The sequence below is a fragment of the Puma concolor genome, chromosome B2, assembly GCF_028749965.1.
Source record: "Puma concolor isolate L17-30 chromosome B2, mPumCon1.1.hap2, whole genome shotgun sequence".
Taxonomy (NCBI): Eukaryota; Metazoa; Chordata; class Mammalia; order Carnivora; family Felidae; genus Puma; species Puma concolor.
The window spans coordinates 80517511-80589599 of NC_141671.1; the positions used below are offsets into that span (position 1 = coordinate 80517511).

Here is a 72089-nt window from a genome sequence, read left to right on the forward strand (position 1 = left end):
CCCCGTGCACCTCTCAACCAATGACAGATGGGGATTTGGTAGATAAATACCCTCGTCTCCTCCCCCTTCAGTTGGGATAACTCACATATGTTCTATTAAGCTCTAGGCGCTCACAGTGGTGACTTTTTCGATTATATACTCTTTAAGGGCTTTATTTCATTTCTTATGTTTCCATTTCTACTACCAGTGCTTCCTGGGATTACTGCCTCAGTAAACTAGTGGCACTTATGACTTTGTCTCAGGGACTTTTTCTGGGGCATAGGCATCACCGACTGGAGCTAACCATATGAATAAACTGTGACCCAGCGATTCCCCTCCTGAGTATATATATACAATGAAAATGGAGACAAATATATGCTAAATAACATGTATGAAAATTATCTGTGGATATATATTTATAATGCTCCAAGCTGAAAATAACCCAAGTGTCCATTAACCATAAGATGGATAAATAGATAGTGCTTTATTCATAAAATGGAATGTTACACATCCAAGTGAATGAATGGACTGTCACTAAACATAACAACATGGATGAATCTCGCAAACATAATGTTGAGCTTAAGAAGCCAGACACAAAAATATACACCTGTTTATTCATTGGATTCCTACATCATGATATTGGTGCTATGTTGTTATTGGGGGGCAATAACAAGAAACTCAGAGTAAAAACTATATAATAAAAATGAAATATCTTCTAGTATAATTGGAAAAATAAGGAAAAGCTGATTTGGGTTTTCTCCTTAAAAATGATCTGAATTGTTAGGTGATCGTGTATATGAAGATATTTATGATTTTACAGTATGAGGTTTAAAAATCCACAATCCTCCCTTATTCACTGATGAGCTTTATAATGTTAATAACTTAGTGGACTTTTTTCTCAGCATCTTATTAATTATATACACATAATGACATCCATAGTATGTATGTGACTCTCATTTTAATTGATGCAATTAAAAATAATATGGCACAGATTTTTCAAGTTTAACAAGCAGAAATTAATAAATGGATGGTTCACATTTTAAGTCATCAACATATCAAAAAGCAACCAGGCAATTGCAGGTAACTTTTGGTTGAGATAATTAGCTTGCTGCTCCAAATTGAACCCGTTGGGGTCAACAATTTCTTCAGTAACCGTATTAGCATATTTTAATACCTGTTGAATCTAGAGACTCACTAATATGCTTAGTAAATGGAATTGCTATTTACAGTTATTACCATATTCAATCCTCATCCTAGCTACAAGACTCTGAAAGCATTATTAAAATCCCATTGCTGTAACAGAATCTCTGTGAGTGTTTAAGATCATTCTGCCATAGAGCAAATAGGAAAATATAATCTTTTCTTTTAGTGAGAACCTTTTTCCTTTTAGGCATGGGCTCCTAATGTGGACTTCTTGAGAGGCAGAAATATGGGCTCTGGAATCACATTGCATGGCTTTGACTTCTGGCTCCATCATTTAGTAGTAGGATAGCCTTGGGCCAGTTTTTAACCTCTTTGTGCCTCATTTTCCTCATCTGTAAACTCAGAATAATAAACATACAAGTTATTATAGGATTTAAGTAAATTCGATGCTCTTTGAACTATATCCAGCATAAAGTTAGGTACTTTAATTTACTTAACAAATATTTATTCAGCACTATTTTCCAGAGAATATCTAGGCACTTGGGTATATCAGCAAATAAAACAAAGATTCCTGCCCTAATGGAGTTTACTTATACTTCATCCAAAGAGACAAACAATAAACACAATAAGTAAGTCATGTGTATAGTATGTTAAAAGATGATGGAAACTATGCGAAAAGGCACATGCAGAGTAGGGTCAGTGAGATCAGGGTCCCAGAGGGACCAGGCAGTTTGCAGCAAATAAAGTGGTCAAGGTGGTTCTCACTGAGAAGGTGAAATTTGACCAAAGGCTTGTAGGAGGCAAGGGGTTTAGCTAGTGGATGTCTGGGGAAAGAGAATTTCCTTCTATGCCAAAAAGGCTTGGCATCTTCAAAGAACAACAAGGAGGCCAGTGTGGTTGGGTACATTGTGTGAGGGGTTGTAGCAGCAGGGAAAGGGGCTGGATCTTATAGGTCATATCAGGCCACTCTAAGGACTTGGGCTATTACTCTGAGTGAAATTATTGTTGTTGTTAATAATCACTACTCATTCTGAGACAGGACATCTTTGCTATAGATGTTGTTTGAGGTATTTTAGTCCCAGATCCATGGTACCCAAGTGACAATGAGAGAAAGATGTTGTGAGATTGGCCATGGCTCTTTTTAACATTGCCGAGGACAAAAGTCATCAGTTGTTTGGCCAAGCAAGGTAGTATTAGATCCAGCCTGTGTGAATGTGTGTCCCAGGGCAGGATCAGCACTGTCACTTAGGAGCAAAGCAATCATGGTGGATGTTGGCAACAATAATTCAAGGAAGAAGATCCTCTAGACACTTCCACACTTCACCAAGCCACTTCCTTGAGCCATATTTGGGTAGGGATAGGAAATCCGCTTAAATGAGGAAGAATGTGTGAGAAAAAGGAAGAAAGTTCTTTGGTTCTGTCTCCTCTCTGTGTGTTCCAAACCCTGTCACATCTTTCTAAAGCATATGCCTAGCATACATATGGTGTGTATGGGTGGCAGGTATGTGTGCAACTTGACATGTGTGTGTGTGTGCCTGTATGAGTTTTAAGTATTGCCCGCTGCTGGAGCTATGATGATGTCTTTGGTCGGTTTTAAATGAAATATATTAGCAGTGGTTTCAGCAAATTACAGGAAGAAGTTAGCCAAAGAGTTCACAGGCGTCTCCAGAGGGCACAGAAAAATTTAATTGCCTCTCCTTGCCTGCGCCTGGCTTTTGGAGAATAACCTCAGCTGCCTTTTGAATAAGAAGCATTCCTCACTTCATGATTCTCCAGGTAACTGGCCAGTTTCCACTGCTGAATTGATTTTGTTCCAAATTTTCTGTGCATATGAAATGGGATGTGGTGACTCATTGTCTCCCAAGTTCTTTGAGGCTCATAACCAAGATAGATCCTTCAGTTCGAATCAACATGATCCTGTTCCCTATCTCTCCATGCTCATGGCAACATTGTCTTTCTGTGCCTTGGGGACCACACATCTGGGAAACTGTAATCTTCCTCTTAGCCTTTCTTGCTTATATCCTGCCCTCCTTCAAACAGTTGTGGAGAGTTTGCCAAATGTACATGAACGCAAGCACCGAAATGCTTTGTTGTCTCAGCCATTTACAAATAATTCAACAGTCTACGAATTATTTAAAAGCAATCTAGCCAGAGTTCTCAGAACCTCCAATCATATTTTAGTACTTGCTGCTATGACAATCTTTGGACATATTTTTCTGCCCCTCATGGCACTTCATTGGCTTTTTTCAATTATCTCCTACATCAAATTTATGCTTTCCCACCCTAGATTTTATGGAAAACAGATCGTTCTTTCCTCTGGATTTCCTGTTCCAACCAACAGAAAGGAAGAAAGCTTTTCTTTTGCAGTTTCTTCATCCTGTTTTCAGCCATTCCCTGCCCCACCCCCACGGTTACTGAGCATCCACCATGCACCAGGTGTTCTCCCTTCCAATCCTCAGAGCAAGTCTTCAGGATAGATGTTATTAACCTTTGGGTACCAGTGAGGAAACCAAAACAGGAAGCAGAAAAGTTATTAGTTCAAGGCCACACAACTACCAAGTCAAAGGGGTGGGATTTGAACGTAGATCTTCTACTCCATACCCCATTTCATTCCTTGCCTTGCCTTTTCCACCAGATGGCTCCTTATTCTGCGAATACACTCTATCATATATCCATAGGCTGTCTCATTTGCTTTGTCTAGACTCTCTAGACTTAACTCTTCCAGAGTCTACTCTAGCCTATCCCAACCATATTTGTGAGTGGAATAAAGAAGACTGCTTATACAGCCTCTCAGAGGTAACACCAATCCCCTTCTAATGAAAATTCTGGTATATCTTGATGTGGCTACTCAGATAGTGTTTAGCAGAGAGGGGACTTAGCCCAGTCAGATCCCAAGAACTAGATTTTCTCCTTCACATCAGCACAGATTAACTTTGCACTCTCTGGAGTGCAGGAGAAAGACAAGCCTCCCTTTATCCTAGGCCAGGATCTTAGGACTTTAGCAGTAATAAAGGACACAAGTGAAAGAGGGTGGCATTTATACCACTGGGAGGTTGACAGCAATGTCATTTATTTATTTATTTATTTATTTATTTATTTATTTATTTATTTATTTATGAAAGCAATGTCTTTAAATGAAGGAAATCCAGGGAGACAGAAATCTAATTTCTCATATTCTACAAAGGCAAAGCACTCCCCTTTTAAAATTACCAAAGTTTCAGCGGGAGCTTTTCGTTGTGTGGCGTGTATGAGTATGTATGTGTGTAGGTACGTGCATGAATGTCTGAGGGTAATACTGTCTGTGTGTGTGTCTAGAGTGGTAGCTCTCACCCCAGAGGGTGGAATTTGTGCAAATCCAACAAAAATTGGGAAACTCGGAGCAGACCTGCAGTGCCTATCTCTACATGCATGCTCTTCATTTTCTGTTGACCCAAAGGATTGATAGGCTTGTTTACAAGGCACCCTTCCTTCCCATGCTCTGGCTGACCTTGCCTCTGCTTGATCGACCCACCACCTTTTCTCTCTCTTACACCATCATTTTTTCTCTCCCTTGTACGTGTAATCCTTATCTTGAAACTGCCTTTATTTGTGATGCTGCCACCCTCACTTTCTCTCTTACTATATTCACAAACTTAAAAAGAAAGCTGTATACGATTTATAACACTTCCCTTCTTCCTCCCTTCAAATAAAACTGCTCTCTTAAAGACTTATAACCTTGTAGTCACCCCACTTGATGGTTTCTGTTCTTTCTTCCTGGACTCACCTTCAGTAACTTCACAATGTTCTTGCCCTTGCTTTGAGAATCTCTTCCTCCTCACTTTTTAACACTCCCTTTCCCCACCTCAGATTCATCTGCCTCCTTCTTCCATTCCCTGAGACTCTGGCTCTATGTGACTCTCTCTCCAAGAGACTGATTTCCTTCTCAAGAACTCAAATAGGATTCTTATGCAGATGGCTTTGAAATTTATATGCCTAGTTCTATCCTTCCCCTTGACTTCAGCCTTAACATGCATAACTATTAAATATTTCCACCTAGATGTCACATGATTACTCTAAAGTCAAAATGGCAGGACAAAGTTATCATTTTCTGAAGTTAGTCCATCCTGATGTCCTCATATTTAGTAATAGCATCGTAAGCTGTAAGTCACTACAGCCCAAGACCCAGTCCTCTGGGGTTTTCCTGATTCTTCAGATGATGTAGATTTTCCTCTCTGACATCTTTTCAATGAATATTTTCCATTCTATTCTCACTCATGTCTCCTAGTTCTTTCTTGATGTGCCGATAATCTATTTCCCTTTTAGTGCTAAATTTTCTGTACCCTGGGTACAATTTCTGCTCACTTTCTTTGCATGTTGCTACCAAACTAACCTTCTTGAAAGGCTTCCACTCAACCCTTCAAAAACCTTTTCTGGCTCTTCATTGCCAACAAAGCAGAGCCCATACTCCTTAGCCTTATATTCAGAGTGTCTCCACCAGTGTAAGGTTGCCCCACCCACCTTTCCAGCTTTGTCTTGTACTTCTTTCCCACATAAACCCTACACACCTGAAGTTTCTCTGTGCTTCATTTTCCAAAACTACCTTGTAGACTCCTCATTGATCCTTCCTTCTTGGAATGCCTGCCCTTCATCCTTCTTTTCTTTAGAAGTACTGGCACCCCCTTTTATCCTACTTCCTCCAGGAATCATTCCATAATCCCCCTAACTGGAATGGCCTCAGCTCCCATGGGTATGCTAGGGAACTTGGTGACTCTTACATGTTATTACACACATGCCTTAATTTCTCCCTATGCAGTCCTGTTGATTGGTTATTTGTAGAAGTGTTTCCTTCCTTCCCAACTACATGGTAAGATCATGTTTATATTCCCCATGACACTTAAGATAGAATTTTTCATTTTTTTTATTGAGTAAGAACAGTCTTCTGTGTGTGTGTGTGTGTGTGTGTGTAAAGGTAAGGAGAGAAGTTGCAAAAGAGAATTCATTGAGATATGGGAAGAAAATACCAAAACTTTAACTTATGTTTTCCACTTTTATTTTAAATATATTTTGTGCATGTTCAATAGTGAAATATTTGAATACAATATTCATATATTCAACATTTGAATGCAATATTCATTATAAAAATATACCCAACAGTTGTCTCACATTGGAATCACTAGAAACAGATTCTGAAGTAAAGAATTACATTTATAAGGTCGACTGGGGGAGCTCTCGGAAGATACACCTTCCAGGAGTGGAGGAGGTAGGATGGGGCACAGGGAGAAAGGTGACCCGCAATGTGTTTGCAGCTGAGGCCTCAGTAGATCCTACTGTGAGCTCTGGAGCTGGGAAGGCCCTTCAGAGTTTTTCTGATTTAAGGTAAGGGGGCTGGGCCTTCCTTCCCTCCTCATTGGCCAGTTATTAGCCATGGGCCATCCCCTGGGAAGAGAGTGGCTTCAGCTGAGGGCAATTCAGTGAAGGATGCCATTGTGACAATCAGCAACCCATATTTCCAGCAGCAGGGGATTATATGCATGGGCTCTGAAGAGGAGATCTAAATGTAGCACCACAGTATCCACCACAATGGCTCATTCTCAGATTTCTCTCTCTCTTTCTCTCTCTCTCTCTCTCTCTCTCTCTCTCTCTCTCTCTCTCTTTAACTGACGGGAGTGCTATCAAAAATCTTTGGAGACCCTGGGATCAAAGAATGACTGAGGGAAAGCAGAGTAAGAAAACTAACATTGCTTAAGGCCTCTCTGCTTTAGGCACTTTGCCAAGTACTTAACATGCTCTTCTGCTCCATTTCAAAGCATAAAGAGAAGGGAATAATAAGTGATTAACATCCTTCATGCATGTTTCATGCTGCCAGGAAGGTGGACTAAGCATTGAATTTGGTTTTCTAAAGAAGGAGCTATATGATTCACATGGGGATGACTCAAGAATGAATAGTGTTTAAAGATGGACAGTAACCATTTCCATCAACGGCCACCTCCCAAGTTGTGTGGAGAGAATTCTATCCAATTATATTCCTTTTAACTTTCAGTAAAGGTGTCATTCAACAAAGCTGGTTATTTCCAGTCTGTGGAGGAACAGATATTGAGCTGGAAAATATCTTCCCTGAGAGTTTGTTTTGAACAATTAGGGGACCCTTTCTTACTAATGAATAACATCTCTATCTCATATCTGCAAACTCTTCTAAAACTCTCAGAGACTGAGAACATTTACCTCCTCATCCTTTTCTCTCTGATCCTTTTAATTTAGGTGACTCCTCAATTCCTTTTCCAGGCCATATTCAGAGGAGACAGCATCGCATCATGGGGTAAAGATGCCAGGGTTGGACAGATTCAGGTGTTTTTGTTCAGCTATGCATCCTGAGGCTAGGGACTGTCTTTCCTTTAGGACCAGATTACCTAATCTGCAAAAAGGAGAGAAGATTAGAACCTGTCTCACAGGTACTTTATTATTGGAGATCCACACTTATGGGGTGGTGATAAAAATTCAAGAATAAAAATTATGTAAAGCTCTTAGCCTAGTACCTGGTTTATAGAATGTGCAAATTAAATAATAGCTATTTTTAAATTTCTGATTTTTCTTTGCTTTTCTCACATTCTTTTCTATTTTTCTCCCTATTCCCAGGAAGCTGTGGCATTATGAAATCTCAGAGTAAAAGGGCCCTAAAGGGTTACCAAGTTGTACTGCCCAGCTACATCATTAACTGCCTTTCTAGCAGCTTTATCCTTTTCTCTCTGCTTCCCCCTCCCAACACCATTTTTCATAGTTTCCTCCTTTACATAGTCAATTTGAGCATCAGATTGCACTAGGGATCTATTTCTGTTTGTTGGTACCCAGACAAAACCCAAAGGCTGGCCCACGGTGAAGTGTCAAGCCCTGAGAATGGCCACCTGCGAGTAAAGCCCCAGCAGAGTCTGACTGCTGTGCTTAGAGCCAAGTCAGTGTTAATCCCAGTGAAATAATTCTAGATCACTGTGACTATGTTTCCTAATGCAGAAAAAGCATGGGCTTGGGCCAGTGTTTTTTACCCAACGCAAAGAAAAAGGGTTAGGGGAGCAAACATGTGAGCCAAAAACTTTATGTGGACTTGCCACACTGAAACTATTGGTATAAAATTATTCAGGCTTTTAGAAGTCCTAATTATCAATTCCTTATCTTGGTTGCTGACAACTGCTGGATTCCTTGCTCTACAAATACCCTGAGTTGCCTCCCTTCCACATTCAACTTTATGCTTTCATTTCTTTGTTCTCATTTTTTCCCATTAAACAAATAGGCCAAGTCTCCTCATGTTGTCCTTAGGCCAAGTTTCAAAGGAGGGCAAAATACTGCCTAAATCCCACAGCTCACATAGTACACACACATACATACACACGGGGGAGGGTGGAGAGAGAGAGAGAGAGAGAGAGAGAACAACCCTAAATCATAAGGCAAAAAGCCTTTTGATCCCCAGGCCCTTCCCACCTGCCTGCGTCTCTTTTCCGTACCCCACTCATCTTGCTCCTCTTGCTGTTTTATATTTGGAGATCTGCTCTTACAGCCCATTCCAGAAAGACCCAGGGTCTTCTTTCCAAGTGCACATTCTTTCCAAGGTCTGCCAAAGCCCAGTTTCCAAGAGTCTGTGGGAGTTTCCCTTTCGAGCCTCCCCATGTGACAGCAGCCCAGCGACACAGACAAGATTTCCTGTCCTTGTGGTGCATTTATCAGAATCCCTGTCAGTTTCGTTCAGGTGCTGGGCAAGAGGTAGAAAAACTCCAGTGTGAAAAACAGCTGTAAATGGGTTCTCTCTGACCCTTTCTGGCCCCAACTCACCCCAGAACGCAGTCCGAGCAGGTGCAACATGCAAAGCTGGTATGTGCATCTGTCATTCTCCCGGAGGAGGGTTTTCAGACCCTTTGAACCAGAAAACACTCATCTGTATCAATTTTTTCCTTACATGGTAGCTTTCTCAAACACGTATTCCCATGTAGCGTGTATCCCTCCTTAATTTGTGGTCATTTTACCAGTAATCAAAACTATCATAACACACAATTTTGTAGCACCCTCCACTTGGGAATCGCATTGCACTCTATAAACAGTAGCTAATTGGAGAGGGAGTGCTGTGTATTTATTTAATAACACAGTTGTATCTTCTGTTTTAACAAAATGTTCAGTTCTTTACTGTTTATTGTCAATGTAATTTCCTTCACATAATACAAATTAATGAGGAGAGAAAAAAGCAAGTTTGTTTTTCATTAGTTACTAATTTAAGGATTTCCAAGCTGATTAATCAGAGTTCTTCCAGCCCATCCCCCCGGCTCCCATGCACTCAGCTGATCGACCATTTTTCTTCCTAAGAAAATCGTTTGTAGTTCAGTATTTGTTTTGAGTCCTTAACCTATACAATTTCCCATTTGCTTATCCATCCACATTTTTCACGGGTGTCTTTCCCTCCCTCTCCCTCACAGCCCACGTGCACGTGACACAAGCGTGCACACAGCCTTTCTTGCTCATTTCTCTGGCAACTCTCTCTTCTTTATCATCTAGTCTCTCCAAGTTAGGCCTTTCTTTTTCCTCTTTTCCCTTCCTTTTTTTTTTTTTTTTTTTTTTTTTTTACTACCTTTGAATCTAACGCTGTAGCCTCAAGGGCGATATCTTTCAATTTGGAGTTATCTCCAAATACCCACACAGACAGAGATGATAGCTTTCTGCTGCTGGGGAGATTATTAACTGCTCATACAACTTTATCACAGATTTTTTTTGTGTGTCTGACAGTTGCTTATAAAATGTATGTTTTTCCTCAAGTCCTCCAACAGTGTGCCTATCATTGTCATGTGTCTTCTCCTTTATTGGGCCCACAGGCAAAACCCAATTATCAATTGTGAGATAAACGGTTCTCCAGCAGAAGGAGACACTTTCTCCTTTCACTGGGGCTTCCCAGCAAGCTGTCTTCAAGGGCTTGTGACCTGTGGAGTTGTATAGGGTCCCACACTTAGAAGGGCCCTGTGCCTGCTTTAATACTTTGTTGTCATGAGCTTAAAGTTCTTAACATTTTAATGATGGGACCTGCATTTTCATTTTGCTCCAGGCACCACAGTTATGCAGTCAGTCCTATTTCCACAGTAGTATTTGTTTCCTCCTACTATTTACAGGTCCTGGAACCCTGATTTAAAGCCAAAGGGGTTGGACTGGTCCTTTGGTGTTTATTGTTATCAAGGAAGAGGACACAACAGTCTTCTCTCACCAGCAGGGCCTTTCCCATTTCACCTCCACGGAGAGAATCTCCTCTGAGTCTCCGAGATCATTTGGTGACTCTTACTCCAACACATTCTTCTCCTCTTAGACCTCAGGTTGTTTTCCTCCTGGGATTCCTCCTCTGAACTTTTCCTCATCCTCTTTCACCCTCCATCATGAGGTGATTCATCCTAATCAGGTGACTGGGGGTGACCCAACTCAGTAATTCAATAGCAGAGGCGCTACACCTGGTATCTAAGAACCTCTGGACCTGCAGTCTGAGCTCAAATATTCAGCACAGCCTGAGAAAGGGTGTCCTGATAGTGAGTGAAATGCTGTCTAGAAAGCAACAACCACCTAGAGGTGGGCTGAGGGGAAAAGAAAGAAATAAGCACTTTCAAAGAAAGGGATTGGAGGATAAGAGAAACAATAGGAATTAAAAAAAAAAAACTGGTCTAATGAAGAAACATGTGTTCATCACTTATGAAGATATATGCAAACAAGTATGCAAAATGAAGCGAAGGGGGACAGGAAAGTTCTCTCCATGAGTATAAAACTGATTGAAATGTCAACTGTCATCTGTACTTAAGGGCCCATTGTGAAGGAAAAGCTGAGACTCCGCTAGAAAACAAATCTGACAAGAACTAGATCATGTACTTCTCTTTTAGACACGCACACTCACATCACCACGACAGTGACAATCATGGTGATATTATTCTATTTTACCTGACTTGTTCCTTTAGACAGCTGCTCTTGAAGATCCGGGCTTTATCTTTGTTTCTTAGGCACTACTGTTTGTCATAGTATCTAGTACTTGGTGTGTGTTTTCAAAATTTGAGCTCAACCCATGACCCTTCTTTTCAGTACTTATGTGTTTTGCATTGACAATGACATTCAATGCAGATTCAGTAAGATTTGAAGAGTAACAAACATGGAACACACTGGTTGGACTCAAATTCCCATTCGGCTGTTGCCAGCTCTGTAGCCTTGGACATAGGGCTAAACTTCTCTGTGCCTCAACTGCTTCATACATAAATAGGCTATTGAGAGGATTAGATGACTTAATATACTTAAAGCACTTAGAATGCCCGGTGGTAAGCACTCAATATAGGTGTCAGCCATTATTATTGTTCTTGACTTTCCTCTCCGTGTGAGAAAACAGAGCTGGGCTGTGCAAAGTGTATAGTGAGGCCCTGCTTTCTGGAGCTCCAGAGCCATGCGTTCTGCTCCAGGCAAGGGCTGTAATCCTTCCCGGGATCCATAGCTTTCTCACCTCTTATGGCAGGAGCAAGCCTCTATCTGAAATGTACAGCTCAGGGTCCTCTTCCCTCTCTTTGCCCAAGGCAAAGGTGATATATTCCATGTTTATTTCCTGAACAGATTTGCCAGAAAGAATGTTTCTGACTGTTCGCATCCAGAGCAGACCCCAGAAATATAACTGTGCAGTGTGGATAATGCTATGTCCGGATACCGATAAAGCTCATGCAGTGGGGAAAGAGACAGCTCTATGAGGGTAATATATCCAATGCATAAGAACAAAACACGTTACGTTGGGGGAAAACGTCTCTGGGAAATCAGTGTGACCAAGTGGTGGAAATACTAGCATAACGGATAGGACTACAGCACGTGAAGAAAGGCAGTCACATTTTTCTCCACACCTCTGCAGCCCCTGCAAAGCAATAACATCAAACCAATTACACAATAAAATATTTAGAACATATTATCTAGTTTAACCTGCAAACACAGTGATAGACCTTGGCATTTTCCATTGCTTATAGTTTCTTTGTAGACAGAATTCACCCCATTAGGTGACAGATGTCCTTGATACTAAAATAACATTCAATCTTTCTTCTTTTTTTTTTTCAGATGCAAACCAGGGACATTTGTGATTTGCTTTCATAGTATCTAAAGCGCTTGGGCTTTTAATTGATTATTTTTTACAACGGCCAAGCTTGCCATTGGAGAATTCTTTGAATTTTCAAACAAAGCCCAATGCCACAGAAACCCTGCAGAGTCCCTGAATAAAGCAATATTATACCCCGAAGAAAACATTTGATTTCAGGAGCAGCCGTGCTAACATTCATCAACAACATCCTTCACTGCCCCCAGTAGATGCACGTAAGTGGACTCCTGGTGGACAAGATTGTCATGTTCCACAAACTTCTAGTTCTCTCTACACAAGTATCAAGTTCTCAGACTGCACTTACTGACCAGAGTCAGAGAGCCCACAAATAAGTCAAATTATCAGAAGGCAGTAGCTCTGTACCGGAACCACAGGAGAAGATAAACAGCCTTTATGTGCCAACCTGGTTTCCTTAATACCTTCCATCTAAAGGATCTGTGTGCCAAAATCGGGGCGATTATGATGGCAGGGTAGAATCATCTAAGTCACCTTTGCCCCCGGAACACTGTGCATTGTCTACAGTTGAATTGCCAACCTTTTAATCCAAGCTTTTTGAGTGCTTTTCGTGAACAAAAATAATAATAATGATAATGCGTTAAAAGAATAGCTTCCTATCCTAACACATCTTCAGATCACCGCTGGGTGACCCTTTCATTCTTTTTGGTGCAGCAGCCCATAAACATGAAGGGACAGTAGAGATGTAACATGCTAGAAAAATGTCCTTAATCCAACATGCTGTGACACTAATGGAATACATCTCAGACATGGTAATATTAAACTATTCGCTTTAACTCTTCCCGTTGCTGGCAATCGCACTGTGACAAGTGTCATCTTCAACAAGAAGATAACCTTAAACATTCCATTTTGGCATAAATGTCTTTTACTAGCAATAAGTAATCCAAGAAAAACAAGTGCTTCTACATAGATTTCCCTTGCATACACTGACCTAAAGTAAGGAGACCACAAAGACTGACTAATTAACAAGATGTTTTGAAGCCAATACTCAGGAGTGCCTACCCTTCTGATTTCCATTTGTAAATATTTTCTTTTTTCTCTGCTTATAATGAAATTTGGAGCTAGTGAGACTTTTGATTGGCTTTCGCAGGGTTTTTGGTGGCAGGGAGGCAGAATTTTCCTCAATCTAGTGTGAGGATCTGACATTTGCTCCTAATTTATGTAGACTGTGTAATAAAATGTTTGATGTAGGACTTATGTATACATTTGCACTATCTATTCTATCGGTATTTCATTAGTATTCAAAGACTAAACGGGTTTGATCTCTCTTCCTGTATGGAAGATGGGAATGGGACCCTTTGAAATCCAGCTAACAGAGTGTTTCTTATTGTCACCTGAGATCTGTGACAAAAACATTCCAGAACGTGTTTCCAAAGGGATTGTAGTCAGGCCAAGGAAAACAGTTGGAGGCAACTCGCTAAATTGAGACAAGTCTAAACAAACAAAAAGCTAAGGCACAAAGCCAAACATTTCAGGAACCAAGAAGATTCAATGAGAGAAAAGATTTAAAGTAGAAGAAAGTGGGTGACCCAAGTGAATTCTCTTATTTAGGATTCTGACCCTTACTCTTGCTTTTTTAGGACACCTATGGCTCTTGGGCTGGGTGTGTTTGAAGGGGCCAGTTCCGAGTGTACCATGACTGTCTTCCATATGTAGGCTTTGTTATTTTTACATGGGGACCCAAACATCTCAGAGAACACTGCATTTGGAGATAGTTTTCATCCCATGGAGAGCCTAGAGTATAATAATTTGGATCAAGAAAGACAGATAAGGTACATAATTTTTATTACAGGCATTTAATTCTTAAGTAGATCCACAGGTCTTTAAATCATTCTCTTATGGTTTATATTTGATCTGTCTTTCTAATTTCTTCCATTTGCAGATGAGAGAATGATGTGTGAGCTAAAAGGATGGAGCTGAAGCAGAAAGATGTAGGGTGGCGATGAACATCTTCACTGTGATTAGGGAAGGGAGAATGAATCCTATGGACAAAAAGTGCTTCGGGTAAATTTATAAAGTTTGGGAGACATCTTAGAAGATTCCTGGTGAGAAAGAATGAGTTTAGTGTATTTGAGAATGGTAGATATCTATCAAAATACTCAGGAGAAAGGATGTAGATATGAGAGAGAAGAGTGGAGCAAGGTAGGATCCCAGAGAATCAACCTCAGTCCAGAGCCCACAGAAAAGCAAGTTGGTGGTCTTCTTAGGACTACCTGCTAAAAGGCCACCTTTGTCTTTACTAGGCATTGATTAAATCCTTGGACCTTACCATTAGGCTAAAACTAGAAGACCTGAGTTTTTCAAACTGGTGAGGCAACTTAATATCTATGAGCACTTAGTTAAGTCTCTTAGACTGTTTCAATCTACAGAGTTACCTAGTGTAAGAGGGCCTACAACCTCGTTCATCTTTCTTGACAGTTTTTGGGTAGATCACATGAAAAAAGCATATGAAAAAATTTGAAAATCTTAAGGGGGACTTTCAACAACATGGAAGACTGAGAAGACAAGGATGCAAATTCAAGTGCTGGAAAAAAGATTTCTCTACCAATTATTTAGTACATAGCTCAAAAAATGAAAAGGAAATCCAAAGTGGCAGAAGTTAAGAAAGAATCCAAAACCAGAACAGTAAGTAGAAGCTGATGCCACTTGCCCAAGGGAGTTGGGCAGATATATACCTAGAGTCCAGAAGTTGGGTACCAGAGACATAGCTTTGGACTTGTATCAGGTTGGAGGCTGAAAAACAACTCTGTGCACAGAGCTTAAAGTCTTAAAGAGCTGCTCTATTTGTAAAGAGATCTAGAAAAACTTTTCCTACCAGCTCAGAAAAACAGAAATAAAGCTTACTATTTATCCAAGGCCTCAGGGGAAAGGGAAAGAGTTGCTTATGAGAAATTTAAAGCCACATGTGGGTTGTGCCAAATGTAGGTTTAGTCTGAATTTATTCTAGTAGGGTGGTACAGAAACTTAAACCATGAAATTAGCATTAGAAGCTGATTTTGGACTATCAAATGACTTGAAATCCCCAGTGAAAACACATCTGAAAGGACTCAAAAGTGTTTTATTTTTTTCTCCCACATTCAGAGCAATCAGGATCTCCAGGGAAAAATAGGCTCTGCAGAAGATGAGTTCACAAATTAAAAAATTACAAACCACACGAGGAAATGAATCACCATGAAGGAGAGTCAAGACATAAAAACAAATGAAAACTAGCTACCCAGGTTTTGAGCATAACACATTTGAGACGATGTAGATTTTTTAAGAATTGAATAGAACTTCTGAAAATGAATATAGAGATTAAAATTTTTTACTGTTAAAAAGGGATAAGTAAGGTATGATGAGAGGTTATGATTAAAAAATAGATGTTTTTATTTCACACATTAATGAGAAATATTATGAGAATAGGGGAATTTTATGTAATGTTTATTAATGTCCATTATAAAGATCTATATTAAGTTCTGAAGATACCAAAGCCAGTTTAGATGCAGTCTCTGACCTTGCAGAGATCACATTCTAGGGCAGACCACAACAATGCAGAAAAAGCAATAAAATGTTGTCGATGAATAGGGTACAAAGAGGGTGTAAAGGAGGCAGTGGTCAAGTCTATCTTCTGGGTCTGGGCAGTCAGGAGAAGTTTTGTAGAGCTGGAGATGCCTGAATTGAGTATCAAAAGATGAGTGGGTGTTTTCCAGACCCATAAAGAGGGAGAGGCACTAAAAGTAGAAGGTGCATGATGAAACAACATGGTATGTCTAGGCTACTGGATGTGAAGGTGAAGAAAAGGGTAGAGAGGTGAGTAGGGGCAGATCATAAATAGCTTATGGTGATACTTACAAAGAGGTATGAGGAAAGCACAGTAATAAGTAGTTAGGAACCTGGAGTCAGACACCCTGGTTTCAGTCTTGGGCATAGAATTTACTAGTAATGTAACCTGTCTCAAATTACTTAATATCTCTATATTTCAGTTTCTTCCATTGTAAAGTAGGGAAGAATAATAAAATAAACTCTTCAGAAGATTGTTGTCATAATTAAGTGAGATTATATACGTCAACACTTAACACAGGTTCTAGGCTGTTTTAATGAACATTAGCCTTTGTTAGTATAACTCCCATTCTCATTAAGACAGAGAAGATTTTGAGAGAGATGGAAGCAAAAAATTAAGTAATAAATAAAATGGCATTTATTCAATTAGCAAGTACTTGAGATAATGTGGAAGAAACTAAGGTTATTGTAGACTGTTCTTTCCCTCGAGACACTTAAATTCTAAAAAAATTTTTAATGTTTATTTTTGGGAGAGAGAGAGAGCGAGAGAGCATGAGTAGGCAAGGGGCAGGGAGAGAAGGAGACACAGAATCTGAAGCAGGCTCCAGGCTCTGAGCTTGAGGCACAGAGCCCGACATGAGGCTCGAACCTGCTGACTGCAAGATCATGACCTGAGCCGAAGTCGGACGCTCAACCGACGGAGCCACCCAGACGCCCCGAGACACTTACATTCTAAATGCAAAGACAAATACTGAAAAGAGGCAGAGGAATATTAAAATATTGAAAGGAGGCTGAGAAAATGATGGTCTTACTTAGCATCACCTGGGAGCTTGTTATAATTACCATTTTTCAGATTCTATTCCATATCTACTGATTGAAAACTCTGCGTAAGTCCCAGAAATCTGTGTTCTAACAAATACTACAGCTGATTCTGATGCAAGCTAAAGTTTGAGAATCCTTGCACTTGGCTTTTATTTCAAGTTTAATGGAGGGAGCTCTTTACTGCAGTTAAAAACACCCTAACAGCACCTGGAATGGAGCCATTGAAAATTACTTGGCTCCAGGTACTCCTATTGTGCCTTCAGCTTTTCATGGGCTTTTCTGAGGACTAATTTAGATTCAAAGGACCTTGTTTTTTAAATTGAATCTTGGTAAAATCTTAAGGAAGAAATCAATAGCTAATTATAGTCTGTTTGATTTCCCCTCTTCACTACCCTCAGGGGGGTAGAACATGGGCCTGTTGCTTCCAGCAGGGGGCTCCATGATCATCCAGAGGGACAAGGAGAGGTTCCTACCCAAAGACCGGGAGTGAGGGCCAGCCGTACACACAGGCTGACTTTGCCAAGAATACATTCTGTGGATCATGCCCACCATCCGGCCACTCACCTACTACTTAAAGTACTTAAGTGGTTGGTCATAAAATACCTTCTAAGGAAAGAAGATTGAGGTAATTGTGGGGCTTTTAATTTGTGATGGGGCATACAAATGGAAACAAGGCCAATACCGTGGACTTCTTTTTGTCCATCCTTCTGAGTAATACTGAACTTTTATCTTATGTATATATTGAAGATATACTTAATGAAGACTTCTTAGAAGGGATGACAGATGGTTAGCCTGCCCAGGGCTACCGCAGGTCCAGGTCAGGCCAGATCAAATGGGTAATTCCGTGTCCCAGACCGCTGACAGAGAGACTGGTGGTGTGTTCTTGGTCCATCCCTGGGGCTGTCCACCCCAAACGAAAGTCAAACTGCTGGCTTCACTTGAAGTTTAAGCAACCGTTTCAGATAAGCATAGCATCTTTGAGGCTGAACCTAGTCTAGACATAATTTTCATCCCTAAAATTGGTTTGTAAGGTATTTGTTTAGCATTTGGAGGAAGTTTTCCTAGAGACATCTTCTTATCTGTGGTCACTAGGTAACCAGGTCAGTCCATGCCGTGCCTGCAGAATAGCATTAATAGTGATGCTTTTCACTAGACATAATCACTATCTATAAAGGACAAAGAGGAATGCATGTGGATGCCAAGAATTCATCCCTCTCCCTTAATAATAGGGCCAACTGAAAACAATATTTGGTGACTTAGCATTGAGCTGGGGGAAGGGTGGAGAAGGAGAAAGGAAGATGTATTCCCTCAATAAGAGTATAGTGCTTTTCCACTCTATAGTGGAAGAAAATGCTTGATATCAAATGTAAGAAGGCCTCTCTTAGTGTTCTACACTGGAGACTGCAAAGCATTTTGATGGGTGGGCGGAGGTGAGAAGTAGATTAAGCTGCAGGTCATTTTAAAGCCAAGGGGTAGGGGTGGGGGGTGGGGCTGCCTGTTTGGCAGCATTTGAATGCGGTACTAAAGTAAATTCCCAAGTGGAGACATTGACCTTTTCTTTAGATGAAGGACAAGAAAGTGGTTGACAGATGGAATATCTTTTGTGTGGATAGCCAGAATATTGGAAACCAGTAGGAGATCCCTAATATTTTAATGTAAATTTCAGTAGCATGCTTGGAGTTTGTTTTAGAACCAATCTGTGATAAAAGTGCTCCTGATGACACTTTGCCATGAGAAGTAGAGGATTTCCTAGGTCAAAGGCCCCCCCCTTGGTATTTGACCAAGGTTAGACCATGCTAGGGGCAACAAGGTTAGGGGTTGTTTGCCACAGAGCCAAGAAACACCCCATGACACAGGGACACTTGTTGAGGTAGAAGGCACCTATCTCAACAGATTTTCGGGATGGGAAACTGGTTATTTCGGGAACAGATGTTGAGGACAATAAGGAAAGATGAGAATGATTAGTTTCCAAGCTTCAAATGGTTGACTCGTTGCCCTTTATGTAGTTTCTTCTGAACACTCAAATGGTGCAAATGGGGAAAACTGGAGATGGAGAGAGGTCAAGTGACTTGCCCAAGGTCACAAAGTGGTAGAGCTGGATTGTGAACCCACGCACTCAGATTCCAGAACCTCTACTCTTAATCAGCTAAACTTCTGTAAACTTAACCGCCTCAGAGTCTCTGGATTTATGGACAAGAGGACACCAGCTTTTTGCAGGCAAACCTCCCACAGGTGGAGGATCCTTTGTATTCTAAACTTTGCACTTAACCTCAGTTATTCTGCAAGTTCAGATATGCATGCAGTGAGCTTGAGGGAATTTTCGAAGCATTGGTTTAATTTGGAATAATTCCATTGGACTGTTTGTTTCCTCACTAGTCTCTGCTTACTGTCCCCATCTTACCCTCACTACATCATTTAAAGAGGGTATTACAGTGGCTAGAACACTTTAATTCCCAAACCTACTATGTATTAGTACATGACCTTAAAGCAAAGGAATTCTCAGGTGATTCTAGAATCTACATTTGTAAATGGCAGTATCTACATCTGCAAATGGCAGGTAATGGCTATTGCCTGATGGGCTTTTAAAAAGCAATTTGTTTGTAAGTGACTTCTGACTTCTTGGGTCAAAGAATTATAGAAATTAAAACAGAAATGAAAGATTCTGCCACACAAGGCCAGTTATTATTGGGAAATAGAAGAATGTGCCTACAATAAGAACCATGAAGATCAAAGGGCAAATGCATTCAATTGAGTGAAACTAATAAATTATTGGAAAACACTTTCCAAGTAGAGGAAAATGCCATATATGTGAGCAACGGCATTATTACTAACTTTAAAAGAATACAGGACTTCTCACATCGCAGCCCATCAAAACCGTCTTTCAACCATTTTTATTCAGAAACAATGACTTACTACAATGTTTATTTAGAAATTGAAATTCTCAGTGCAGACTAAGCACTTATTCCATTGCAGGAACTCTGGAAGCCTAAAAGGCATTAGACGGAGGTGGTGCAAGCAGCCTCCTGGCTTTCTCACATACGAGATCAAGATGTTCCCAGGAGAATTACCAGAAGAGTCGATGTCTGATCTGAAGAGGAAGTTGACAATATATCAGAATGTATACAGTAGACATATATTATTTAAAGCTTAGGCTTTATATAGTGTCATAGGTTATAAGGCCCTCCCCACTAAGCACCAGAACCATATGGCTTTTAAACCTTACTAGTGACATCCTAACAATTGATAAAGAAAACCCCTCTCGTTTCCTATTCAGACAGATTAAAAGAATTGAAGACTTCTTGCTACCCTTTGGTTGTTCAAAGCCTTTCAACTCCCTCCAAATATTTCAAGCTCCAAAATTCCCTATCCTATATCATTACCCAATTAAATCAGCTTCCTTAAGTCAGACATTTACAGCCAATGTGCCAGAAATAGGTTGCAGGTACATTGCACAGTCCTTAGGGTGGCTGGGTAGGGTTTCAGGGCAGTGGTTTCTAGCCATGAGCAGCTGCAGCAATCGACTCTCACGTAATTGATACACACTTTCTATGCATGAGGTGACATTTTTTTTAAGTTGGGGAAGAACTGTCCTGAGTATTGCAGAAAGATGCTTTTATTATGAGGTCATCTACTACAGTACACATAGTAAGTGAAGTAAAAATGCTTATTTAAAAATACATATAATCGAAGCTATTATTTAAAACATGTATGTATACTAAGGTATGAATGACTGAGAAGTTCAATATGTCATGAGGACGTTTGCAATCTTGCAATAAAGGATCTTGTTCATCTGAACTCATTTCTAATGGAGAAACCACAGTTTCTCCTCCCCTAGCAACCGCTCATTGCCCCCATCTGTGAGGTTAACATCCTCCACCTTTCCCTGCCTTGCAAACCAGTCCCGTGCAGTGTGAAATGCACAGAATCAATATTGTTTCTTAGCAGGAAGTCTTGTGTCACTTACACTTCTCTATCCTAACACCTAACAGGTGACTTCCTATCTCATGGGGCTTGGTAAAAATAGTCATTTTTGGAAGGAGAAGTGAATGTTGACAAAAATGTAATAGATATTCTAAATCGAGGAATCATAGATCCATGGCTGCAGAGGACTGCATGTGTACTATCAATTATCGCAGAACCATAGAACCTCCTAAGGGCTTTTATTTTCCTAGGATAGGGATAGATTGGCACAAGTGTTTGTTGACTGAATAACATATAAATCAACAAATAATCAAATTCTGGTTCATGACAACTATTGATAAGAAATGGAGTAAAACAATTTGGTCTTTGTGCAGTGCTTTAGCCCAGCTAAACAGTTAAGAACAATGTAGCAAAAAGCAATTGTACCAAAGCATCATAATGTGATATTTGAGAGCTGAGAATCATGGTGCAGTTCTGTTTGGGGAAGTCAAAGGCACAAGTTTTTCAATCTATGTTTCCAAAAGTAGAAGTAAAATTGGTACTGACATAAACACTAGTATCAGTGACATGGAGAAGTTTCAAGTGTGCCGCTGAATCTTCTGAGAAGCATCTGTTTGTTTGTTTTTTATTTCAATGCCTTCAATTTTTTGCATATATATGAACGCTGGAAAAACAGAACATCTATAGCAAAGAGTTTGACTCCATCTATGAATTCTATGCACGGACTGATTGCTACTGAGTCACCCAGGAGGCTCCAGAGACAGTGAGGTGACACTGAATTTGATCACAGAAGACAGAACCATATTTTAAAAAGAATCGTCCCAGCAGGGCAGCTATGTGGCAGAGGTTTGCCACTTTTCTCTTCAGTGTTGGCTGCACACACCGCACTCCCCTTCAGGCTGTCAGCACCCTTGGAGGTAGCTTAGCGGGGAGGTGGAACAGAACAAAAGGATCGGGCCTAGTGGACGCTGGTGGAAAGACACAGCGCATCTGACATCACTGGCACTGCTCACTCATTTTCTAAACCCTCCCCAAGAAAACCTTCCGTCAAGACCGCACTTCGCAGACTTAAGGTAGAGCTACGGCAGCGATACCACTTCATCGCAGTTTGGGCCAGTTGGCCCCCCAAGCAGCCACGAGGACTGCAGGGGCCTCATCTCCGGGGCAGGGAAGAAGTACAGCCAAGCGCAGAGGCTGCTCTTACGTCAGGCCTTGAGCCCGGGCTTGCACCCTTTCCACCGCAGCACAGCAGCCTCGCCGAGCCCCTGTCGGTGTAAGGAGCCACTGCGGCAGGAGACGGTCAGTGGCCAGGGCCGTCCCCGATAGCCTTAGGAGAGGGTCCGGGCTACCATGCTAGGCCCAAGCGCTTAGTCCAGTGGCCAAGCGCTTAGTCCACTTGGCATCCAGTGGACATGGACAAATTCATTGCTAAATGGAAGCAAAATCCCCTCTGGCTTGCTTCCGCCTTGTTTATGGTCTTCTCCTTGTTATTTAGGAGCTAATTAGGCAGCCTGCCCAGTGTCTCTGCTCCCAGACCTGGTGCTGCCCGCCCTCTGACCACTTGCCTGCCTGCTATTTTTGTCAGCAGATCGAGGTCAGTGAGAGAGGGCATGAGACTTTAATAGGCCTCCTCTCCCACTTGTCAGCATCAGTGGAACAATCTTTACAGAATGTTTCATATTTGGCTATCGAGGATTTGGACATCTGGGGATTATTTATGGATTTCATTACTCACTTTATTCCACTCACTATTACTGTGAAGAGCTGGGGCTCGCCTATATCCCTAACACAATGTCAAATTTGTGGCGGGGTCCTATGCCCTGAAGAACCAAATATGTTCAGTTCGTCAGTCTCTTCACAGCAATCAGTTGTGGGTTAGCGAATACAAAAGGATGCAAGAAACACTTGTGTGGAATTAGAAGGTAGGATGGGCAGAGAAGTGTTAAACTGCAGGAACATCTCACTTTGAACAACAGAGCTGTAACTGAAAAGTTCTTATAAATTGGATTTATAAACATTTAGTTGCATTTTAAATCCACCAGAGGAGTTGACAACTCAAAGCGTACCCTGCTACGAGCTCTTTCGCAGGTGCAAAGTATTTTTGTGAGGAAATAATTCCCTCCCCATTTGTCTTTTTTATGAACTTGAATCTGAATATATCAAGTTGTCTTAAAACACCTGTCTAGCTAAGTCTGCCAAGATGCTTTTCATTGACTACCTGGTAGGCGAACAGACTTATCCTCAAGCCCAGAAGTGCTGATTGTAAATTGGACATAGGTTTGTAATCGGCCACACCTGATTAGGTCCCTACATTTCTTGAACACTCATTCTCTGTATATAGGAGAAAAGCAAATAGACCAGTTCATACAGCCAGGTTTAGAAGCTTCTGCTTTATGTAATGTTAAATCTATTGGTTATTGTGTTTTTGTATATTTGGGTGTATTTGTCTTTACTTTAAGTTTCTAGATCTGATATCTTTGCAAACACTTGAATCAGTCGCCTACAGAATTTTTGTTCAGACCCAGCCAGTTGGACTGAGCTCATTTTCATTTGCAAATTTTGTACTCTTTTCTGCGGTTTATACCTCATCCCTGCTCTTCCATCCCTAGACAAAAGCTAGTGTTTCTAGTTCCCATTTTCCCGATAACTGCGCTGTCTCTGTCTTTGCTGTCATTTGTGCAGATGGCTTCAGATTTCCAGCACAAATATATAGTGCCATGACAAGTAAGCCCCCAAACTTTCAAGTGTTTAGGAAAGCTGATTTTTCCTAAACTTTTAGTTTCTCTTGGCCTACTGCCTGACATCCATTTGGTTCACTCCGAATATTCTAGCCCTGGACACAAAGGCAAAAACTTTCTTTTTAGACTGACTGTGGTATGTACTGTCAGGGATGATAGCAATAAGAATAATGGCATTGAGCCTCACCAAGGCCCTTGGTTCATGACTGTTCCCTCACTTTGGTATTCTTATCCTTCCACCTAAGATGAGAAATAAAATCTTGGTTACCTGCCTAATCTCCTTAGAAGCAGACCTGGCTCTTCATCGTTAAGAGGGATAGCTGTATGCCTCTTAGAAGAGGAGAGCCGTAGAAGCTGATTCCATGGGTGGGCACCGCATTTTAACCATGGCGTTATTTGTTTCTAGATTCAAACTACCAGGGGCAGTCTGTTAACATGCTCACCAAGTCTCAAGAATTTTCTGTTCTACTGCAAGCATCTCCTGAGGCCACCTTGTTAAAGAATTTAATTTCATAATCAGTTTCTCAGAATCAATATTTCTTTTCCTATTTCCCTTTGCTTGGACATAATATGATTAGAACAAAGAGCTCTCATGCTTTGGGACTTATCAGAATTGTTGCTAAAGAAAACACTGTCCAACAGTCCTCCTCCCACGTGTGAATTCTGCTCTTCTTCTTCCACTTGGGCATTGCAATGTCTCTGAGAGCCAGGGACCTCAATCAAGCAGGCTTGCAACTGGGGCTCTCGGGAAGCAAATGTGCCCCCATCTTCTTGAGGTGCCACTGGAAGGGGCAACTTGTACCAAGATCTATGTTAATCCATATCTGCTGTCACAGCCACGTTATCTTGTTGTCTGTCTAGCTCCTCTCTTCCTGGGTCATTCAAAGAGATATTTGGATTGATCTCATTTCAGTGAATAATGCTAAAATTCATAGGGGTTTTCCTTCTGTTAGGAAACTAAGGGCATTCTGTAAGGCTTTTCTCTAATTCCTCAATCAATAGGAAGAGATACTTGAAAATACTTACATTGGATGACTGAGTAAGACAATTTGCTCATAGTCACCCAGGTTAGAAAGATTGAGATTTAACAAGACAAGCAATCAGAGGCTGAATTGAATGGCTAAATGGCCTCCATTCCTATCTAAACTAATCAGAAATCTGAATGAGGCACAAACCAGAAAAATTGTTGTTAGGTTTGTAAATGCAAGTAATAAAATCTATCGAAAGAAAGAAAGAAAGAAAGAAAGAAAGAAGAAAGAAAGAAAAAAAGGAAGGAAGGAAGGAAGGAAGAAAAAAGGAAAGGAAAAAGTATGGCAACCCCCAACCCCACCCCCTTCAAATACACAAATTTTCTTTGTGTAGACTTTGTGAATATATGTATAGTAAAATCTTTACAAAAAACTGTGAAATAGGCAATTAAATTGGGAAAGGATTCATGACAGAATATTTTAAAGCTTTACTCCCCTCTGCATAGCGTAACTTAAAAAATGTTTTTAGCTGTTTCCTTCCCTTAATAACCTCAAATTCTTAATTGAAGAGTAGTCTGTGTTATTCAATATGAATGAAATAATTACACTTGGGTCAGGTGTAGGGTTGGGTTGCTTTGGAAGGTTTTAAAAGATTCTCCCTCTTAGTCCTTATCTATTTGTCCCCTGAAGGATTTCTATATCTCTTTGGGCAAACCAGGCAGAAGCAGCAGCAATAATCTTATTTACAAAGGGGGCAGGAGGGCAGAGGGTTGGAGGCCTCAAGGGCTGGTGTTCAATACCATCCCTGTCATCCTGAGATCAGAGGGTTTGCCCCCGCCCAGGTGAATAATGACCAGGAACACTTTGTGACTGATGACTGCTCTGTTTCAGGGGCTAATTGATGTCCCTCAGTTCCTAGTGAATAATGCTCTTTCTAGCAGTGACAGTAATGTCATCATGAAGGAAAATATGTGGCCAGCTAATAGGGAAACAGGATATGGAACCCCCACCCCCACCTCTTGGCACTCTACTGAGCCAAGTGGGAAGAGATACTCTTACATATGTATACAATGCTTTGTAAAAATCTGTTTGAATTAGCAGAATTGGAGAAAAGGCTCCCTAAACTTTGACCTTTTTTGCCTAATATTATAAATCTGCTCAGGCCTCTATAAATCACAGTGGAGTGCATCAAGAAAAATAAATCTCTTTAGTATCTATGGCCCTTGGTGATCTAGCCCCTGGCCCTCGTCCTCATTACTCTCCTATGGGTACCATGCCCCAGCCACATGAGACTATGTTTAATTCTCTGGACATATCATGCTCTGTTCAGTCTCTCACCTGCCTCCCCTCCCCACCATAATTTCTCTCCCTATAATATTCTTTATCTCCATCTCCTCTATAACATTCTTTATCTTCCCTTTCTTCTTTTCCTGAATAAGCTCCTACTTGGTCTTCAATATTCAGCTTTAATAATCAATATTCCTTATTCAGTTACTTGTGCCCTTTCTGGTTTCCGATAACTTCCTCTATTTTAGACAGATTGCATTGCACTGAGATTACCTGTTTAAGTGTTCACCTTCTTTCATTAGATGTTAAGTAATTCGATGACTTACTATGGTAGATATTCAATAAATGTTGCTTGAATCGAACAGAATAAATGTACAGCACAGTTTGCTAAATGGTAATGGCTTGTGGCTATCAACTCAGTAATGCAGTAGCTAAGAGCAAATTCAAACTCTACCACTTACTACTTGTGTGACCTTGTGCAGGTTACTATCTGTCAAATGGGAATGATAATACTTCACAGCCTGGTTGAGAGGTTTAAATAAGATGATGCATCTCATAATAAATGAGATAAATGCTGACCATTATTGTTAGTGCCAAGTACAAGGTAGGTTCTCAGTAAATACTTATTAAATTGTATTTTACAATTTTAACATGTCACATTTCATTGACCGCTAGAGAATTATTTCCTAGCTGCCTTATACTATGTACAAGTTAAAAATAAAGCAAGTTTTTTTTTTAATTAAAGGAACTAAAGTGAAAACTTTGGTCTAGGAAGTGGCCAAAGAGCTGGAAAAAAATTGCTATTGTAGGTGGGATCATGATTATATTTGTAGCACCCAGCTCTGAGGATAAAATATCAAACCTCCTCAGCCTCTGTTTCAGCTACCCAAAGTGAGGGATGAATCTTCCTAGGCAAGTAATAAAGAATACAAATTTATTTTAACATCCAGAATAGATTTGATCAAGTTCTCTAATTCCTACCATCTGGAGAAGGAAGGAAGGAAAATGCAAGTCCTGGTTAGAGCCACATACCTCCTCACATCCCATGCTCCCTTGCAAAGTGATGAGACAGAAAGATCCAGAGTTTAGAACTAAAGGACCCAGGATTGAGCTCCAGAGATTCAACTTACTACAAACTACTGATATGAACTTGGCAAGATACTTGACTTCCTGGTGCTACATGTGTGAAAATGTACTGCAAAACAATAGAACTTTGGGCGTTATTTTTACTAGGCATCCTGGTAACCAATGGTGATGTTTTTAAAGTTTTCATTTCCTAGAGCATGGCAAGTTTGCAATAAATACTTGTGGACTGTATGGTTTTAAATGAATAATAAATGGATGACTGGAGTCACTGTGATTTAATAAAAAATACTATGGGATTTGGAACTAAGAAGGCCTGCATTCTGGGGCACCTAGGTGGCTCAGTTGGTTAGGTGTCTGACTCTTGTTTTCGGCTCAGGTCATGATCTCAGAGTTCATGGGATGGAGCCCTACGCTGATAGCACGGATCCTGCTTGGGATTCTCTCCTCCTCTCTCTCTGCCTCTGCACCCCCCTCAAAATAAATAAATATTTTTTTTTTTTAAAAGAAGGAGTGGATTCTAAACTTAACTATGTGGTGTTTACCTCATTCAGCTTTTATCTGACCTACAATATAAAGGCTAAGAATATATACCTCATAGAGTTGCTTCAGGATTAAATAAAATATATATAAAGTGCCAATGTAAAGTGCTGGCACAGTGTAGCTTCTTTATTCTTGATTATTAGTTAAAGGATGGGTGTAGACATTAACTGAATAACTAAGACAAAATGAATTATATGAACATGGACTAATTCAAGTACTTTACATTAGTATAGCCCTCCACAGTTCTCAAGTCTCTTCAGAACATCCGATATCATCTGACACTACTGATATGTTCAGAGCTGGCCACTGATGAGAAAACCAAATCAGATGTGGTAGCTTGTCTGAGGCCAAACAACTAGACAGTGACTGATCCAGAGCTACATTCTGGGTCTAATAATTTCTTCTCGTCTGTCAGTCAAAGCTGGGTGTCTTAGAGATTTGCCATGATTCTGATATTGGTCAAAAAAGATTGCATACTGGTAAGGAACATTTGAACATTTTTGAAAGGATCAGGCTTACCTAAAGATGTTAGGAATTCTCACATTATTATTATTAAAATAAACTTAAGCGCTGCATTAGCCATCTGTTTCTTAGCACTAAGAAAAAAGTTACTCATTTGCTCTACAAATATTTGAGCACCCATGTTCAAAGCAATGAACAAGCTACTGCAGTTACTACTGGGGAGTCCCAGGGGCACCTGGGTGGCTCAGTCCATTAAGCATCTGACTTCTGCTCAGGTCATGATTTCACAGTTCATGGGTTCAAGCCCCACATCAGACTCTGTGCTGACAGCTCAGAGCCTGGAGCCTGCTTCTGATTCTGTGTCTCCATCTCTCTCTCTCTCTGTTCCTCCCCTGCTTGCTCTCTCTCTCTCTCTCTCTCTCTCTCTCTCTCTCTGTCTCTCTCAAACATAAATAAACATTTTTAAAAAATACTGGGAAATCCCAGAATCTCATTTTTCTATTAACCCAAGGCTATATTTGTATTATTTTAATTAATTCCTCACCCCATTCCATTCCTTCCTATCATTTTTTTTTTTCCTTAGGATATGTTACAGGGAACTATGTATCCTATAATCCTATATAGTCGCTCCTTAATATTACCAGAAACTTCTGAAGACCTTAAGACAGTAGCCCAATGACCTGTACTTCTAAATGTTCAGAGACTTACCCATTCTTCACATTTCATCACCTCCTAAACTAATCAGATATGTACACTCCAAATTTCCCTCGCCAGCAGTCAGGGACGGGGAGCTGAAGAACAATGATAATGTGTATTGTTCACTCTCTATGTTCCAATATGGAACCCAAAACTTCACCTGTATCACCTTCGATCCAAAAGAAACTCTTCTAGAACATTTTAGACATAAGGGTGGAATTTTTCTTTAGAGAACCATCTCTGGGGGACACGGTAGAGCTTCTTACATACCTCAATTGGTTTCCTGTTTCTATATTGTTCTAAATGTATATTTCACTATAGATAGTAACACTAATGATGGGGGATCAGTGTTTAATTTTGCTACATGAAGACACTGAAATAAGTATCTTGTTCCCCTCAAGTACCAATGTAAAATTTAAGAACAAAGAACACATGTCATTTGCTTTCTGTTAGAAGCATTCAGCTTGTGCAGTTTACAGTGTTTACTAAAATAGGCAGAATAATAAATTTTTATTTTGTCATCAAAATATAATCTATTTTTAAATATTTGCCAGTTTATCATTTGAATAATACTTTCTTTCAAAATCAACTGGAAACATACTTTTGGGTAATAATAATGTAAAAACTTCATTATAATGCTTTTTTTACTTCATCATAAAATTTTCAAACTAGTTTTTCTTATTGTACAAATAAAATTATGTTTTTATAAGTTATGTTAAAAAGTAATTATCTCTTACACATGGTTCAGACTATGTGTTTATAAATTCTTCAGATTTATATAATTTGCTAAATCTGCTAAGTTCCAATTTCATTTACATATTATGAACAGTACATTTATTTTAATTTACTGCAAAATCACTAAACCCTTTAATGAAATAATGCTTTTAAAAGGTATGGCAGGCTTTTGCTCTTTATTATGTAAATGATGGTTTTATGCATGTTTTTCCTATGTTAAAAATGACTACATGAATCCAATCTGTCCTCATTTCTCAGATAAAATCATGAGTGCTTTTTGGGAACAAATCAGTTGTTCAGCAATCTTTTAGAACTTAAGTCCTGAGTGTTTTAATGCTAGACTGTGAAATAAGGCAGAATTCAAAGGCGTTTGTGTTCTTCATGATAATCTAGAATTTTTATTTGATTCCAAGTAACTTTGGACAACAGACATGATGGGATGTTTTCTCTTCGAATAAATAACAATTTAATTATATCACTGAAATAAAATATAGTGTGGGCTTAATACACTGTAAATATTACGAAAGTACTACTTTGCTATAGTAATTTAATGACTGAAGCTACATTGAATAACAATCTTACTAGTACTTGTGTACAAAGTATTATACAGATTACTAACGAAGATATTGCCGCAGTTGCAAGGATGTTACCAGCTCAACAAACATCTAACGATACGATATTCTTCTAAGAGGAAAAGTAATAATGTTAGATTTACAGACAATAAAGAGTTATGTTTCCCAGTTGAAACATTGGAAATAAGAATCCAGATAGCCTGGTATCTTGGTTCATACTATCACAAGAAAAAGTTTCCTTTCTTGGGGACTCTGATCCCCAGCAAGCTAGTACACTAAGTTTACGTGAAGATAGGTTTTAGGATGCCACAGCAATGTAAAGAAACTCTTCTATCTGAAAATTACTGATTTGTAGGCCACTGCTTAAACATCTGACTTTTTTTAAAACCTATTTACATACATTCAGCCCAAATCAGTAGATAAAATGTTTTGTCTATATTACAATAGGCATTGTTAACATTTCATCAGAAGGCCAATGCAAGACAATTGTTAATAGCCATTGCCCAGCATTTAGGAGATTTTAAAATATCATACAAATATACAGTTAGATTGTGAGAAATCTAATTCTGCGCATGATATTGGTGGTCTCTTTTACAGATGTGGAATGGCAAAAATGAATCAACAGGACAGTAATTAGAGTGCTACTCATCCAGGGCCTAATTCTCATCTGCTGGTTGGACCTATTCCCTGCAGTGTGGGTTCAGGCAGCCCAAATTCCTTGACACTTAATGCCAGTTAGACCTGACTCAACATGACGGGAAGGTGTGGGAATCATCTCAAGTGTAGGCATATGTCTGCAGCTCCTCCCAGATCCACGTTTCTTTTATATAAATTTCATAGGTAATGGAAAATTAGAGGTTCTTGGAAACAGCCCTCCTTATCTAAATGAAACTATTGGTCTAGGGCTGAAAGATCCATCATTACTCTGAAGAAATTGAACAGGTTGGGAATTTGGCCCTTTTTAAGACATATGTGATCGTGAAATGCATGGTCAGGACAAGTATGTTATCCTCAGAGGTATGTAGGTAAGTCTGAGGTTGGACCTTATAAAACTTATTGAAATTTAAATTATATTTAAGTTAATGGGCCTAATTAAGGGATACTAATGAATGGTAATTTTAATGAGTATATTCATTAGGGAGGACATTGGAGTCTCTTGGGTTAGGAAATGATATTAGAAGTGTCAAAGTGACTCAAAGTAACTGAAATGTTTTAAAATGAAGGTAGTGTAACACGTATGTGATGATATTTCACAGATATTTCTTAGAATATCAATAAGCACCAAGTTTAGTGCCGTCAGCCCCATTGTCCCTTAATTTATTATATATGATTTATATCTTGAAAGCACAGCACACTATAAAATCTACATCGCGTATACACAAATACAGTTTCGAAAATGAATCCTGGAATTTTTCACAAGTAACAAGAATTTCATCTTCACCAGGCCTTCGTAGCTGTGAGAGGAAAGTTGGTCCTGCCTGGTGAGCTCTGAGACACATGGATTAATATTAAGGATAATGCGGACAAACGAGTAGCGATTCTTCAGTGGAACCAGACCCTGGTGAGTGTTTGTAAATAATCTTTTCTCTTTCTTCTAAAGAGACCTTATTCATCCTCCAGCACCCTGAGCCCTCCCCCGCATATCACAGAGAGGTAAAGTGAAGCAACCAACAGGCACATTTGAGCCATATAGACAGATGGTTAAATGCATCCCAGCTTGGCCCACAGTCCACATTCAGCTGTAGACCATACACTGCACAAAAGATTGCCCCGGTAGGCTGCTCATCTATCTAGAGAGCTAGAAATCACCCGATGAGTGCTACCTCTCCACTTCAATCCATGCTACCCAGGCCTCTGGGTCCTTCAAGGAGCCACGCTTTATCTGTTTAAGGAGGAGACTGCTTATAAGTAATTTGTCAGGGTCAAGTGGCCTCTGAAGCAATATTAATGCTAACTGGGCAAGGGCCTAATTCTGAGCACCCATGGCACCATTAAAGAATATGAGACTGGGGCATAAAAAGACAGCAAGCCATGCTCATCTTTATACTCCAGCAGATCTTGCTAACGAGGAGCAGGGGAGAGGTCTATTCCTTAGCCCAAACCTACCCAGTCAAAGCTGGGTCCGGGGTTGTCACCAAGGGCATCTGGATGAAGCATAGAAAGAGTCACATGTCATCCAAGCCTCAGTCACAAGCGTGTCGGCTCCTCACTGTCTTTCTCTGTCTTGCCCACTGTCTGACTGGTCTCCTTCGCCACATGGACCAGACCTGGTGTCCTATTTCAGCAAGAGGGGTACAGTGCTAGTTAAACAGGGTCATATCACTACACACTCAACGGAAAAATGTTACCACAGGGGCTTTATTTAGAACCACTTCCCTTCTGATGATCCGTGGACTTGGTTGACATTAGGTGCTCAGCAACCAAGATACTCATTTCCCAACACTGACATGGTAAATACAGACCTTCACTTGCATCTGTCATTGATGATTCCTTGCCAGACACTGGTCTTTTGAAATATCTAAAGGTCAATTTAGTAGCACTTGACCCAATCTCTCAAGGTTGGGGGAAGGGAGGAGAATTTCCTGAACGTTTATGGTGAGTATTTTTATCAACAAGGTTTCTGGAAGAACTCAATTTTAGAAACTGACTTCATGTGCAAGAATGCAGCGAGTGATACGGTTTACACTTGGTCACAGTTTTCTCACTTTACGACATTACTGTAACAGTTACGGGATACACACACACACACATTTATATTCACACTCACACACGGTATAATTTTACTGATCCAGACAATACTTCTTTTCAATTAAGAAAAAATGAAGACTCATTTGGCCACCCAGGCATGAAATCTACTTAAACCTGGAATATAAGAATGCAGTACCCTTCAAGTAAACAGCAATTGCACAGTGATAACAATATACATTAAGATTGACACATGCTGTCTTAAGAGGTCTAGTAATAGCTAAAGACTAAAGAAAGTCAGAGATGTCAGCCAGAAAAGTCAATATGCCTTCTCTCTTCCATTCTGATTGCAATCCATCACCCAACAGAACAGCTATAGTCCAGAAGATAATAAATGTCCACGTATGAAAATGCAGGGCTAACAAATTTTTAAGTGTCAATGAATTCTGCTCAATATTCTGGATAGTCTTCAAATTCTTCCCGTTGCATTAACAAAAAATAAACCTTTATGGTTATTTCAATGTCAAATTTGAATAGATTGGAAAAAAATGTTAAGGTGTCTAAAAGTCACGGGCAATAATTTTTTAAAAAGTGATCTCACTGGCACGTATCTGCTGCTTGTGTTCCACTGTTATGAAAGTCTACCTTTCAGTTTTGCTGAACTAGACAAATATAAATAACACACAGTAAACACGGATACACATATCACATGACACAATACATTTTTACAAAATAGCTCTACTTTAGTACTCTGTAACTTGTAAAAATGGACATCTCTGATACTTATGGACAAATACATTTCACATTATAATGAAAGTTGTGGTTACAAAGGCATTACTCATTTGATGGTGTTTCCCTGTGGTTACTTAGACTTCAAACTGTGTAGCCACAGGTTTCTCTCCCGTTTCACTGAGACTCTGAAGAAGCTTCAGTCACATAAGCAGCAGGCTTTCTTCACTGTAAACTCCTGAAGAACTGAGTTTCAGTACCTATGCTATTGAAATGCTAGAGAACTGATAACTGATCCTGGTGACAATCACCTTTCACTGAGCATGGTAAACTTAAAAAAATATAACCGATGAGACGACAGACTTTTCTAGATTTTAAGCTTTAAAAAAAAATGAACTTCTTTTCCTGGGCTGCCAGGAAGGCGTCAGGCTCACAGAGCCTCGGCAGACGTGTCTGTGGACACAGACATGGTCACCTTGGCAATCTTGACCGTGCTCTTGATGCAGCTCTCCGCGGCCCTGTGAACACTGGCTGTGTTGTTGGCGTGCTTGTGCAGGCAGTCCGAGTCCCCCATGCTGTTATCAAGAGGCTGTGCGGTGCCTTCACACGAGGGGAACATACTCCGGAAAGCATGTCTCAGGTCCTTGCTCCTCAGAGCGTAGATGATGGGGTTCACGGTGGAATTCAACAGGCACAGCATACTGCAGAAGGCAAACACCGTCTTAATGAGCTTGTTCATCTTCCCAAAGACATCATACACCATAATCGCAAGCAGAGGGCCCCAGCAGATGATTAAAACCACAAGGATCAGAACCAGGGTCTTGGCCAGCCTGATGTCCATGCGGGCTTGGTCGGGCCGTGTCACCTGCACCTTGCCGTCCTCTGACGTGTGGATGATGATGCTCTTCTGGGTGCCGCGCTGAATCATGCGGACCGCATGGCTGTGAGCCTTCCAGAGAATATACATGTATGCGTACACGATAAACAGCAGCAGCACACTGGTGACCCCGATCCAGAACATCAGGTAGGTTTCATCAATGAGCGGGAAAATGTCTGAGCAAACAGACTGCAGCTTCTTGCAGTTCCAGCCCAGGAGAGGCAGCACAGCAATCACAATTGCTATGGTCCACATCAGGCAAAATGCCACCACGGCCTTGGGCCTGGTGACAATCCTCTTATAAGCCAGGGGCCTGTGAATAGATATGTACCTGTCAATGGCCGTGAGGAACAGGCTGCCTACTGAGGCCGTGAAGGAGGCGGTGACCCCACCGAGTTTGAAAAGAAACACATTGGGGCTATCTTTGCGGTGGAACACGTGGAAGTCAACAAAGCTGTAGACAAAAATGACGCTGCCCAGGAGGTCGGCCACTGCCAGGCTGCCGATGAAGTGGTAAGAGGGCCGGCAGCGAAGGCTGCGGGAGTGAAGGATGACACACAGCACCAGCAGGTTCTCCAGAACCGTAAAGGTGCCCAGTGTGAGGGACAAGACGGCGATGGCCAGCTGCTGGCTGGGGTTCAGAATCATGAAGCACTCCATGTCCATGAAGTTCTCCCCACACTGGATGTTCTCCTCATTCTCCTTGTAGGATGAAAGGGACTTGTTGTAAAATTCGGTGATGTTCACCTGGTCTGCCGGGACCAACTGGGAGTTGTCTCCTGCAGTCATCTTTTCTTGGAAGGGACTTCCCCTAAAGGAAGTTAAAGGAAATTTCTGTGGGAAGTACCCTAATTTGGATGCCATGTCACCTTTGATATCTTCGTACTGAATGTCATTGGAGCCCACGTAGAGGAGGTCTGTTGTGATGGTGCGGAAGGTGGTATCGGCAAGGCCATCTAGGATAGACTTCATAACCTCCGTCTTGGATTAGGCCAAACTCAAAATGACTGAGGAGGAGACCCGCAGCAGGGAATCCTAACAGGAGGGAAAACAAATAAGCTGAATGGTGAGAAGACTGGGAGAATAACAATAATTTTTTTGAAACCTACTGTAAATATCCCAAATGTGTACCATCACGTTACTTCATTCCTGTCTCTGAGCCTAAATGAAATTCTTGTCAGATTTAATCAACAAAATGAGTCAGTCAGTCAGAGAAAAGCCACCCGAAGTTGGTGATGTTGGTGGCACCCACCAAAAAATATCTCTTTCATTATTTAAGCTGCCTGGATTTAAGTCACTGTGTGATCCTGTACACACTTCCTGATAGTCAAGCGAAAGGAAATGTGCCTTGGGCATGGCATGCACCTCATGGTCACATTAGGAAGTATTTACCACCGGGCTTCTACTGTCACATACACACAGTGTCCTGATGCTGGTGGGGATGGGGGAGAGCGACGTGTCACACAACATCTGCTCTTGAAGACTCTACCATCTTGTCGTACAGGTAAGACTGAACATACAGCACAACCCCAAAGCAAGATGGTGTGGAATCAGGAACTGTGTTGTACGGCCTGTGTGCTGAGTGCGAAGGAGGAGGAAGAGAGGCTTAGAACCAAAGGATCCTTCCGTGGGAAAAGATCTGGATTCTGGCCTGTCTCCGTTAGGCAAGTTTCCTCTCCCAGAGGAGACATTTGGACCAAGCTATGGCTGAGGTGAATTTCAAAAATGTCCACACAAACCAAGACAAATGTCATGAAGGGCAAACTTGCACTGAGGCTCATGGGAAGACCAAGATCTTTAACCCTGGAAAGCGGTGATGATGGGAGAGTGCTTCCTGACAGTGTCCCCCATGAGTGGTGCAGTGACACAAGCATGCTGGGAGACAGGAAACAGGCCTTTATGGAGTCCCAGTCTTTCCAGGTAGATGGCACCAGAAATGAGGATGACTGAGAAAAGGAGGCCAAATTTTAAGGGTTCTTCAATTCTAAGCTAAGCAATTTGGTTTTGTTTCAAAATAAACATCCAGAAAATTGATTTCACTATTTATAAATGTTTATTTAAAACGTGGCTATTAGGCTCTTTTGCTTCTAAAGATATTAGAAGGACTGAGTGATACCTATAATAATTTTAAAGTAATCATAAAAACCAGCATTTTACTTCCTAATTGTATTTTTCTTTTTTAAAAACATATCACACTGTATTGGAGAGAGAGATAGTTACTACCTTGGAACAAATTTAAATGATCGAGTCCTCCCGCTAAAACACAGAGATCCTACCTATCTGAATTAATGATTCATTTATTCACCCCTTTGACAAATTATGGGGCACCCACTATGTGCCAGGCACTGTGGTAGGTAGGCATAGGGGCTAAGAGTATCGAGAAAGAGTCCCTGTCACATGAAGTATACTGTGTGGCAGAGGACTGACAGCTGACCCCATAATTATGATGAAGTGTGGTGGCAGCTGTGACTGGTGATATGCAAGATACTGTGGGAGCAGCCAGTCTAGGGGGTTGAAGGAGGCTTCCCCAAGGAAAGGATGCTTATGCCAAGAGTATGTAGGATTAGTGTGAGTGGAAACAGAATATGGAGGCAAAGAAAATAAAATTTAAATGAATACCTTCAGTATCACGATGTGGGGGGGGGGGGGTTTGTTCCGTTTATACAGTAATTTGAACCAGGGACAGTGGCTAAATGTGGCCCACCTCCCCACATTCTGCCACACCTGAGTCCAGGCTGTCTCCTGAATCAACTCTGCTCTTTGCAAACCTCCCTTTGCTAAACAACTCCATTTACAAATGAAAATTTTCACCCGCAATCTGAGGGATTCAGAAAATGGCCACGATTTGTGAGAGAGCTGTGAATGGTCCTGGCATATCCTCAAATCTGACTTTTGCCTCTCAACTCCCACCCGTACTAAAACACAGCGCTTTCTGGCCCTGGAAGGCATGCTGCTCTTTGGATCACACCTGCACACCTTCCTTCTTTCCTCTTAGCCTCCCTCCATCCGAAATACCCATTTCCAAGCTCTCCGTTACATTAAGTTTCCTCCATTTCTGACATCTCTTTGGCTAGCCCTCCCCACCAGGCAGAACTAGTTCCCCCAGGCTTTCCCTCTATTACAGGCCCCACCATATCACTTAATCATGAGCTTACATATTTATTTCCATAACTAGAAAATGGCTTCCAAGCACAAGAGTGATGTCTTTTTTTCTTATGTGTTTCACCAGCCTGATGCACAATAGCAGATGAGAAAGAGAGGGCCGGTCTCCCTTAGAAATGTTCATGTGAACCTAATAGTGGCAGTTGAATTTTATTAACGGGTGCATTAAAGCAGTGATTTAATACTACTTCTTTGTCTTTTCTTAAAATTAGAGGAGACAAAGGTAATGAATTCAATGGATATTTGGCCTGAAAATCAAAACTTGAGCCCAACATCTCCTCCTGGGAGCCAGTCCAGGAACTCCAACCCCTAAGTCCTGCTATGTCAAGTAACTAACTCGTCCTTCACGCTGCCCAATTAAAAACTAATTTATTTGAAATTTTGATCATTTATATGTATATATTACATTCATACGATTCCAAATTCAAAAGGCACAGAAGGACATACAGCAAAGCCAGGCTCTCTCATCCCCATGTCCCAGCCACCCAGTTTTCCTCCTCAGTGGCAAGAAGGTCCTTGTTACTCTTTCCAAAGATACTGTGCATGCATATTCAAGCAGATATATAAATTCATTTCCTCTTTGCTTTATTTTTAACAGATACTAAGATGCTATACATACTGTTCCGCTGCTTGCTTTTCCATATACGTGAAGACAGTTGCACATTGGTCCACGAACCCTCCCTCCATTCAGCAGGTGCCTCACGTATCCACTAAATGAACATGACCAGCCTCCTTCTGATGAAGGTTTAGGTTATCACTTCTTGTTGTTACAGATACTGCTGCAGCAAATGGCCTCCAGTCATGTATTTTTTCACATTTCTTATGGAATTATGAATAACTGTATTAAGTTGTCCAAGCTCATACCTTGAACTTACCGTGGACTCCTCTTCTTTCTTGGCCTTTATAATAAGAAGACTACTAAATCTTGCTGATTTTTCCTTTTTAAGCACTTCTGGAGAGCTTATGTGTAGGTGGCATCCTGACCTTCTTATGTGTATCAAATTGCTTATCGTGATCAGGATATCTCCCCTGCCAGGTAAGTATTCAAACTGGTTATCATTCACAATGACCCTATGAGGTGGGTGCCGTTATTATCCCCATTTCACAGATGAAAGGCACAGAGAGGGTAAGTAACTTGCCATTCACACAGCCAGTAGGTGGTAGAGCCAGAATGAACCCAGATGTTCTGGTTCTAGAACAGTGCTGTCTAATAAACATGTAATGTGAGCCACATATACAATATCAAAGTTTCCACTATCTAGGTAAAAAAGGAAATGGTAAAAGGTGAAATTAATTTTAATATCTTATTTAACCCAGTGGATCCAAAATATTATCACTTCAACATGTGGTACCAGCCATGTTTGAAGTTCTTAATAGCCACATGTGGCTAGTGGTTACCATATTAGACAGTATGTCTAGAGCTGCTTTTAGCCTTGATGAACCATCAACCCTTTAACTGAAGCCAGGGTTACTACTATCTCCCTTCTTTTCCCCACTAATTCCAACCAGTCAAAACACTAGTAATGAAGAAAACATTGAATTAGGAGTTAGAAGAGCAAGATTACTGTGAGACTTGTACTTGGGCGAGTAGTTAATCTCTCTAAGCCTCAGCATTTCATCTGCAAAATGGGGATGAGTTTGATGATGATATTGCCTAAATCACAGAATTGTCCTAGAAATTAAATTTTATTTTCTTTTATTTTTAATTTTTTTTAACGTTTATTTATTTTTGAGACAGAGCATGAACGGGGGAGGGGCAGAGAGAGAGGGAGACACAGAATCGGAAGCAGGCTCCAGGCTCCGAGCCATCAGCCAAGAGCCCGATGCAGGGCTCGAACTCACAGACCGCGAGATCGTGACCTGAGCTGAAGTTGGACGCTTAACCGACTGAGCCACCCAGGCGCCCCATAGAAATTAAATTTTAAAAAGGCAGGTAAAGCACTTAACATAGTGCCTGGCACAAAACGTAAATCTTCAATAAATATTAATTATTATCATTACTTAGTACTATGACTCTTACCATAAATTATTATCTCAAGACAACACATTGCTTTGTTAGATCACAGGCTGCTTATTCAGTTTTCATTTTTGTCTCAGCACTTAAAGCATGAAGGAAATAGCAGATGCACACAGGGGTGAGGGAGGAGGAAACTTTATTTGGAACTCTATTATACCCCAGGTATTCCAGAGACTTTATGCATATTCTACCATTAAATTGTCATGACAAGTCTATCAGGTGCTTATTTATAGTCACCATTTCACATAAAGGAATGGAAATCATTAGTTGTTAATGTTAAGCAAATTGTCCGGAAGACGAAGAGTTTGTAGTGGAACCCGTGCCTGTCAGACCCCAGAATTTTTGCTTTTGGACTTTATGCACTGTTTTAAGCACTAACAGTAACCAGAATAAAGCCATTTTGCTTTCTGTATTATATTCAAGCTTCTTACAAACTCAAATTAAGGCATTTTGTCAATAGTAATTAAGACTACCTCCTACTAAATCATTATTTCCTATGCCAGCCCATCTAGGTAAATCTGCCTACTGGCATGACCTCAAGGATTAAAATTTTAGTATCTGGAAGAGCTATAAACCTTCTTCAGTGATGACAAAAGATCACAGATCTTTCTTCAACAATGCAGAACATGTGTGCCTGTGACTTACTCTGTATTAAGATCACCACGTATGTGCTCACATTTTCCACGTTAATGCAACCAAGGACTTTCATTAAAACAAACTAACTTGTTACATTTGAGCCAGAGCATGGTGTGGTTATGAAATATAGAGTAATTTCTGTCCAGTATCAGGCAACCTTAATTAAGGAATACAGTTCCAAAGTATACATGGATTTTCTGCAGTTCAAGGATCTTAGTAATGTCAAAGTACCACTGTGCACAGGCTATTTTAACAGTTAATGGGATCATGATGGGAAAGTGGTCCTCTGCATTTCAGTAATTCTTCCCTTTATTTCTACGTTTGGATTATTACAGTAATTTTCACCTGATTATCTTTCGCATTGAGAATTTTCTTTGAGAGTTCACTAGTAATATAGTTTAGGCTTTGGGGGATGCAGCTGCCATTAATTGTGTTTTTGTGTGCGACTGGGAAATCATAATTGGAAATTTCTAGCAAGGTGCGTAGATGCACCTATTAAAGAAGCAGTTGGTTTTTATTACTGTTATAGTAAAATGATGATTGAATGACATTTAAGGGGATTTTCCTAGGATTCTGTTTTTAAAAATATAATCAACTTGTTCTAGTAATTTAAGCTATAAATTATGCCTTTATAAAAATGAAAAATATTTCCCTGTGTTGAATCTATTATTTAAAAAAAGAAACAACTCAAGTTTTTAGAATAACATCACCTGTTGTGTTTGTCCATCTCACTACACGCACACTTGCTTCCCATCTACCACCCCCAAACTTCTGCATTAACTGGCAGGCTGTGGTATCATCAAAGAAATTTGCTGGGTACACCGGCAGCATAAAGTTTTCTAAAGTCTACCTAGAGTCACATCTTTGTTTCTATAACCCTTAAGGGTATAAAATATCCGTGTCCTCATTAAGGTGAGCACTGAATAACAAAACAAGACTTCAAATAGAGTCTTTTCTATATCAATATAATTAATAGCAGGCTATTTTAGTCTTCATTGCCCTGCTGAAGACTTTCTTTGTTTTAAAGAGACATTTTAATAATTTAGATATTTATTGCTGTTCTATCTGGAGTCCAAATCTTTGCAGTTCTGGCCTATGCGGCATCTCTGAGGAAACAGGCAGGAGGCAACATTTGCTCCCTGCAGGATGTCACGTCTAGTTGGGCAGAAAACCCTCTAGACACATCAGAAGGACCAGTGCTCCTGATATAGACTGTATCAGCAACCCCCCCCCCCCCCCCGCCTCCGCCAGGCTCCTTCTCTAATATCCTACGTTTATAAATGCTTTAAGGAGACAATGCCAATCTCATAGTTTCTAGGCTGATAAGAGTCCAAAATGTCAAATGCATGAGTCCCAGGCCCTTGCTTAACCCTATCGTTCTCCTAACTTCTTTGTTGGCTTTGTGTTCTGCTCAGCTAGCCCTGTAAAAGAGCCTTGTGAAGGTTCAAGAGAATGAAGGTGCCAGTGGATGTATTTATTATTCTCCATTCATTTCTAGGAACAAGTCTGGTTTCTACTAATTTAATTAAGAAAAAATTACTTGATAATATATTTCTCTAAAGTTGGTAGGAAAATTTTAGTTGACCCTTATAATTGCATTATGTCTAAGACATGTCCTCAATATACATGGCAAATCTCATGGGCCAACATTGTCACTCTATGAATGATGCTTCTGCTATGGTTGAATGGGCAACTGAGTCTTTTCTAACTCTTACATAACCACCAGAGTTTGGGATTTATTCAAGTAGTTTGGTCACTTTTTGCATTATCTTCTAGCAAAGAGAAATAAAGGATTGACTTAATTATCCTGATAATTCAGGCAAAAATACATAATCCTTCTTCTTTGTATTAATGTCAGCTCCTTTTCCCATATATAAAAGAAAATTCCATTATGTAGGTAATGCTTGGTTGGTTCTCAAAGCTTTAGCTTTTCATATATTTTCTAATGTGGAATAGAAGTTATTAAATGCAACATTTTCTCTGGTCTTTGTTAGTAAAAAAATATATTACATAAAAATACATCATTAATATGAACTAAATAGACATTAAGGCATTTATAAGGCTATAAATTATTTAACATTTAAAGGTTTATTATTTAACATTCAAGGTTTATTAAAATTTAAATAATTTTAGGGCTTAAGAATTAATACCTTTAAAACTACATCAGATTAAACATTCACTATGAGGTGATGATTCCATAAGAAAAGCCTATCACAAAAGCAAATTAATGATATAAATGAAATGATTTGTTGGCTTTACAGCCAATTCTATTTATCCATTTGCCATTTAATTTTGTTCTACTATTTTTAAAGTTAGTTTATTTATCTATTTTAGTTTATTTATTTTGAGACAGAGAGAGAGAGAGAGAGAGAGAGCGAGTATGAGTGGGGGAGGGGCGGAGAGAGAGAGGGAGAAGGAGAATCCCAAGTAGGCTTCCTGCTATCAGCACAGAGCCAAACATGGGTTCTTGATCTCAAGAGCCATGAGATGATGACCTGAGCCAAAATCAAGAGTTGGTTGCTTAACCAACTGAGCCACCCAGGTACCCCTGTTCTGCTGTTTTGATGTTTCCTTTAAGTGCCTATATCTTTTTTTAGAGAGAGCTACTTTTTCTACATATCTGTAAAGGAAGTGATCAAGCATAATTGATGCAGCTTTCCCTTAAAAGAGAACATGCAAAATTTTCAATTCAATTGAAGCCATGGTCCATATACAAATACTCCTTAAGACTGTCTTTATCTTGCATGTGAAGTTTGGCCATTAAAAGTCAAAAGTGATGTATTATTCCAGCCCATAAAATATGTAGAACCCAGCAGATAGATTATCTGACAGTTCATTACCAAAGACAGAAGTAGTTTAAAGCATGCTACTTTTTGTCCAATGGTGCAGAATACCTTTCAGCTTCTTCCCTCATCTTTCAACAAAAGAATACATTCTCTTTGAATCCATGAGCATACAAATTAAGTCCAATGAAAAATCAAGTCCTGTTTCTCCAGGTTCAGATCTCAGAGTGATTGGGTGATCTGGGTGATTAAATGCACAATAGAGAAAATTCCAATTCCCAAATGTTTTAGTAAGAAAAATTAGAATATTTGTGTGCTATATATATATATATATATATATATATATATATATTTACATGAATTAGGTGCTATTATAATCCCCATTCTACATATGAAAAACCTGAGGCTTGGAGTGGTAAAATGCTTTGCCCAAGGTCTCTACCTAGAGGGCAGAGCTAAACTCAACCCAAGTCTGTGTAACTTCAAGTCCCTGCGCTTAACTTTGAAGTCCAGGGACCATTTAATAAGACACTTTTCTTTGTTTCTACGGAAGGGGGAAGAATTGATTTTGGGAAAAGGAGGTACTAGACAGTACGTGATCACTTTACACAATAAACAACTAAAATCTCAAGGAAGATCTGTTGACAGCAAAAGATTGCCCACAGCACTTGCAAATCATTCTTGCCCTGTGGTCTCCAGGGACAAGTATGATAATTAACTATAAGCAATAAATCCTAACCCTGGATTAGCACCTTATTTTCACTGACTGTTGGCAAATAATAAATAAAATGTAACTTGTCTTTTCACTATTTTTAAAAAATTAGACAGATTTTTTTCCCCTTCGATTAATTGTAAGGAATGTGGACAATAATGAGTTTCCACGATACCAGCGAGGAAGAGAGAGGACAATTTCTCTAAGTCTGAATGAGACATGATGGTTGTTAGTGAACAAAAATCTGAAATATTCATTCCCATATAGAGAAATTCAAACTCCCTGAAATCACTCAATTTCCCACCATGAGCAGAATAGTTTTGGTCGGCTCAGACAGGTGACTCTCTGTGGCCTGTTCCTAGGATGGTGGCTGGAATCAAGGAAAAAGAAATTTTGTAAACCTTAGGCTCCAACAAGGGAGTGCTTGTGACAGATCTCTGGTGCCCAAAGATCATAAAGCGGTGTTACTACAGCAATGTGGCTGATGGATACAAAGTTACAGGCCCTCGCATGCTTCACGTAACACATTTTTATTGGGCACATACTCTGTGCCTAGCAATGTAGACGTTAAATACATATCCATGTATTACACCCGTGTAATAGATCTGGGTCAAGGAAGCAAGAGGAATGATTTTCCACCCCACTCCACTCCATCAAATAAAAGCCACCCATCTGTCCTTCTCCTCCCACAGAGGACAGAATACAGTAGGATATGAAAACATGTAATAGGCATATGATATTTCATCATCAAACGATATTGGGTTGTGCATCTCAATAATTGGGTTGTGTAATCCCCTTCCTATATTTACTTTGAGGTTTTCTCCCAGGAGAGAGGCTGGGCACTGCTGAACCCTTCAAATCATGAACACCTTGAGAATAGGGACCTGTCTTATATGCCTCGCATGCCCTCTGCCTGGCACAGGGCAGGTACTCAATACCTAAATGCTTACTGGTGCTCATCAGCAGCTTGGCAGATCTATCTTAGCAGAATGGTGTTTAACTGTGGATAGTTTTCCTTGGCATAAAGTCAGCTGGTTATGTTAGGGAATTAAAACTGAGTTTTGGTCTAATACACGAAAGAGTTACCTGGAAAAAAAAAACAACTCCCCAAATGTAAAGGTTATATAAAAGGCATCAACAATTATTTACCCCAGGATCTTTTATCCCACTATTAAACAGAAGTTATGTTGATGGCAAGTGGAAGCTAGAGGCAAAAGAACAGGTATCTACCTTTTATTCTTATCCTTGGTTACCCTGGTGTGTGTCATGAACCTCAATGTTGAGGCACACAGCCATGATATATATACAGAGAGATTTCTGTGATGTGCACAACCTTGAATGAATCCTACTTACATGCTGTTGATAGACCTTTAAAGACAATGTATGAAATGATGATGATCATGAACTTTTTCCCTATCTCAAATACATGTTATTATGCATTAATCTTTCCCAAATGGGTTTCCCCATGTGCAAGTATGTTTTGAAAACAACTTGTCAAGAGAAGTTTATGTGAAAATTCAACCACTAGATGGAGTGGCTTTTATAAACCCTCAGGAATCAATTTGTTATTCTATTCAGTGGACATAGTTCTTGCTTTGGTTGAGCAACTTCTCTTCCTGCTACAACATTTCATGTATCTTACAACTGAATTAATTAAAACATAAATAAGAAAATATGTTATGGAGGATTAAAATGGGTTATTACTACTCCATACAAAAACTAAATTTTTAATTGCTTTTCTGGGGCAAAAGGGCATTGAGAAAATTTAATATATTGATAAAAATTAATTGTGAATATTTGGAATTCTGCCTCAAGAAAGTAATTAAAGATGAGAAAAGGAAAGTAGTTCTACTAAAAACAAATGATATGTTTATGCCAACAGATGCTAAATGTAAGATGGGGATATCTCAGGAGCCCAAAATCAATTCTAATAACAAACCCAACTCATTTCTATTTTACAAAACATTTGGCTCTCCAATTTGCAGATACAAAATCACCAACACAGGCCATAATTATGTGATGAAAAAGAACAGAAAAATATTTATCATTACAGGGGCTAAAATGGAATATTTCACAAGGTAAGTGAATATTTGTTCAAGTACTCATACAAATCAAGATATGGTAGCTTTCTAAATAGTTCAATTTCCTTCCTATCATTTTTTTACTGGAATAATTTTAAATAAGTTCTTATTGTATAAAGCCAGGGTTCCCTTCAACCATGATTTTATAAACCAGGTACTTATGTGCCAGTTTCTTTAGCTGAAATGTTAAAAAAAATTAAATGTGTACTAACATGCAAGATACAAACATAAAAATATGTTTTCAAGATGCAAATAATTATAGGGGTGCCTGGGTGGCTCAGTTGGCTAAGTGCCCGACTCTGGTCACAATCTCACGGTTTGTCAGTTTGAGCCCTACATTAGGTTCTGTGCTGACAGCAGGGAGCCTGCTTGGGATTCTCTCTCTCTCTCTCTCTGCCCCTTCTCTGCGTGCTTTCTCTCTGTCTCTCAAGAAAAAGATACAATAAAAGATGCAAATAATTGTATGCAAACAGAACTGAACTAGGTTTCAGTAAAGATGGAGAATATGCTTTGAAAATGTAGTTCCGATTGAGAATTAAGTGCGCAAATTGGATGCAAGTATAGGATTTTGATGTCACTGAAACCATAAGGTAATTTTATTGTACTCATTCAAGGTCAAACTCTTCCTGAGATTTGTGTGATGCAGTTTTGCGATTATGCACAGAGCTGAGGAACTGCAGGTATTCAGAAAAAGTGACGTGAAGGTAAAGAATTAGGAAGTAAGATAGGTAAGAATGGGCTGGACATCTAGGACACATCTCAAAGAACAGTGTGAGAAGTCACACAGTGGTCTGTGAGTGCACACAGTTCTTTTACAGGTCGGAGGTTCGTAAGGGGTAGTCTCCCCACCAGCCGTACTTACAAAAACTGCAAATTCTCAGGTTCACTTGAGACCTACCGAGTCAGAAACCTTAGGATTTGGGGCACAAGGCCTCTGGGAGATTCTAACACACTCTAAAGTTTAAAAGCTACTGTTAAAGATTACGGAGGCCCATGAGAAACACTAAATGAGGGGGAGAAATAAAAATTAACCTTTAAGAAGAATTGAGGTTAGACAGGAACAAGGAATATTCTAGGAGTACAGGCTTTTAGATCATTGAAATGGATTGCTAAGGGAGCCCACTCATGACAAAGTAGTCTCTAAAAGACGTTTAAAACCAAGATATTTCTATGTGACTGAAATAGAATAATGTGGTCTCGCCTGAAAATAAACATAATGAGTGGGGAACCTCTCAAGGTTTTTCAGTCTACAATTCTGGGCTTCTCTGCACTTCTTCAGCAAACTTATTGTTATATTTTTGTCCAACAAAGCAATGTGGCTTCAAGATATAATATGTACTTACCCAGCACTGAGGCATAAATTAAGAACTCCACACAATTTTCTCCTAATTCTATTTACAAAGTCTATGTGTGCAAAGTTCTCTAGAACTAGTAGCCATTCCTTTCGACACCCCTGGGAAGGATGGCTGAGAATAAAAGAAGGGAAACCAGTAAAAGTAGGTAACATTTCAGCTTATTTTTTTTTAAGCTGGAAATGTTTGTTTCTGTTCTTCTCTCCCCCAAACTGTAAAATAATGTATCACAGGAGATGAACCCAGAAAACAACAAACTAAAATTGAAATCTTGCAGGAGGTCTAAGTAATGCAGACCGGCTGCAAATTAACTTACAGAATTAGATTATGCAATTCATACTGCTTATAGCTGGCATATATCTTGCAAAAATACCTAAAAGCTATAAATACATGGAAATGTATCCCAAAGTACTTAAATATCTGACTTTGGGCAGACTGTTTCCTCTTTAATTATTTCATCAATAAAAATGGATCATAGATTACTCATCCTTCATTTCCTTAGCTGAGGACTAAAATCATTCAAAGGTTTTCCCTTTTCTGGCTGTTGTTTGTAAGAAGTTTGATATAATTTCCAAAAGTAGTTGTCTATCTTCGGAAGTCAAATCCCCGTGTATGCAAAGACACAGGACTCTTGGGACAATCTTTTGCTTACTTTGGTTCTGTATTAAATTCTTCAGCTTTCCTTCTCCACATGCATATCACTTGCTCACCACAACTTGTACAAATGCTAGAGAAAACATTTACAAATTCTGGTAGCAGTGCATCGAAATGAGTTGAAAATCTGGTCCACTGAACAAGCCACACTGGAATAAACCAACATACACAGATCATAGTGGCATTAAATTAAGTCTCTTTTCTAAAGGATAAATCAAGTTGATGATTTTTAAATATAGCTGAGTTAAAAGGAAATGAGTGACAAAGGCACACTACACATGATATCAGTTTACTTGCTATATTACAAACATCTTGTTTAGCCTCTTGACCAACAGAAGTCAGTGCTCTAAAATTTCCTATAGTATGAATGTCCATATGTGCAAGGAGAAATTTGTTTTTTAAAAAGCACACTGGAATTTATCACCAATTTAAATGTAAAGCTCCTTGTAACTTAACTCAATTTATAGAACTCATATTCCAACATTCTTCTCTGAATATATGGTCTAAAAGAACAGATGAAGAAATAATGAGGGAAGAAGGGAACCCTCCCATTTAAACATAAACTTTGAAAAACATTATTTCCTAATTATATTTTATTTTAATTATATTTAAATATACTACTGACATACACAGTTTGTGAAAGCATTTGCCAGTATATTCAACTACCACAACAGATTGCCTGGCACATCTTTGAAAAATGCCTCTGCCTTTCCTTAAAAAGCAATAGCATGGAATTTGCTAGTAGGAATAAAAAAATAGATATTACATTGTCAGATTTAGGAAACTATACCGCACTTTATCTCCTGAAGTCAAAAACAAATTTTAAATGCTTTTCAGAGTTGATAATGATGGTAAAGAATCAAGCCAAAGATATCAAATTTCTACTCAATGAATCCAAACTCTACGCAATTAAGAATCCAAACTCCAGTGGAAGGATAAGAGTCAGATAATAAAATATCGTGCTTGTAGGGAAAAACTATTTGCCATCTAGGTTAGGAGAAATGGGAACTTGAATCCCTTGTTGCATTAACAAAATGCAAAACCTACCTTAATAAGCTTATTCAAAAATACAGGATATAATGCAACAGCACCATAGTTTAAAAAAAGAGTTGGCTAGGAGACACTGATTCCCACTAACCAGTCTCAACTCATATATTCAAAAACAAAAGAAAAGAAGACAAACAAACAAAGAAAAACTTTGAAAGCTTTCCTCAAGTGCAGGTGTGAAAATTTCTCCAGCGGGGGCTAAAACAGAATTTGTAGTATTCCAGAACGACTGCTATGACTCCGCCAGGCCCATTTGCTCAGGTCTGGCTAGTAAACAATTCTTCCTTTGAAAACCCATCCAAACACAACTATGAACCTCATGCTCACTAAATTATGACATCAACCTGGCCAAATGAAACTTTAAATTAAAGGATATGCTGAAGTAATTCGTCAGTATGCCATGTGGAAAAATGCCTCAAATATATGGAAAATATCAATGAAAACTAGCTCAAGAATGTATTTGCAATGGCAAGTGTACTAGAAAAACTATTACAATGAAATGTGCTTTATTTTCCACGAGGCACCCTGTTCAGTGAAGATATATGACCCAGGAAACCTTTTACTCAATATTTTCTGTTAAGAACTAGAGGTAATCGCACTGATTACTTTATGTAATGGCTGTGATCTATTATCACTGATAGGTCATAAACATACCTATTATCCGTTCAGGCCTGTTTAAGGTACAAGTTCTTCTAACATCAAACTCTTTGAGTGGGACCAAGAGAGGCCCTGGAAAACCACAAAAAACAACCTTCCCTTCCCCGCCCCCTCTAATATTTCCTATAGTTTTAACGTTTTTGTGATAGCACGACAATGTGCTGTATGTTACAAATATAACGATATTGATGTGCATTTTGTGACAGAGTAATAACCTTGTACTTTTTCTCCCAACTTCATTTTCTAAAAATAATAAACAACTAGCAAGACTGGTGAAAACTGTATTAAACACATCAGTCAGTGTTGATGAGAAAACCATAATCAAAGGTAGTTATGCCCATCCTGGCATCTCTACAAGATTCTTAGATCACATGAGATTGGAGCAGATTTCCACTATCCTGGAAAATCAGAACAGCCTTCCTTGTTTGGATTCAAGGTGGACACTCCTTTTGCCTGAGTCTTCTGTGTCCATCTGCACAGCTGCCTTAATTTTGGACATTTCACCCAAATTTGTGGTATTTATTTAAAATCTGAATTATATATTCAAATATATAAAGGCAATTGGTCTAAACTTTTGTGTTGGTCATGATACACATCTATGAGAAAGTTTGTTCACATATATGTATACAAGTGTAATTATACATCCCAATCATATAAAATTATGCAGTACAGGGGTGCCTGGGTGGCTCAGTCAGTTAAGCATCTGATTTCAGCTCAGGTCATGATCTCCCAGGTGCATGAGTTCCAGCCCTGCGTCAGGCTCTGTGCTGACAGCTCGGAGCCTGGAGCCTGCATCAGATTCTGTGTCTCCCTCTCTCTCTCTGCCCCTCCCCCACTCAAACTTTGTCTCTCTCTCAAAAACAAATAAACATTAAAAAAATTTTTTTAATTATGTAGTATATAATTTCATGTTATATATATTCTGGATGACATTTATTGCTTCTTTTAGTCCAGAAAATATCTGGAAGAAATTGGAGTTGATCTATGTTCTACAGTTAACCCAATGTAATCTAAGAAGATACAGATTAGTGAATTAAATGATTATCAGAACACTAGACAACAATTCAGTGGCAAAGTGTCCTATCCCCCAACCCCTCAGAAACAGCATTTATGCAGATGTAACAGAAAGTTAACATTGTTATGAGGACAGGATTGAGAAAGAGCCAAAGATGGGGGAGGGGGATGAAGTTAAAATTTTGCCAATATGAAGTACATCAATTGGGTTTGATTTCCTCTTATTCTTTAACTTCTCTATCACTCTTCGGTCAAGAAAAGAAAAACGAGCAGACCTTGCAGTCCCTCAAAATAAAGACGTGCAATATATAAACTCAGCCCCAGCAGTTTTTCAAACAATGTTGGGGCCAGGTCTTTTCAGAGGCAAAAGCAGAATTATAAATAATTTAAACCCAAAGGCTGGATTCCCTCTAACTAATTTGTCAGTTCAATTAGAAAATGATGAATACAAAAACAGAAGAGACAGATCACACTGGTGAAGACACGGCATCCTTTTCTTTCTTTTTCTTTCTCTTTCTTTCTTTCTGTCTTTGCAGGAAAGAAAGCTCTACTCTGTGTCCTTTAGGCAACTGAGCTAACGTAATTACCCCAAGAAGAACAGGCAGCTACCTCAAGGACAGGCTCCATCTTCCTAACCAAATTCAAGATGCTCTAACCAAATCTCATTTTACTCATCATGTGTTGTTAGGTATCTCCAAATTCAATGTATTACTCTCTCTCTCTTTTTTTTTTTTTTTTTTTTTTTTTTTTTGCAGCATTCCTGGAGAGCTAATTATGGGAAATAATCCCTTTTCTTATTAGGCCAACTGTTTTCTGGGAAGAAACATTTGGTAAGCGTGGTGAACTATAAACTGCTATTATAAGTTCCATTTCATAATAGTTTTAGTCTTAAACAGCCAAGTATTCCAATTCTAATTCCAAACACTAATATGCAAGGCAACCCAGGAGCCTGTCTAAATTTCCTGGTGGTTCATGTTAATTCTCAGTCAAAGCAAAGAAGAATGTCACAAGATTGTTTTGAAAGAGTTTTTCAGGCTTTGCCTTAGTAATTAATAAGCTGACACTGCATACTAAACACTTATCAACACAATCAATGGGGCTGCTTCTTTCTTGAAAAAATAGGTAAACCGATGCGAGGAGTTTTCTTTTGGAATAGACTATAATATGCCACAGATAGAGTGGTTCTCCCAGAGAATTTCATTCCCAGCAGTTTCATCTTGGTAACATTTAACAATTTCACTATTTTAACATTTTGAAATGCCAAAAAGAACACACTGATCCTGCAGCTAGGCTTATTAGAGAAGAACGATCTCACAGGCGACAGGGAGGCACACAGTCCACTGGGAAAAGGGTAACAGAAAAAGACAGAAAACAGTGGATAACAAACAAAGCCCAGCACTACTCCAACGTAAAATCGGATTTTCACCAAAATGTAAAACTTTACACACCAAATTAAATAATATCACCTATGGTTTATTGAAGGGACTAGCCACAACATTCTTTTTGTATGCATACATGTGGGGGCTACCTATTAAATTGGGGGGGAGGCGTGAATATCTAATCTGCCTTCCTGACAAGGAGTATGCAAGCATAGTAATTTTATTTTAGAAAGGTCAGTGCTGAGCATTTCCGCCCTGTGGTATCACTTTACCCCCACAGAGACTTAGGAACACAATGAGACCTCTCCCCATCAGACACTTGATACTTACCTCAGCCAGGATTGCTCCTTGCCTGGAGTGGGAGACATCTTTGGAACAAAAAGAGTCTGTTTACAGTAAGTTCTCTTGATAACCTCATATGGGTTAGTTTTTTGAAAACCATGTCCATCCTCTTGCATCTTGCCCAACTACAGCCACTGCTATTGTGCCCATCAGTAACCGCTTGCAGCAGGCAACATTTAAAATTCTGGAGGTGCGTGGATTCTGTTCATGTATGGATATAATCAGAAAATTATTGGTCTCACTTAAGAAACTATGCATGGCCTTTTATTTTGATAAAATTGCTTGTAACTGGGTTAGAGATGGGGGGAGCTAGAAGGACTACCAAGGGGAAAAAAAGGGACAGAGAAAAATCAATCAGTGTATCTTCCCTTGCAAACTGTCAGTAGGGTGGGATTAGAAAAGCAACACTTTAAATCAGATAAAGTCCTATGGGAACCTTAAAGGTTAGTTGCTCTGAGCTTCTCAATATTCTGCAAAATAGATTGATGGCAGTGGTCACCCCACTGATACTCAATGTCCACTGAGTTTCTGCTAAGAAATTGCATTTCCCCCTTTGTTGAAAAGATATTAACTTGGTAATAAAAAATGAGGAGAAGTTATGGGACCCATAGAGATCTTTCAACACCTTTAAAAACAGTAAATCTGTTCTAATCTCTTATTAAATGTCCAAGGATGCTTAATATATCATGAAAGCAACAACAAAGACAAGAATCGCATTTAATTTAAAGGGAAATAAAAAAGATGGGAGGCAAAATGATTAATAGATTACTAATTTTTTTCTCATTTGCTTAATTTAAAACTAAAATTAGAAACATGCATGTTGCTTTCAAACTTTCAAATGACCAAACGACAGCTTCTGGTGTTTATCACTGCAAACGTTTGCATTGGAGAGGTGAGCCGTTTATGATTGTGAGCCTCACCAAGAAATGTCTTCAAAAAACACAGCAACTTTTTTCATCTAATGGCTAGTTCGGAGTTAAATGGTTCCATCAACATTCAAATCTAGATATTAAATGTACATTTAGTTTTCCTCAAAGCAGAGTGGCTCCTGCAGCTATATTTTCCATACCAAAAGTTTATTATTTGACATACATTTCTTCATATGGCATTTAATATTTTAGACAGTTTCTAGGTTTGGTGCAGAGATCGATGGATTTCTCTGGGAGGACTTAGTTGCTGGTATGGTTTACAGACATTCAGCACCAACTCAAGCGCCTATTTCTCAAACATGCACAATTACACGTTTTCTACAAACACGTTAGTGCACACACATTCAATAACTAGTAAATGGAAGAAACCTCCAGAAGTAGCACAGACCACAGTTTGCAAGCTGGGGCTACACAGCTAAGTAAACATCGACGCACGATTCGCTCACACGGAATGAGAACTCCACGAAGGACACTTGGGGACCACACCGGTCAGTACCCGAAGGGGCGGGAGGCGGAAAAAAAGTATTTCCAAACGCAACCCTGCCAGGTCTTACCCTTCGCATCCCCCGGTCCTCGGGGAGAAGCTCCCTCGGCACCTCTCGCCCAGCGCTGGGGCTGCTTCTCTGCTAGAACGGAACGTTCCGCCCGACTCCACGGAGCTCTGCCGGGAGCCGAGGCGCCCCGCCCGGGCCAGGGGAAGGCACTGGCGCCGCGGGAGCCAAGAAGAGGCGGAGGCGGAAAAGAAGTGCAGAAGGCAGGGGTGGCCGAGGGAGGCGGCGCCGGCGCGGGGATGCGGGCGAGGCTGGGTGGGGTGGGGTGGGGTGGGGTGGAGCGGGGTGTGCCTCCGTCGGTCGGTCAGTAAGTCAGTCGGTCCACACTGCCCGCGCGCCGGCGTCCCCTGCCTCCAGCGCCCGCCCGCGACAACGACCGGGACTGGCGACCCCTCCGCTCCCGCCGCCCGCTAGCCTCGCCCCTTCCTCGGGCTCTTCAATGGGTCCTCCCGCTCGCCCCGCCTGGCTCGGCGTGGGGCCGCAGGTCTCCGCCAGCCCGGGCGCCCGTCGCCTCGCCACACTCGTGCGGTCCCCGCCTCTGCCTCCGCTGGCGCTCTGGCTCTGGCTCCCTCTCGCTCCAGTCCCATTTATGAAGCGCGGTCCCATCACGTGTTAATGAGCCTTTGTCCTGCCCTGGCAGCGGCGGCGGCACAGACCCCACCGAGGGAACTGCGCGGGGAGGGACCCGCGCGCCGCGCAGCGCGGCGCCCGTGGCTCCAAACTTTCCTGGCGCGGGGGACCTGCGGTGGCGCCGGCCCCGGGGCCAGAGGGGACAAGCCTCTCCAGCCCGCGTCACCTACTTCTCCTCCTCCTCCTTCTCCTGCGCCGCCGCCGCCACCGCCGCCGCCGCGGTCCCGGGGGCTCCCACGGCCAGGACCTGGCTCTCCTCCCAGATACCCTCACACTCCGGCCGAGCCAAGAAGGGGCTCGTGCCTGCGCTGCCCCCGACCTCGGGGCCATTAATCACGCGCGCCCCGATTGCGCGCAGCGCCAACACCTTGCTCGGGGGTCACGTCTGGGGCAGCGGGCCGAGCCAGAAGGGAGAGGGGGGCAGGAGGGGAGAGGCCGAGGCGCGCCCGGCCGGGGGTGCGGCCACCCGCCCGTTCCGCCTTCCCCAGGTCGCCCCCGCGGCGGGCGACTGAGAGCCAGGCCCGGGGGCGAACGAAGCCTTGGGACCGCGCCGCGCAGCCCCGGAGCAGTTTGCTACCTGGCGGCGGCTGCGCGGCCACCTGTCCTCCGCCCTCGGGGCACCGGCTGGCTTCGCGCTAGTCGCCTTGTCCAGCCCCCGCCGCCTCCGCCCAGCGAGGACCACTCCGGCGCGCCCCACCCGCACGCCCCGGCTACAAACAGTTGGGCTCCGTAGGCGGGTGGCTCTCCTCATCCCCGCCCGGCTTGCCCCCTCCCCAGCCCCCTGGGGACCCCGCTCCTCGCACCTTCCCGCACGAGGAGGACGCCCCCCTCCAGGGCCGGGCGGGGGGCGCGCGGGGTTCGGGGGCAGCCGCCGCAGGCGCCTGGGGATCCGCGGTGCGCCCGGTGGCCGCGACAGGAATTAGGGTACATGCTCGTTAATTGGTTCCACTATCAGCCGCCGTCTGCCTCCCGTGTGCACGGATCAAACCTTAATTGGTCTTTACATTTATCATGGTGAATTGCGAACCTACAAACAAGCCCTAGTCGCTGCTTCAGCAGAAAAGGCGCTCCTCCTCCCTCCGGGGCCCAGGCAGAGTTGTGGCGGCGGCGCGGGTGGTTATTTAGACATCTTTATCTCTCGTGAGTTGGGTCGAGGGAGAACTGCACGGTTTCCACCTGATGGAGGGAGCCACGTCACTCTGCTTCCCAAGAGCCCCACCGAAGGCACTTGGTTCGATTCCCAGCCCTTCTCTCGGTGGCTGCCTCAGCGTTCATTTTGTGACACTCGCCAGAGATCCAGCAAATTCTGCCCCAGTCCTCATCCCGCAAGCCCTCTGGTGGCAACTTCCACTTTCCTCTAGCCCCAGGCCAGAGCCCAATAGCAGTCCTAACATCTGGGCCCCATAATTGGACTATGTGGCAAGGAAGAAGGGAAATTGGTGGGGAGGAAGCCCAAGGTTGGTGGCTCAGAACCCTGGAAGCAAGCAAGTAAGTGCCTTTTGGAGACATCAGGCCAATCTTAGGTTTCTTGCAGAGTGCTAGTTCAGTCTTTGAAAATTCCCCCAGATTACTTTAGGTTAGAAAGAGTATGTCCCATTTCTCCATCAGGGAAATGGCCATTTAAAAGTCCACAGCTGAAACTATCCATTTCTACTAGGTAGGTAGATGGAATAGGTTATCAACAACGATCAACAGATGTAGGAATAACTGATATGTGGGTAGATGTGAGATGATCTGTGGGCATCAACCTTGATGCCTGGTGAGGCCTTACCCACAGCAGAGGAAATGTCTTCAGCCTACCTCCACTGGGGAGACAGCTGTAAGAGGCAAGGAAGGAGGCTTCAGCATCTGTTGCTTTTTCTTTTTCTTTTAGGGGTCACGTTTTTTTATATTCACCTACACCCTTGGCAGGAGGAAATATTCACAGTTTTCCCCATTTTGTGACTCCCAGCCTCTAATTTCCCAAGTGAGTTGGTGACTTGACTCCAGCTTCAAAGTGTTGCCACTTCCAGGCAGCCCGCGTTCAAATGATTGCCAGCCCTTAAAAGAAAGGATCTAGGTAGATCTTCTTGCTGTGATGAGCATATCTTTCAGGCTACAGGAGAACTGGAGAACTCATGGAAGGCTTGCACAGGGTGCTGCCACTCTGCCCTGCAGACTGGTGACCTGTGCTCTTGGGGCAGCCCAGATTTTACCATCCATCACACACACAATTCTGACACATCCCCAGGAGTACCTCTTATGGGATATTCTCCTGCTCATCAACCTACCCCTTGGCGTTCAACATCACATCTGCAGGTAGAAACCATTTACAACCTATGAAAGGTACTCCCTGGAAATGTCTCAATTCATTCACACAGAATTCTGCTTTTTCATAAAGAGGAACAATCTAATTACCTTAAGGGTCTCTGAGTCATCCTGAATCTCTTTTGATTGAGGGTGGATTTTTTTTTTTTTTCACTGAATTCTATGAAATTCCAAGCAGAATCCTGGGATCTAAATAGCTTGAAGTCTATTTGTTGAGTGGCTGGCTGAAGTGACCTGTGGACAGAGCCAGTCATTAAGAATCTAATCAAGTAGTGATTCCAACAGCTATGACTATTTTGCCTGTTATTCTGTTGTTGTTCAGGGTGAGGGGGAAGGCTGGAGCCTGACAGCTGGTGAATTGTACTGACTTTCCGTTTAGAGCTCAAGGATAATGCTCAGTAATGGAGTCAAAATTTGACTTGTGACCTGGCATTTTATCACTACAACTGAATGCTTTGTAGAAACTGAGAGTTATTTTGTTGCTTGAAAAATGCAGTGTTTGTGGGCATGCCTGTATGCCTTTCAAATTTACAATCTGTCCTGGGCCCATCAGGATGTTAGACACCCTCCCCACCCCCCACACCCCCGCCAGTCAAAGAGCAGCTATCTTTTTTCCTCAGAGCTAGAAGAGGAGCAGACAGGAAACAGCATGAAAGGAAGATGGTTTTTCATGCCTCAAAGTTCACCTTTTGCAAGGATCACCTTTAAATGGGAGGAAATGACTCAGTTTCCACATGTGGTTGGCCAGCCTCTATACTCCTGAGAAAAGTCAGCAAGAGTGGCAAAGGCAAACTGTCAGCACCCCTATTAGGAATATTATGTTGAGGACACGCATACATTCCTTGCAAGACATTGAATGCTTCTGGTCACCACAAACCCAGGTTGAATTTGAACCCATGACCTCCTGGGGAAAGACTCTGGTAGCCCTTTAACAGAGTTCACTGGTCCCTGCACTGCTACATGTGAGCCTGTCTCATTTTTTTAGTTCTTTATCCTTTTAAAATTAGAACAGGGCTATGATGAGCCAATTTACTGCCGTTCTGTGTAATTTAGGTTATTCACTCAGTGAAATGTAGAGGATGAGAACACAGTTAAGACTGCATATTTCAACTTCAAAGAAAGCTCTCAATTTATTTCTGCCAAAATGTTAATAGTTTCACTGGACGTAGAACATTAGAGAAGCGTGTCCTGCCTCCCTGAGATAGCTGTTGATCCTAAAGAAGCCATACTTTGAGGTTTCTTTTTTTAACTTCCGGTTGGTCGTGCCTCTCTCCCACTCCCCACAGAGTGGTCTGTTGGGATTGATGAGTAATGATTTCCTGGTTTGGGAACTGGCAAAGCAAAAACATCACTCTTTCTTAGAGTTTTGAGAGTTCTGTCCAAGTTTGACCCTCATGTTTTCTTTGGTATTTTCAGTGTGACGCTCACACCATAGGGCTAGAACGCTCACTGATTAAAGACATTTTTGGAATGATATTATGACTGCACGATTTCATTCTAATTCAGAGCATTGCTTTAGAGTTTCGACAGCTATTATTGGCTGTCCTTTGAAGCATTAAAGCATTTTGTTTTTCTGTGGCTCCGCATTGCTAGATGGGAACTTAGCTTCCCCCTGCCCGCTCTAAAGGGTAAGTGTCAGCAAGTCCACAGACCGGGCTGGGGCTCTGTCATCCCACGCTTGAGATCTGAAGTGCTTGCTCACGAGATGCTCTAGCAGTGATGCAAGGAGCCTAAAGAACCTCCTGCACCACTTGTGCATGTTTCTCAAGAGCTACAAGCTGGAGAAGAAAAATAACGTTCTTTTTTACTCTACCATCAAAAATGAAATCTGGTCTAGGTGGAGAAGCTGGTTGCCAGGGTAGGGAATGAATGGATGGGGAAGGAAGGATGATGGGCTTCCTTGACCTTGGGGGCCACTGCCTTATGTCGGGCACAAAGAAAATCACTGCCGCTTCTCAGTGATCTTCCCATGTAACTAAACACATGCTCATTAGGGCGTTTTTTTTCACCTTCTCACCTTCTTTCATTAAACCCCACTCTTTAACATCCCAGCTGAGCAGCAGCCAAGGAGGCTGAGAAATGACAGGAAGGCGTTTTTCCTTTGTTCATATGTTTTGTTTTGTTTTTCATCACCAAGCAGAGGATCAGTAATGAGGAGATGGATCATCCTTTCATTTCCAACCATGTGAGGAGTATATCCTAACAGACAATAAACAAGCACGTAGTGCAAATAAGGGGAGTGAGGAAACAGGTTAATTCAGCTTTTGTCCCCCTTGATTTAACTCTTGCAAAATACTCATCAAAACTCTGTAATTAAAAAGGCTACCAACATCTAAATGTTTCATTTAAAAAAAAATAGGGCAAGCAGCAGTGTTATAATATCAAAATATGGCAAATAATGAAAAAAATGTTGCTAAAAAGAGAGGTACTTCTTAAATGGTCACTGGGCCTGCCTTCTGAGCAAACTCTCTTCCTGGTGTTCTTCATGGTTTTCACAAATTCGGGTAGGAACTTAACAAGGGAAATGTCTACCTGTCTTGGGTTATAAAGATTAAGTGAAATAATAAACACAAAACTCCCAGCCCGGTGCCTGGAATTTAGGCTTTCAATAATTGAGAGTTGTTTTTATTTCTCCTACTGCTACACTGTAGCTACATCTGTATCAAATATCTAGACAGGACCACAGTATGGCTACAGGATCTTTCATTCTTAAACCAGTGGGTGGGCCGCTGATTTGTAAACAGAGCGCTCACATTCTGAGGCTTTCTTGGGGCTCAGCTGTGACTTCTTTGCTGTGGCTCCCATTCTAAACAGATGCTGCCGATTATCTGCTTTACACAGTGGCCTGGATGTACTGATACCTTGAGACAGCCCCATTATCTACTCCCTGCAGTTCACTAGCTTTCCCTTGAAATGCAGCTGCCAGTAAAAATGAGAATTCGCAAAAGCCAATGGGGTATATGATTAGTCTGTGGCTTCCTTGCCTTGTCTGCTGTATCCAAAACATGTTAGGGAAACAGGTAGAGCTCAGACTTTATGGTTTCAACAGCACTGAAGAGTTGAAAGTATCATATTGTTTTCGAATTCCTGTTTAAAGAACTATCGATTTACACAGAATATAGGTGAGACTTGGGAGCAGAACATCTGGGGATATTGATTGTAACTGCAACTCTGGCACTGATGACCCAGGACGTAACTTACCATTTCTAGACCTTACTTTTCTGTTTTGTGATATGGGAAAAACACCAATTTGTCTAACGTTTTTTGTTGTTGTGTTGTTGTTGTTGTTGTTGTTAATGTTTATTTGTTTTTGAGAAAAAGAGAGAGTAGGAGCGGGGCAGGGGCAAAGAGAGACAGAGACACAGAATCTGAAGCAGGCTCCAGGCTCCAAGGTGTCAGCACAGAACTCATGGCGGGGTTGGGGCGGGGGAGGGCAAACTCACAAACTGTGAGATCATGACCTGAGCCTGAAGTTGGATGCTTTACCGACTGAGCCACCCAGGCGCCCCTAACTGTTTTTTATAGTCTTTGAGAATGTCTAATAAGATAGTGAAAGTAGAAACACATTGGAAAAAACTTTAAGAAAAACTTGATGAAGGATTTTATTACCATTAATAATTTATCCAATGTAATGGTCCACTGATTTCTCAGTTGTATCAAACTACATAGAATATTTTAATTATGCTGCTCATTTCAAGAGACAAAATAAAATAAAAAATAAAAAATAAAATAAATTATGAATCTTCGAGCTTCGAAAGCGTTGACTTTGTATCCAAGGCCCAGGAAAGAGCATGTAGTATGCTAATCACCAAGCTGAAGGCTCCTAAGCAAGAATACTGGATGTATGTAATAGATGACTATGTAAATAAAGGAATTTCAGTCTGTGACCTGATGGTACGTCTCCCTGAGATGGTAGATTGGCTGATCCACCTGTGGTTCTTGCTACTGCATGCTACAAATTCTTGCCCACTGGGGGGTTACTTTTGCAACTCAAGAAGACTGTTTCCCTATACATAAAAATCTGGAAAACATGCTATTTATTTTTTCTTTAAAAATATCATTTGTCGGGGCGCCTGGGTGGCGCAGTCGGTTAAGCGTCCGACTTCAGCCAGGTCACGATCTCGCGGTCCGTGAGTTCGAGCCCCGCGTCAGGCTCTGGGCTGATGGCTCAGAGCCTGGAGCCTGTTTCCGATTCTGTGTCTCCCTCTCTCTCTGCCCATCCCCCGTTCATGCTCTGTCTCTCTCTGTCCCAAAAATAAATAAATGTTGAAAAAAAAATTAAAAAAAAAATATCATCTGTCTCGGGGCACCTGGGTGGCTCAGTCGGTTGAGCGTCCGACTTTGGCTCAGGTCATAATCTCACGGCTAAGAAGTTTGAGTCCCGCGTCAGGCTCTGTGCTGACAGCTCAGAGCCTGGACCCTGCTTGAGATTCTGTGTCTCCCTCTCCCTCTGCCTCTTCTCCACTCACAGTCTGTCTCTCTCTGTCTCTCAAAAATAAATAAATGCTAAAAAAAAACAAAACAAAACAACAAAAAAACCACTAAACCCGTGTCGGTGGCTATGTTGGTTAAGCATCTGACGTCGGCTCAGGTCACGATCTCGCAGTTCCTGGGTTCAAGCCCCGCGTCAGGCTCTGTGCTGACAGCTCGGAGCCTGAAGCCTGCTTTGGATTCTGTGTCTCCCTCTCTCTCTGCCCCTCCCCCACTTGCACTCTGTCTCTCTCTATCTCTGTCTCTCATAAATAAACATTAAAAACAAATTCTTTTTAAACTAAAAAAAAATATATCATTTCCCTCAAAATGTTGCTGAGTGTTAAGACTGAACAACTCCTATTTTCCGTACAGTAGGTATTACATAAAATAAGGGGGACTTCATCTCTGTGTCGTGTATGGTTCTCAAGTGTCAGAGGAACAACTGTAAGGGTAGAAATATCATTCTAGAAGCTCATTGAGGAGCTGTTATTTGTCACATGTGATCTCGTGTGTCAACTCAGCACAATAGTCTAGAAAAAGAAATCATGTGACAATTTTGCAGTGTCAAAATTATTAAAGAATATATAGGGAGGAAATGAATCATCAGTAAATGTCATTTTAAAACAACTTCAGTTCTGGGGCACCTGGATGGTTCAGTCAGTTGAGCATCCGACTCTTGATTTTGGCTCAGGTCATGATCCCAGGGTTGTGGGATTGATCCCCATGTCAGGCACTGAGTTGAACATGGAGCCTGCTTGGGATTCTCTCTCTCTCTCTCTCTCTCTCTCTCTCTCTCTCTTCCCCGACCCGTGCACAGCCCCTCTCCCCCACTCACTCACTCACACACTCTGTTTCTAAAATTAAAAAAAAAAATGTTTAATAACTTCAGTTCTCAAATTTTCTGTCATAATCTGTTACGAGGAGAATCCTAATGTCAAGACCATGCCTCCAGTGGTCTGAAGTATTCTCTCCTGTCAACCTTTTTGAGGAAGGCTTTCTTTTTCCTTTCTGTAGTTCTTTCTCCATTTAACAGATGTTTTTGTTAATAAGGAACCCATTGGATGGGTGGGATAGGAGATGTGGAAAAGGAAAAAGAAGCAGAAGGAAAAAAGAAACAGGAGGAAAGTAGAAAATGAGAAAGATTTCTCCAGAATATCTGTACCTTTTAGAGTCCCTTAAATACTAAATATGAGCAGCCGGAAATGATATGTGACATTTGTGATCTGACACTTCACCTAACATACAAAGCTCGGCTTTCAGAGGCAGCCCCTGGGGTCTGACTTTGGGGAATTGCTGGCATATTCAGAGAGGGTAGCTCCCTACTAATTCACTTCTCCTCTAAAAAACCTCCCAGAAATGAACTGGTCTAAGAATGACCCTGAAAGAGCACCTTGAGACAAAGTGCGGATATTTAATTTTATTTAAAAATGATTCAAAGATAATATAATGTCAAGATGACAATTTTTAGTGACATCACAATAATACATTGGGGCTAATGTGTTCAATTGATTGAGTCACTGAAGCAAACCATGAGTTCAACACTCAAGCTGATCATTTTATTTTCAGGCTTTATTATTTTTGAGTAAAAAAAAGCACTTAAAAACTACTGTTTTAATAAAACTAAAACATGCCCATCATAATGAAAAACTGTGTGGTTGAAAAAAAAGTAAAAAGTCAAAGGCTCTTCCTCTTACCCCCATCTCTCAACCCTTTACCCAGAGGGATTTGCTGTTAAGTGTGATGTATACTTTTGTATACATTGTTTGTGTATATAATTGGTTGAAAGAATTAAAGGACAAAGTCCCAGAAATGGAATTTTGGACTGTAAGTTTTGTGTGTTTCAAACATTGACAGAAAATGCCAGTTGCATATTGAGCCCTTTATTTTTTAATTTTTTTTTTAATGTTTATTTATTTTTGAGACAGAGAAAGACAGAGCATGAATGGGGGAGGGGCAGAGAGAGAGGGAGACACAGAATCGGAAGCAGGCTCCAGGCTCTGAGCCATCAGCCCAGAGCCCAACGCGGGGCTCGAACTCATGAACCGTGAGATCGTGACCTGAGCTGAAGTTGGACGCTCAACCGACTGAGCCACCCAGGCGCCCCATATTGAGCCCTTTAAATGGACATGATCAATCTATATAAACACACGGCTAGAGTGAAGTGAAAACACAGTCTGGTCCCATGGCACTGGGCTAGCTCAAAGATGATAGACCAGTACTGCCCTCCCAGGGGCTTTGGAAAGTCATAGGAGAAGGGGTACTCTGTTGTCACCATGGTTGGGAGGATGGACTAAGGGACTGGGAGGCTAGACATGCTGCATTTCATAGGGCAGTCTCACACAATTAAAAATTGTCCCGAGTCTTCTACAATTTACAAATGTTTAGTGGGCGTTTGTGTTAGTGAAGAATCTTTATTATTCTGGGCCCAGAGCCTAACTACATTTTATGTGTAAATCCACCCAAAGTTCTTTGTTGTATTTTTCATTGTCATGTTTTTAATACACATTGAATTTTCCAGGAATACAACCACCATGTGAAAGGAGAGTTAAACATTTTGAAAAATTGTATCACTGTGGCATTTAAGTCCTAGATCAACATATCTTTATTGCTCTCTATGTATAACGAGTGCATTCACGGTGATTCTGTGTATAATCTGACTATGCCACCACTATGCCCAAGCTTAGACAGAATGATAAGTATGTATATTACATAAATTGCTTTCCTTTTGGTTTCTTTTGTATTTTATTTAGGGTGTGATGTTAGGTTTTTTTTTCAAAAAGCATGTGTGTAGAAAATTACATTATTTATGAATTTTATTTCACTGTAGTGAAGGTTATAGTACAAAACATTTGTTCTTTTAAAAAGGCATTTGTGTTTGATAAGAGTGGAGCCCACTGTTCTAGGGAACGTTCATATTCCCTGATTGAAAGGGGTCATGCTGGCTTTTGTGGCTTCCAGTTCTCAGACTTCTCTCGGGTTGCTCAGGCTCTGGGATCCTTTCTTCACCTCCCAGGCCAGAACCTACAGATAGAGTGTTACTCCAATCTTACACAGCGGTTCAGAGAACCAGTCCTGTCAGGGCAATTTTGTCCTGTGTTCACCAAAGGGACAGACAATTTGTGGATGAAAGTGCTTCTTTCTATTCCAAGGAGGAAACAGATTGGTTAACCTAGTGACTGAAGCACACTGATGAAAAATAAAAACCTGAAGAGGTGCCTCGGCGCCTCAGTGGGTAAGCATCGGACTCTTGACTTCAGCTCAAGTCATGATCTCATGGTTAGTGAGATGGAATCCTGTGTCAGGCTCCCCATGGACAGTACAGAGCCTGCTTGGGATTCTCTCTCTTCCTCTCTGTCTCTGCTCCTCCCCTGCACATGCTCTCTCTCTCTCTCAAAATAAATAAGTAAAGATTAAAAAAAAAGAATGAAAGGAAAACATGAAGATACTCACTTCCCTGAGGGCTGCCAAGTATCTAGAAAATGTGTATCACTGGTCACCCAGGGGACAAGAAGCTACATGGTTTGGTAAAAATTCTCCCCACTACTATAAGGAGGTCGGGGGTAAGATCTTCACATATAAACAGAGAACATTGTTGCTACAGTTACTATTTTCAATTGGAAATACTTCCATAGATTTTTTTCTTATTATAAAAGTAACAAATGCCTATTGTAAAAATTTAGAATGTAGAGAAGAATGAATAATAAAATGAACTTATACTTATAAGTTCATACTTATAAGGTACTTATAATCATGTTACCCAGAAAAGAGTATTAATATTCTGTGTGTATTTGTCTAAACTGGTTACTCTACCCATATACATAATTATGCATGTATATTTTACAATTATGCATATATGTGTGTGTATATATATATATACACACACACATATATATATATACATGTATATATATATATATATGTGTATATATATATATATATACATGTATATATATATATATACAATGTGATTTCACTTTAAAAGGAATGCATCACCTAAAAGTACATCCTGGATATTTATATTATTATATGTGTCAGTGCTACTAGTCTACTATGCTACTGTTAGTTTTTTCCTTTATAATTGCTTAAAGTCCAGCTCATGCTCATCATAATTCTAAAAACATTTAACCATAATTTTCTTCTAATTTCTCTAATAGCACATTTGTAGTGCAGAAAAAACTCTTTTTTATTTGTTATACTCCACTAGAACATAAGCTTTCATTTGATGGTAGGAATCCTGTAACCTCAGAGTCTAGAATAGAGCTTGCTAGATAGATGCTCAATAAAAGTAAATGGATTAAAATATGTATTCATCTATACTTCCAAATATAAGATATTATATGGATTATATAGGAACACAAAGAAATATTTTTTTCTTTTATATCAAACAAGAAACAAGCTTTTGGGGGGGGGTGGGACTGAGAAAATTCACATTGTATGGCACTGTCAGGATTCCATCAGAGAAAAATTTAAAAAAAAAAACAACAACAACATGATGTGGAAGGAGACTGGATATTCAGGGTAGCAGCACCTTGATGGAGATCTCATGGGCTATAATCTGACCCTTAGCTCTGCATGAAAGGAAACACCATCTTGTCAATGGGTCTTTAATTGATCTAGATCTTCTAAGAGATGCTGTCTTATAATAACCAAACTCACAAGAGACTGATGCACATAAGCTGAAAGGCTGATGAAGGGTAAGTGCTGATTCTTCTCATCAGCACAATCTCCCTCAGTGGTTAGGAAGTTAAATTACTATAAAAGGTAGTTGGTAGGCATGAGAATGAGAAGGAAGGCTAATGACCCTGCCAGTAGCTGTCATGAAGCTAAGGGAGACTAACACACCCATCTCCAGTACAAGAACCTACTGATGGGATGGAACAGTGCTGTCAGCTGCTCAAAAGCACCTCTCTCCTGAACCACAGTGACAGAATCAGTTCTTGTTCAGGCTTCATGCAGTCACCCCACTTCCTGGTAACAGAAAAAGAATATATATGAGTAAATTATGAAACATTAATAAAATAAATACTCATGAACATAATTACCTAACTTAAGAGTCAGTAAATTTTCAGTACTTTGAAAAATGTATATTCATACTGTTCCTTTGTCCCATACACCATCTCTCCCATCAGAGTAACTGACCTCCTGAGACTTGTATTATCGTGCTTTGCTTGTTTATTTTTAAATAAATGTTATCAAATATTTATCACCAAAGGATTGTTCCCAGTTTTTATAAAAATGATATCATACTGTAGATTGCTTATTTCACTTAGCATTTTGTAGACAAGATTCATTCAGGATTTTTTTTATTAGCTGTATTTATTTTCATTTCTAAATGGTCTTTGTGTGAATATATGCAGGATGTTTGTTGCAATAAACATTCTTGTGCATGTCTCTAGATAGGAGATACGAGTTTCTCATGGGTAAATATTTCTAAGAACGGAAATGCTAGGTCATAATGTACAGGCACCTTTGACTCAGGTTGCCGTTACTTCTAAAAACGCCTCTACACTTTACTCTCCTATCTTCAGTGTTGCATACTTCTGCTTTTCACATCGCCATCAAACCTCGGTGCTGTTTACCAATTTGACAATAAATTTCACATTAAAAAAAAAGAATCTGAAACAAAAAGAAACTTTGGTGCTGCCAGACTTTCTTTTTTTTTCTAACTTACTAGGTACAAAGTTGCACCTCATTTTGAGGCCAAACTGTCTGGGCTTGGTGTTTTCTAGGGAGGAAGATTTTAAACTACTGATTCGATTTCTTTAATGGTTACAAACATTTCTGGCTTTGTATTCCATCTCCATTTGGGCTGGCTAAGTTGTATTCTTGTAAGAATTGTCACTATCAAACAGATTACCAAATATATTGGCATAAGCTTTCCATATACCCTTTATCTTTTAAATTTCTACTACATTTGTACTAAGTCTGCCTGCTATCTTCTAACATTATTTACATGTGCCCTATCTCTTTTTTCCTTGATCATTCCTGCAAGAGGTTCATTTGAGAGATAGTCAGAGGCCAGAAATTTTTAGAAATTCCACAGAGCATCAATGTGCTGAATCATTGACATTTGCTTTGGTGCAGTTATTTTTATCCAAGAATTTTCAACTGGTCAACCAAATTATTATTATGCAATATGCTTATGCTATGAACACAAAATCTGTTATATTTTTGTTTGCTCTTTCTCTTATTTTTCTTTCTTCTTTCTCTTCGTTTTTCTTGTTCACTTTTTGATGTAAAAGGAATCTTTATTATTGAGTAAAATCATTTTTGCATTTTTTTAATTGTGAAGGAAATATTGAACATAGAAAAAATTCTGGAGTATAAAGTGAAAAATTAAAATCTTCCTTCTTGTCCCATACTCACTGTATCTAGAAACAATCATCATTTGTTGTCTCTTGTTTATTTTTAAAGACATACATAGATTTATAATCTTACTCCTTACACAATCTTGATCAAATTATTAATGTGATTCTTTACCATGTTTTTTATTTAATAATAGATCTTAAATATTTTTCCTTATTAGCAATTTTAACTCCATTTTTATGTCTATCTGAGTAATTTCATTAATGTCTGCTCTTATCTGTATTATCTCTTCCTATTTGACTTTGTTTTTCACCTTCTTTAAAGTGAATGCTTAGCTTCTTAATTTTCAGTCTTTTATTTTTAAAATGAACCTTTATTTTATTATTATTTTTTGTTTCTAATATAAGCTTTTAAAGCTATACACGTCTTTTGAAATACATGTTCAGTAGTCCCATAGGTATGGATATATTGTGTTTTCATTTTTTATTGTTTCCATGTGCTTTAAAATAAATTTACATTTTTATTTTCTTTTTGTACTGTGAGGTTTTAGAACATTGTTTCCTTACCAAATATATGTATGAAGACTTTTTAAAGTTGATCTTTCTGGGGCGCCTGGGTGGCGCAGTCGGTTAAGCGTCCGACTTCAGCCAGGTCACGATCTCGCGGTCCGTGAGTTCGAGCCCCGCGTCGGGCTCTGGGCTGATGGCTCAGAGCCTGGAGCCTGTTTCCGATTCTGTGTCTCCCTCTCTCTCTGCCCCTCCCCCGTTCATGCTCTGTCTCTCTCTGTCCCAAAAATAAATAAACGTTGAAAAAAAAAAAATTAAAAAAAAAAAATAAAAAAAAAATAAAGTTGATCTTTCTGTTATAGATGTCTAACTTAATTGTGTTGTGGTCAGAGAATGTGATTATGTGATGCAAATTCTTTGAAATTTGCTAAAACTTGTCCTGTGGCTGAGAACATACTCAACATTTGTAAATGTAGTAAATGATGGACTCATTGTATTATATAACTCCAAGAGACCAAGCTTGTTAAATTTGTTGTCCAAATTTTCCATAGCTTTACTAATTTTTTGTCAGCTTGCCTTGTTAATAATTGAGGGGGATGTATTGAAATTTTCACCACGACGATAGATCTATCAATTTTTCCTCCAAGCTGTCTCACTTTCAAAAAAAATTTTATTTTATTGTGTTCAGAACACTTAATATTAAATCTAGCCTCCTAATAGATTTTTCAGTGCACAATACAGTATTAATTGTTAACTACAGGCACAGTGTTAACACAGCAGATCTCTAGAACTTATTTATCTTACATAACTGAAAGCTTATTCCTTTTGGTTAGCAACTTCCTATTTCTTTTTCCTCCCAGGCTCCTGGCAACCATCTTTCCACTCTCTGCTTCTATTAGTTTGACTATTTAAGATACCTCATATAAGTGGAATCATGAAGTATTTGTCCTTCTGTGACTAGCTTTTTTCACTCATGTAGTTTTCTCCCTGTTCATTCATGTTGTCACATATGGCAGGATTTCCTTCCTTTTTAAGGGTGACTAATATTAATACTGTATATACAACATACTATATATATTATATATTATATATATTGCTTCAGTGATGCTACAATGAACATCAGAGTCCTACTAACTCTTTGAGATCCTAATTTCAATTATTTTGGATAAATATCCAGAAGTGGGTTGCTGGATCATATGACAGTTCTATTTTTAATTTTCTGAGGACCTCTCTCATACAATTTTCCATGTAGCTACACCATTTTTCATTTCCACCAACAGTGTATAAGGATTCCAATTTTTCACACTCTTGCCAGCAAGTGTTGGCAACCAACACTTTGGTACCAAAGTGATAGCTACCAACAGGTGTGAAGCAATATCTCATTGTGGTTTCAGCTTGCATTTCCCTAATGATTAGTGACATGGAGTGTCTTTTCATATAACTGATGGCCATTTGTATGTCTTCTTTTAAGAAATATCTATTCCGGTCCTTAGCTCTTTTTAAAATGCTTTTCTTGTCACTGTTGAATTGTAGGAGTTCCTTACATATTTTGCAATTTAACCCGTTATTAGATATATGGCTTGCAAATATTTTCTCCCATTCTATAAGTTGCTTTTTTACTCTGTCAATTGTTTCCTTTGCTGTGCAGAAGCTTTTCAATTTGGTGTGGTCTCACTTGTCTAGTTTTGCTTTTGTTGCATGTGTTTTCACTGTCATATCCATGAAACCATTGCCAAGCCCAATGTCATGAAGCTTTTCCCTACATTTTCTTAGGAGTTTTACAGTTTCAGGTCTTACATTTAAGCTTATAATCCATTTTGAGTTGACTTTTGTGTATAGTGTAGGGTAAGGGTCCAATTTCATTCTTTTGCATTTGGATATCCAGTTCCGATACCATTTGTTGAAGACATGTCATTTCTCCATTGTGCATTCTTCACATTATTGTTGAAATTAGTTGACTGTATATGTGTGGATTTATTTCTGTGCTCTCCATTCTGTTCCCATTAGTCTTTATATCTGTCTTTATGCCAATACATACTATTTTAATTAACTGTAGCTTTGTGATCAGGAAGTGTGTTGCCTTCAGCTTTGTTCATTTTATAATTGTTTTGGTTATTTGGGGTCCTTTGTGGTTCCATGTGAGTTTTAGAATTGGAATACCATTGGAATTTTGATACGGATTACACTGAATCTATAGATCATTTGGGGTAGTATGGACATCTTAACAATACTGTCTTCCAATCAGTGTACATGAGATGTCTTTCCATTTGTGTCTTCTTTAATTCCTTTTATCATGTTTTGTAGTTTTCACTGAAGTTTAGTTAAATAAAAAATAAACTTGGTTTATTTAACTAGTTAAAGCTTATTCTTAAGTTATTAAGAATAACATAGTTATTAAATTATTCATAGTTATGTTTATTCCCAAGTATTTTATTCTTTTTGATGCTATTGTAAATGAGATTGTTTCCCTAATTTCCTTTTTCAGATCATTCATTATTAATATATAGAAATGCACCTGACTTTTTGTGTGTTAATTTTGAATCCTGCAATTTTACTGAATTCATTTATTACTTCTAACAGTTTTTGTGTGTGTGCATGGCGTCTTTAGTGTACTTATATATAAAACCATGTCATGTCCAAACAGGGGCAATTTTACTTCTTTCTTTCTAATTTGGATGCATTTTTTTTTCTGCCTAATTGCCATGGGTAGGACTTCCAGTACTATGTTGAACAGAAGTGATGAGACTGGGAAACCTTGCCTTGTTCCTGATAGTAGAGGAAAAGTTTTCAGTTTTTCACCATTTAGTATGATGTTAGCTGTGGGCTTTCATATATGGACTTTACTATGTTGAGACAATTTCCTTTTATCCCTAGTTTTTTGAAAATTTGTATCATGAATAAACAGTGTTGAATTTTATTAAACACTTTTTCTGAGATGATTATGTCATTTTCCCCCCTTCATCTCTTAGTGTGGTTTATCACATTAATTGTTTTTTGTATGATGAAACAGGCTTGTGTTCCGGGGATAAATCCTGCTTGGTCATGGTGAGTTATCCTTTCACTGTGTTGTTAAATTTAGTTTACTAATATTTATTCATCAGGGACATTGGCCTGTAGTTTTCTTTTCCTGTAGTATTTTTATCTGGCTTTGGTATTAGAGTAATTCTGGTCTTATAAAATAATTTTCGAAGTATTCCTTCCTCTTCAATTTTTGGAAGAGTTTGAAAAGGATAGGTGTTAATTCTTCTTTGTTTGGTAGAATTCACCAGTAAGGCATCTAGTTTGAGGCTTGTGTTTGTTAGGAGATTCAATTTCTTATTCAATTTCCTTGTTATTGGTCTGTTCTGGCTTCTGGATTCTTCATTCAGCTTTGGCAGGCTATATGTTTTTAGAAATTCATCCATTTCTTCTATGTTATTCAGTTAGCATATAATTGTTTATTGTAGTTTCTTATGATCCTTTTGGTTTCTGTGGCATCTGTTGTAATGTCTCCTTTTTCATTTCTGATTATATCTGTTTGAGTCTTATTTTTTCTTAGTCTAAAGGTTTATTGATTTTATATTTTCAAAAAAACAACTCCTAGTTTTGTTGATTTAAACAAATATATTTTGTTCTCTATTTATTTCTGCTCTAATCTTCATTATTTCCTTCCTTCTGCTCACTTTAGGCTTATTCTTTTTTATCTAGTTCCTTGAGGTGTAAAGTTTCATTATTTATTTTAGATTTTTCTTTTTTTTAATGTAGGAATTTATTGCTATAAACTTCCTTTATGACTGTTTATGGTGCATCTCAACAGTTTTTAAATGTTGTGTTTTTATTTTTATTTGTCTCAAGATATTTTCTCATTTCTCTTCTGATTTCTTCTTTGACCATTGGCTGTTCAAAAGTGTATTGTTTAATTTCCACACATGTCACATTTGTCACTTTCCAGCTTTCTTTCTACTATGGATTTCTAGTTTCATTTCATTATGGTTAGAAAAGATACTTTGTATGATTTCAGTCTTCTTAAATTTGTTAATACTTGTTTTGTGACCTAACATGTATCCAACCTGGAGAATGTTCCATATGCACCTGGGAAGAATGTATATCCTGCTACTATTGGGTAGAATATTCTGCATTTGTCTGTTAGGTCCATTTGGGATATATTGTTGATCAAATTCACTGTTTATTTGTTAGTTTTCTGTCTGGTTGTTTTCCCCATTATCAAAAGTGAGGTATTGAAGTCTCCTACTTCATTATTATATTGCTGTCTATTTATCCCTTCAGAGCTGTCAATGTTTGCTTTATATGCTAAGTGTTTGATGTTTGGTACAAATATATTCATAATTGTTATATTCTCCTGGTGAATTGACCCTTTAATCATTATATTATGCCCTTCTTTATCTCTTGTGACAATTTTTGACATAAAGTTTATTTTGTCTGATATAAGTATAGCC

At 40.0% G+C, this 72089-nt stretch overlaps 1 protein-coding gene across 2 annotated transcripts; it reads right to left on the reverse strand.

The window, feature by feature from the left end:
• Positions 1-29621: 29621 nt before the first annotated feature.
• Positions 29622-54413, reverse strand: CNR1 (cannabinoid receptor 1). Of its 2 annotated transcripts, none has more exons than XM_086707398.1 (2): positions 54232-54413; positions 29622-35150 (listed from the first exon to the last, which is right to left on the reverse strand). In XM_086707398.1, exon 2 carries the CDS (start codon positions 35085-35087, stop codon positions 33669-33671), a length of 1419 nt encoding a protein of 472 aa, XP_086563524.1. In that variant the 5' UTR covers positions 35088-35150; positions 54232-54413; the 3' UTR covers positions 29622-33668. The 2 variants fall into 2 exon arrangements, with proteins under 2 accessions (XP_086563524.1, XP_086563523.1); XM_086707397.1 differs by lacking the exon at positions 54232-54413 and adding an exon at positions 53435-53547.
• Between the last annotated feature and the right edge of the window lie 17676 nt (positions 54414-72089).

Bases quoted from the DNA above. Each gene is read 5' to 3' on its own strand.
- CNR1 (XM_086707398.1), bottom strand. From the start codon at position 35,087: ATGAAGTCTATCCTAGATGGCCTTGCCGATACCACCTTCCGCACCATC.